General features: G+C 49.0%; 2 protein-coding genes across 2 annotated transcripts; one reads left to right on the plus strand and one right to left on the minus strand.

The window, feature by feature from the left end:
* Positions 1-18,246: 18,246 nt before the first annotated feature.
* LOC149336933 (uncharacterized) lies at positions 18,247-45,805 on the minus strand. The gene is made up of 4 exons (XM_089554281.1): positions 45,509-45,805; positions 23,889-24,099; positions 19,459-19,670; positions 18,247-18,270 (listed from the first exon to the last, which is right to left on the minus strand). Exons 1-4 carry the CDS (start codon positions 45,803-45,805, stop codon positions 18,247-18,249), a joined length of 744 nt encoding a protein of 247 aa, XP_089410407.1.
* Positions 45,806-64,956: 19,151 nt separating this feature from the next.
* On the plus strand, positions 64,957-65,995 carry LOC149336934 (uncharacterized). Its single transcript, XM_089554282.1, has 2 exons — positions 64,957-65,298; positions 65,984-65,995. Exons 1-2 carry the CDS (start codon positions 64,957-64,959, stop codon positions 65,993-65,995), a joined length of 354 nt encoding a protein of 117 aa, XP_089410408.1.
* The last annotated feature ends 5,873 nt before the right edge of the window (positions 65,996-71,868 follow it).

Here is a 71,868-nt window from a genome sequence, read left to right on the forward strand (position 1 = left end):
TGGAGTACGCGTCTTTCTTGTGTGCTCCTTGAAAAGGCATGCGCCGCACAGACTTTCTACGAGCTACACGGGCCTCGATCGATTATGGCTCGATTCTGGGATTGAAGCCCTTGTTACTTCATTGTGCCGCTTTTGTGCAGCGACGTATCCCGAGATTCTGGCGGGCTACAGCGCGCCGGAACTCATTGCGGTAAGCCTGACGATGCTTCTGTGGCTGTGGGGCTGCGTGCACTACCTTGAAGGAACAATGGTGAGCCTCTGTGCATACATCGAGCGGACGGGCCTGACGTCCCGCTTGCGCTTCGCCAGGTAGCCACGCCGCGTTAGTGCACTCAGCTTGTGCTATCTATGGAGGGGGGCAGCTGAGGCCCCAACCCCAGTTTCTTGGGGGAGAGTGTACCTCGTGGGCGAAATCCCGTGAGGGGACAGAGCGCGCGCGCCTTCTATATACGTTCTGAGCACACATCACTATAAAATGACGGAACAATTGGGGTAGAGTTTTAACGTGGCTCAACCTAGTAGTCGTGCGAAAGCATGTGTTTAGCCTGGTTGACTCGTGCTTTTGCTTTTCTCGGTCGTCGTAACGCCTGGTTAGAGTAAATTTCGGTCAAGTGTCTATCGAGGTTAAGCTGTTCGCGCCGCAGGTGGAAGTTGAAGACAAGATTGTGCAATGCACAGCGCGAGTATTGGTTGCAGTTTAACACGAGGCGTGATCGCCTACGGCGGTAGCATATAGTGACCTCGTGCAGCGGCCAGTGAAGCTGATTTGCTCGCGTCACCGCGGGTTCGGAACCCAGTCGCGGCAATATTTATTTTATTTCTGCATAGGCTGAGCTATGCTGCGTTTTGCCGAGGTCACTTTCAAGGTCAAGCTTAACACACACTCGGTGAGCTAGTTATAACTCGTTAAGCTATGCTTTCACAATAAACGCTGACGCACAGAAAAAAGGCGACACCGCATTTTTGCGGTAGAATTTTATACATGTAAAACCAACTTGCCCAACTTCATGCGCTGATGAAACGTCACTCTTCGGGTCGCATTTTGTCGGGAGTGGTGGCGATACAACTGTAATCCGTTTAACTCGCGCAGCCAAATCTTGAAGGTTTGATGTGAGTGCACAGTTATCTCTTTTTTATTTCTCGAATATTCTGCACTCGTCGCCGCCGCTTTTTTTGCTGCTGCTGAAACTTTCTTACTGCTTAAATCAGTGATGCGCAACATTTGTGCTTCGCCTCCTGGAATGTGGGATTTGGATGTGTGTTTTCTTTGTATTGAGATATTTCCTGAAATAGCACCATTTTGTCGTTGTCAATACGTCAATATTAAAATTTTGGCCGAAAGAACGGCAGGTTTCAAAAGAGAAACATATTGAAGGACACCACTCACGTATTTAATGAATTTCTTGGCGTTATGAGAGGAGGAACGATAAGCTAACGCAATCAGTGTCCCGTCTCATTTGACAATTGATCCATAATGGTAGCTACAATGATGATGAGTAAAATCCTTGCTAGCCACCAGGGGAATGCCTGTGCTTTCAGTTAGAATATACTTCTCAGAGATCAAAGATCCTGTGAATTTCCCAACTAAAGCTATAGGGTGTGAATGAAGACTTTTAGGTTGAGGGACCTGGTTTTGAGTCCTGTCTTACATCCCAAGCACGCTTGAGTTCGTGTCACACCACTTTCCTAACTTACATATGCTTGCCAATGGTCAGAGGACTATGATAGTTCGCAGAATTTTCACGAGTATGACTTTTTTTGTCAGTTCATGATCGTGGATGCCGAATTTGTGTTCAGAATCTGTTGCGATTGGACCCGTTGGAATGTATTATTCATCTGTTGCGCCACTCAGAAGTAAAAAACTCGGGAAAGAGTAAGGGGAAACGGACAGGTACAATAGCGAGCACCTGATGATAGCTCTCCTGTAGGTAGCTAACAAATGCATTCTCACTTTCGAGAGAAAACGATAAAAGACTCAAAACGGTTGCTGGGCTAGAGGACAAAAGGCGGTTCATCTCCTTCGACTACGATGGCAGTGTAGACGTTGATCGCTGCACAATCTGAGTACGTCGAAAGGCTGGGAGGACACCGAGCAGGCAGATCTCGGGGTTGTAATATCTGAGGACTTCTTCGATGCAGCGGATGTGGCAACGAAGGTAAAGGTGAGTTCACCTAAAATGGAGGATCGACATGAGCAGGAGACAACCTTTGTGCATGGTGCGCTTTAGAAATTTCCAGATTTATCTGAGAGGGGTGCTGAACAATTGTTTTCGTGCACAGAAAGATTGTGAAGTGAACCGTGGCACCGAAAAGGCTTTCGGTTGAGTCAGGCTATTGAAAACAACCATGAGATGGCGAAAAAAGTTGTTTTGAAATACAAGCGTTCGACCACACTGTATCTCGCCTTCCTCCTCCCCTCAGCGTTCACTCTCGAGAAAGGAAGCTATCCTATATCGGCAGCTATGGACAGGCATTTTCCCGACGCCACAGAACCGACGAGCCAGCCTCTTCGCTGACACAACTCCAACTTGTAGCTTATGTGGGGGCTCGCGGACTCCCTGCGGCCTGGTCTGGGAATGTGTGAGCATCCGGCAACCGCCCATCCACTCAGCCTCGTGGGAATACTGGCTGCCCAGCCACCAACTTCTGCTGGCCCGCCGCGCGCGGGAGATACAGCCAGCGCTGGACTTTCGAAATAAAAAGCCTAACTTCAAGGGTCATAGTTCACTGCAATAAAAAAAAATTCTCTCTATGCGGTAGATGTAAAATTCTAATTCCGTCTAATAAAGCCCACAGAGGCATCTTGGGCACATTTGTTCCTCCATGCTCTAGACGCAGTGTGATGTGTTCCTCGCTCCTGCTCTTATTTCAATAAATTACTTTCTCTTTCTCACTTCTACTCGCTGCACTCTTCTCGGCTTCTTCGTTTTTTCCGACGCCGAATATAAGGTCAACTATTGTGCGAGATGCGTTCTTCCTTTTATAATGCGTTATAGTGCGCTGGCTTAGTAAGAAATAGTGGAAACATCGCAGAATTCCCACCAGAAAATATTTTCTGGCAATGTCCACGTCTCGCGACAGAAAGAACGCGGCTTTTATATCGTGCAGAGAAAGTGAATGACAATTAGGACGGCCGTCAGCTCATGCCGCGCGGAAGCTGCGCGATCCACGCCCAGAGAACAAGCCCGCAGTAGTCCTGGAAAGACGCACATGTCCCGTCTGCTATCAATGGGGACCCCGGTGCGAATGGCATCACCGACGGCGAATGACAGGAGTCATTCGGCGGAAGGCCAGAACCTCCCCGAGGCCGCGAACCACAGGGTGCCGGTGGAGTCCGCGGACAAAACGGAGCTGCGACGAGAGCCGCCGCGCAGTGGAGATGCGCCCCGCCGTTCTCCGCAGCCTTCCACCCCGGTTTCGCGTATTCCCTTCTGTCCAGCGGAACGCGGTGAGCATGCCGCGGGCATGCCTCATCTTCGCCATCCTGGCGGTGATCGCCGCCACGTTCTACATCGTCGTGTCGCGGCTGATCTTCATCGCACAGTGGCTGTCCGCGAACGGCGTCCCCTCCTACAAGAATCACCGAAGTCCGGCCTCCCCCGGAGACAAGTGGGGAGCCCCGCGGATATAGGTGCAGGGCTTTCGGCACGGTACCGCACCAGGTTCCTTGCAAGGCGGCACCGTTTGGAGCTGCATGGTCGCGGCCGCCGTCATCGCAATTTTACTCCTCGTTCCTACGACGGGGACCGCTACGGTGATGAGCACTGGAGATGCGGTCAATAAATGTTACTACTGTGCGCAACAAAGTTAATACCAGCACGTGATTTACACATAGCTACGTACATTTGATTGTTTAAATGCTGAAATCCGTTCGAAGAATTACAAGTTAGCAAAGCTTTTTGCAGACCCAGTTTTGCGTCCGCATTGCAGCTCGCCTGGACGAGGCAGCGCACATTTCACATCACATCGCACTACAAGAGAGCGACTCATGAGTGAGATTGCCTTTGATTCTGTTTCCTTTGTTCCTATTCGTATATATTTCCTTTTTCGCGTGAGTAAACCTTCAGTTGAAAGATGGCGCCTGTATTGGCCTCTTCTGCCTTGTCTTCATTCTTCAGCGCTATGATGTAGAGTTCAATCCGACTAGCCCAACTTTCCGACATTCTACGTTACATTAAGCTTCATAAGTAATCTTGAAGTAATTAATTATTTATGAGAAGTATATATTGTATTTTCGTTATTTTTTGTAAACAGCAATTACTTGCATTCGCGTGATTTTAGGATAGTAATTAGTATTGTAATTTAATTACTTTTCACAAATAATTTTTCCATGTGTAGTATACACAAACAAAACACCGACGTTTTGGCGACAAACGCGACTACATCATACGAGCTTCCATCCCGCTGCAATTGGTACCGACACCGACTTCTCGCGCGTTTCTCCGCTGCCTGGTTGCTTAGTGCTTCTAGTTGTCCTTGACAGAAGACTGAAAGAGTAGCGCTCAGTTTCCCCAGCTGTTTGCTTTTCTCGTGGACGGCATTCGTTGATGCCTTTTTCCAAAGGCGGAGTTTTTGCAGACGGCGTGTCATCTCCACGGCACATGTTCTCCTTGTGTTTCTGCAAATGCCGCAAGCAGACGACAAGTAGACTTCGAGGCTCGAGCTGTGCGCTCACGTGATTTCTTGAGGACAGATGCGATAGGCTCCGCGCCGCGATCAATCAATTAGTAAATACGAAATCACTAGGATATACACTGAATATACAGGCAGGATATACACTCAAAGACCAGATTCGATGTTCGTATTTTCTTCTGGCCTGTTACGCACGTCGAGCTAGATCATTGGGGACTCTCCGCCTGCGGTCGAAAATTTCCGTCCACCTACAGGCCTTCAGCGTGTACATGGCCCGCAATATCTGTGGCATGCGAATCAATCAGAAGAGGGGTTTATTAGTGAATCAGCCAATAACTTCTGGTGTGTGACGTCCCCACTCCGAACGGTGCCGCGACAAAGTTAAAGGCACAAGCTTGGGCACGTTGGTACAACATTCTAAACAAGGATATTTCGCTCCTGGCGGATTAAACTTGAGCTGCTAGTCAGCGCGTTGTGTGTGATTTTCTTCCCTCGTCCAGTGTTTTGCCCTGGTTTGCCTTTCTTCATAAAGTTAAAAGGAAAGACGAAAAGTCTCGAGCTCACATGCGCATGCGCCGCCCACTGTGCAGCGCATATCCCCCCCCCTTTCCCCCGCCTCGCACCATTTCGAACGACAGCCTTCTATCGCGTCTTCCCCCTGTCTTCTTTGCGTGCAGCTATGAACATAACCGACCACGCAGTGATTCCGGCAGGCGGCGCACCAGCAGCTCGCGCTGTGAAACAAAGGACGAAGAAAAGCACGTAACGCCCACCACCAAGTTTGATTTCAGAGCGTGGCCGTTGAGTGGAAACGAACAAAGCTGGCCGATATCCTTTTCGCAATAACTGGTTCCCATCGAACGATGTGGACGGCGAGGCTCAACCGTATTCCAGAACTACTCAATGAAACGTGGGTCGCCATCAAATGGAAGGTTTACTCGTTCGACTGTTTCGACATCTGCTACCCGGACAGTGGTGAAATCCCAGGCTACATACTCGACGTGTACACCTTCGACCCCGTCTCGTACAGCTGGGATAGGATACAGACTCAGTCACTTCCCGAAGTCCAGCCGATTAACACCGTGGGCCGCAGCGCTGTAGCCTACGGCCACTGCGACTACCTGTGGGGCGTACAGCATATCAATCCCTAGGTTACCGGCCTCTACCGCTTCGATAGCGATGCCATGATGTGGAGCCGTCCGGAGGTAAGAGGCGAAGTACCGAGTGCTGATGTTAACCACTCGGCGTGCGTGCTTGGTCACCGGATGTACATTTTTGGTGGATTGCACAGAAGTTCATCGAACTTTGTACATTTTCTGAACCTGTAGACTCTAGAGGGGCATCGTGTCCCGACCAGCGGAGAGGCCCCCCTCGGTCGCTACTGCCACACGGCGACCGCCATCGGAACCCGCATGTACGTTTTGGGTGGCAACCTAGAATTCTCACGACCCGACGACCCTTATGACAATTCTTTATACTATCTGGAAACCACCAATGCGACATGGGTGCGCCCACAAGTGCAAGGCGTGGCCCCGGAGGGACGCGAGTGTCACTCTGCGTTCGTGTACGATAGAGAGCTGTATATCTTCGGTGGCTGCAAGGGAATTCTGAACACCTATTTTGGAGATATGCACAAGTATGACGTTGAAAAGTCGTGCTGGACTAAAGTGACGCCCAGTGGATCAGGCCCGTCTGCGAGGCGTTTGCCCGGCTGCTGTGTGCTTGGAGAGAGGGTGTTGGTCTTCGGTGGCTTCGGGCCTGCACCCAGCCTTGAGGAGGAAGACCACCTCGAGGACATCTCTGAGGCGGAAGAGGAGCTGACGGATCTGCACGTGTTGCACTTAGCACCGACGCTGCAGAACTTGTGTATGCTTGCCGTCATCGATGCCGGTCTGGATATGAGCGAATTACCGGAATTGATTATAAACGAGATCAACACCATCAAATCAAGACAATCTTAATCGCCGGGTTTGTTTTGCACGTCAGCGTGATGGAGCGCCTTGGACAGAGCCGCATGTGGCGGTGCGTTGGCCAACTTCAGTGTCTGTAAAAGTCGCGAGGTGCTGTAGGCATACAGGCGGCTGGAGCTTATCCCGTACTACCCTGCGGCGTTTTTTTCGACGTGTAGCAGTGCGCCCTCCAGTGGCGCAACAACAGTGAGCCTTTGCATGCATCGAGAAGACAGGCTTGAAGTTCTGCTTGGTCGTCGCCCGCCAGCCGCGTCGTGTCAGGACTAGAGATGTGAAGGCCTGAAAAAAACACTGCAATTTTGGAAAAAAAAACGGTTTTTTTTCGTTTTTTTCAGGCGAGGAAAAATTGAAAGAAACATCCAAAATTTCACAATGCAATTTCAAGGTTCTATCATTGCTTGCTTTTAGTTTAGGTTTTTGTTTTTGCTTTGAAAACCATTACAGCGTGCATCGTTCAACAATTGGAGAGCAGTCGTCATCGCTGTTGCCAGGTAGTGCTTTTAAATTGTTCGTGCTCCGAGTAAGCGCGGGTTGAATGCCAGGTCACGTATAAGATCCAGGCTTGACTTAAAAACATACTAATACTTGAACTCATGGCTAAAGTAGAACAAAATGGCTGCAAATTCTACAGCGCTACACACATGGCATAAAAAACATAAGCTGCTGTGCACGTAAGCGGTTTTAGCCAAATACAAGCCTAGCTTTTTGATTTACAACGCAGCAGAGCACAGGACATCTGCAGGAATTTGGTCCAGGAAAGGGGTCTTCAGCGAAGCACGTGGCCCCATCTCCCTGGGGCAAGACCTTTGCACCAACCAGCCGCCAACTTGTCTGGCTTGCCGACTGCTGCAGCTACCACCATCATCTGCCAGCTGCGAACGAAACTAGTCCCGTTTCGGAAACGTCCATACAAGGATTCGCTAGAGGCTATCAGGGGAACGCGTTCAAAAGCATGTGTATGTGCAGTCGAACCTAGCTGTGGACGCAGCTTCAATCCATGCTGCTGCGCGTAGAAACAGAAGTTTATTTTTTTCTAATGTCAACAGAAATACAAAGCAGAACTGCTGAACTTATTGCTCTGATCAGTCAAGCACATGCGCAGTGACGCAGCACTGAGCACGTCAATAAGGCAGTAAGAAAGCCGACACTCGACCGCCGCGCAGGACGATGAAATATGTCGACCATTTGCGCAAGAACTGTGCCTCACTCATTGACAGTGCGTGCACGCATGCTTGCTCAAAGAGCCGCGTGCGGAGGCGCTGCAACATTGGAAACATTGCTCTTTGTGGACGCCCATTTAAGGAAGCCGCTCCACGCTGCCGCCACAAAACGAACATGCCGACACACCAGAGCATATTTGTGAACAGTTCGCGTGAACTAGTGCGCGCATCGAGGCGTGTTAAAAACATGCGTGACACTAGTACCCAAAAGGTGCGCGCCACAACACAGTCGAACATAGCGTGCCGCAACGTTTCTAAAAGACCGCATTGCGGGCATCGGGCGGAGGGCGCCACGCGCCACGCCGCAAGGCGGTCTCTTGTGGGCAGGACCCGCCAGCCTCGCAGCCAGCCGAAGTCCCTGACATCTTCAGGAAGCGCAGCTGAGGTCAGTTGGCGCCAGCGTGCCCGTCTCGTTTTCTGGAGTTGTTCGCGGGTCAGATCAGCGACCGTTAGTGCTTCACAGATACTGAAGGGCGGGATTTCATCAACATCCAGATCGGGCGCGCTGGCAGACAACGACGCCACTATGCGACGCACATTAACGAAAAATGCCGGTGGCTGCTCGGCTGTAGGGCCAACCACGTGTTGTGCAAAAATCACATTACGCGCTGTGCCCAGAAAGTATGTGAGGAGTGTTCTCCCGGGATAGTCTGGGTTGCGTACAAGATCTCGTACTCCTCGCAAGGCGAGCACATTGCACATGGTGCGGATACAAGGTATACCAAACCCACCCATGTACGATGGAAGGCGCATGAACATTCGTGACACAAGTTCTGTTTTGCCCGCCCAAACGAAAGAGCCACAGGCCGAGGTTAGCCTGCGAGCAAACGTGCGCGGTGGGTTTGCGACGCGGGCGACAAAAAAACATGCGGCTAGGATTGTAGACTTAACTATATAGCAGCGCTCTGCCATTGAAAGGCGGAAAGTTGACGCCACCGAGAGGCGTTTCTCAGCCTTCGTGCGGAGGTTAGTCCAGGTCTCGCGGGCTACTTCTCCGCTGGAGAGGAATACTATTCCCAGGACTTTCACTCCCTGCACCCACTCCACCTCGCCCGCAAGGTTCGGTGTGAAGGTGCCAAACCTTAGTGCCTTGCTTTTTCTCCTGTTCAATAGGGCCCCCGATATCTCGCTGTACTCAAGAAACAGCTGCGAAAATGCGGCGTAGCTATCCTCGTCCTTGAGGAAAAGCGACACGTTGTCGTCGTAGGCCGAAACCTTGATTTGGCCCTGGCCAGGCAGAGGGAAGCCGCGTATGGATGGGCTGTTGTTAATGCGCGGGATGAGTGGATCCAGGCATAACACGAAGAACGTTGGGGAGAGAGGGCATCCTTGCCTTATGCCCCGGGTGACTGAGAAGGGAGCGCTTTGGTGGCCGTTTACGGAGAGACGAGCATTCAGGTCTGCGTAAAGTAAGCGCAGCCTGCTAACAATTTGCGGAGGGAATCCGAAGGCTTCGAGGACTCCGAACAAATACGAGTGTCCACCCGATCGAATGCTTTCGCCTGATCAAGCGAAACAAAGCACCCGCTGAAGCCTGTCCTGCTGGCAAATGTGAACAGGTCTCTTGTGAGTGTCAGTGCATCAAACACAGAGCGGTCAGGCACGCTGCTGGTTTGAGCCCAGTGAATTAGGTGAGGCAGAATTGTCCGCATTCTTTTGTTTAGTAAAGATGCGACGATTTTGTAGTCTGCGTTTAAGAGGCTTATGGGCCGCCATGCTTGCGGGTCGGAGGGGTCACCGCCCGCTTTCGGAATGAGTATGATGCGACATTCGCGGAAAGAGTTTGGACGTTACCCATCCTGCGAGGAAGCCGTTGACCATCTTCAGGAGCGCTCCTTGGATCTCGTAAAAAAACTGAATAAAAACTTGTTGGAATGCCGTCTGGACCGGGGGCAGAGGCTGCATTCATACTCTGCAGGATGGCGTGCAGCTCTTCGCTTGTGGCTGGTGCGCAAAGGTTTTCATGCAACTCTGCAGCTACTCGTGGCAAGTTTCCAAAAAAACTTTGTAGAAGCCCGTCATAACCATCTTGAAGATGTAGCCAACTGTCCGTAGAGAACAGGTTCGAAAAGTGGCTTGCGATGATCGTGCAGATATCGGCCGTGGTTTTGCTTTGGGTGCCGTCTGGGAGTGTCACGAAAGGCACAGCAGCGGGAGCGAATTCCTCTGCCGTGCCTGCGCGTACGTGTCGTAGCACAGCCGGGTCTGATATCGGCCGCCCGAGCTGCTGTGCACGACTAGCTGCCCGTGATGACTGGCAGAGCAACACGTGGTAACGTGCTTTAAGTAGACACAGGTAATCGCTCATGGAAAAGGTTAAGGGTGCTCCCCTTTGCACTATACGGATGCGCTTGAGGGTGTCGTTCAGTGCATGAGTTACCCGGCGTCTGCGGTCTTGACCGGCCGCCACCAGAGTTTCCTGCCGACGAGCCTTGAGTGTGTCCCATGAATCAGTCGCAACGAAGCTCTTGCACGATGCGGCCAACGCCGTACGCAGTGACGCCATGCTTTCCGGGTCCGCCAGTAGGCTCGTGTCCATGCGCCACGTAACAGTGCGTGGGGTGTCCTCACCAAAGTCGAGCCTGACTGACAAGGGGTGGTGATCGGAAATCACCGGCGTGCCTGCAGGGAACGCGAGAACTTCGCAGCTAACAACAAAAGAAGCGAGCTCTGGTGGAAAATAGAATTTGTCTATCCGACTCGCTGACTGTGCTCTCTCCCACGTCGCTCCAAAGGCATCCCCGTGAAGCTGCACCCACGCGTCAGACAAGCGGAACTGAGTCACGACATCGCGGAGCGCGGGGGCACCGCAATAACGGCGACCGTGACCCTGTCCGCGGACGTCACGGTCGATGTTAAGTACACAATTGAAGTCACCGACGATGAAAGTGGGGTAGGGATCAAGGAGGAATGAGTCGAGGCGCTCAAAAAAATCAGAACTACTAGTCTGCCGTGCTGGCGCATATACAACCAACGCACGTACCCGCCGCTGGTTTAGTGTGAAGTCGACCGCAAGAGTGCGGCCGTCCAGCCCGAAAGTGCAATGAGCACCCGCGCGCAGGCAGGGGTTTACAAAAACGACACCAACACCGCACATATGAGAATCAGTCAACGAAAAATAAGCAAAAACAGAAAACCGGCGGGTGAAATTCAGCACATCAAGTGAAGTACGGAAGTTGCATTCCTGTAAAAACAGGATGTCGACACCCCTAGCCCTGGCAAAGTGCATCACCTCTCTCTGTCTGTCTACGGATTGGAATCCCCGAACATTCAGGGAGAGGAGATGCACAACCGCCATGACTGCCAAGAGCACCGACGGCATAACATACAACCTAAAGAGCGCTGCCATGTGCGGCACTTGACGCGCGCGGCACTTCTTTGCTGCAACGTTCGTGAACAGTCCCTTCGGATTCCGGTGATTGGGGGTGGGCACGTTTGAAGTCAGGTCTGGAAAAGTCCATATTTTCGGGGTCGTCGGCGCTTGTGGCCTCGCTCACCGGTTGGTGCGTGGTCTTGGCGACGCTCGCAGCTGAAGCCGATGCCGACGCCAGGGTCGCCGATGGGAGGGTGTGGCTGGCTGATGACGGGAAGCGCGCGTCGTCCGCACCTCCAGGAGTCGTCGGTCCTGACACCTGGCCGCACGTCAAGTCGCCTGTCAGGCGAAGCGGCGTGACTTTGTCCGGTACGTCCACCAGGTCGCCCGACGCCACGCTTGACTCGTCGCTGCTGCTCACGGTGTCGTAGGTGTCTGTGACGGGAAACGGCGCCAAGGGCTCGGCGAAAACTTCAGCGAACGGTTCCACCTCGTTTGAAGGTGATCCCTCATGGTGCTGCTCTTTCTCAGGCACCTCCGTCGCGGGGGCGGATTCGGGCCGCATCCAGCTACAGTAACTCTGAGTCCGTTATGAAGTGACTTATAGATCAGTTTTTATGTTCCTTTTCTTGATGTAATAGAACAAGAAGTTTGTTCCACAAATATGATATTTATGTCTCCATATTCGCCTGAAGTGCAAATTATTATTTATCTTCTCGGTGCAATAGAACAAGAAGTTTGTTTCACAAAATGACATCTATAACTGCATGTTCGACTGAACTTTGGAGCATTAATATTGATCGTTGTGCTGTTGCAAATAAATCTGTTCTTGTCACGTTTTGCAAAATTTCCAATTTTTCATGAAAAAAACTCTGAAAAAAAAAGGTGTTTTTCATGCCATTCAAAATTTCTTGAAATTTTACATCTCTAGTCAGGACGCACTGCTTGTGCTGTCCTATGAAAGGAGATTAGCCGGGCTGTTTGCGCGTAGTAACAGTGGCAATACCATGACACTGCGCTTCTTCAGTCTGCAGTATGTAAGAATGTGTACACATGTGGCACTTGCTCAACGGTGGGGGTGATACGAGCGGGAACGCGTTTCATCCCGGCGCCCAAATCTTGCAGGATTCCACTAGTTCAGAGTGAGCTTTTTTTTTTTAAATTCCAAGTACATCATCGTTTCTGCAGTTGCTGCTGCTGCATCCTGCTAACCGCTTTTCTTTCTTAGTTGCTGTATATGTGAGTATATTTCTTCTATGTAATATTCCGATGTGCTTTCGCTTTGTAACGAGGTGCTTCTGAAGAATGACTGTTTTTCACAAGCTGAGGATGTGATTGTGATTATTGACGTTATCTTAGCGCCAGAATATTCTTGACCAAGTCAGCTTTTAACGTTTCAGATGGGAAGAGGAAACAATTGAAAGTGCCAAACATCTTATGTTATAAGCTACGAGGGGAGAAATAATTTTCCTTATTTGCACAGGAAAAAGAGGCCCAGCTGAAAGGGGTTCCGACACAAGTAGGCAGCATGTTTAGCGGTATAGCCGAAATTAACAAGAATGTTGTTCTATTTTTGATGGACATGGTCGACAAGGTAGAACAGTCTCTAACATCCGTCCGATCAATGTGATATTTATTTATTAGAGGTAAACAGGTGTCAACTGCGACTGCAGCATTCAAAGAAAGAGCTCAAAAAAAGAGCGAACCGCGCCAATGTGGATGTTCAGAATTTAAGTCTGTAGGTAGAACATGAGGGCACACCGCCTTCAGAGTATGACGCGATAGCCTTAATAGGTCCCTTCAGCCGTTTGTGGTCCTCTGCGTATCACGTAGCGAACATGGCAATTATTTACATCCATAGACCGCTGGGGTACGCCACAGCCCCGACAGGCGGCGGTTTCAAACACAGTAACCGGTAGGGCTTGTAGGTGAGAAACTGCGGTTAGTTTCGGTTTCGCCTACTGCAGCGCATCTGGTGACTGAAGGTTAAATGATGCTTAACATTTAATCATTTCTGCGCACACCCGTACCAGGTTATAAGATAGCGGCTGTGGCCGAATTGTCTGAGGAACCGTGGCACGAAGCTGCTCTTCATCGCTGGCAGTGGTTTGAATCCCGCTCGGGGATGAAGCTTTTTCTGCTGGATACCGCTTTCATACGACGGTACGACGCTGCAGTTGGCGTCCCTGCAGACGCTGTGGATGGAATTGACGCTGGCGTCTGCATTTGCTGGACAATTGTGCGTATGGAAGTTTTCTACCCATGCCCTGATTGCTTTCCTCGAGCAGCTCTCGCAACCAATGAATAAGTTTGCTGCCAACCGCCGCCAGGTTTTTCATGATATCGCATGACGTTTGCTCTCGCTCTATTTTTTGTTTTATCTTCACTAAAAACTGTGTAAACACAAGTAGTGCTTTTGTCCCTTTGTGTTTGCATTTGTTTTGTTTTATATGTTATTGTATAATCGTGCCTTAATGCCGTATAATTATTTGTCTATTGCACCTGTACGCATGTATTATCTCTTGTTAGCCACCACTGTATGCCGTCTTGGTGCCCGTGGCGTAGTCCAGGAGTCATAAGACAGCTTTTACTATCGGTGCCCTCCCATCGTGTACTGCATGGTGGCAAAATAAACATTACTATTATAATTCACGTGATATAAATTACATCTGAGACATCTGCTTTATCGCTCAACACCGATGCCGAATTTTCTGCAGAAAGGGAGTCTCAACGTTAACGCGTTATAGCTTTGAAGAGTATTACTAACCTTGAAATTCATGAATGGCCTCATAATCAAGATGATCTTTTTCAGGAGGTCAACTACCTAGCATTCGAATCCGAACTTGCTAAGCCTTTCTTGGTGGACATAAAAAAAACTGCGTACGCTAACATGAGTTCGGGATTGGACTATGTGGAATTTAATTTTTGCGAGATCTGGACTGTTCGATGGACCCTTCAATGGAATAAACTCTCAGTTGGCAGATTGCGCTACAGAAATGCACAGCGCATCATGCGGCATGTGTAGTCAGTAACCTAAATGGAGAAAGCTTTTCTTGCTGAGAACGCCTGCCCATTCCAACAGAGGTAAGCAGCTATCTTAAAGGTGTCATGGTACTATGTGAAGCGAGCCGCTACGGAAAGTATTCGTGCTGGAGGTAACTACCTGCCTCAACTACCCTTGCTGCTCACAAAAAATAAGAAGCGGGAGCTGCCTGGCCAGCATCGCCCTTTTCGTTTTCCTCTGGTATCAGCGCAGCGTATCTTTCTTGCCACAGCTGAGGGTCACAAGTTGCCATTCGCTTTCTTGCGCGCTATAAATCTACTCTGATTTGTTCCTTAACCTTCCGTCTCATCAAATCTTCCATTAAACACACAGCATACCAGAAAATACTTATAAGTAGACGTGCTTCGAAGTTTCTTTTAGGCACGAAACACTTTCTTAGAGAATGCTAAAGTAAGCTAGCAGGAGCGCATTTCGCGGTGCCTGCCAAAGGCCACCACTGCGCATGCGCCATTACCATGGCAACCAGTATACCATGGCCCTCACGGCGCCATAATGCGCATGCGCAGAGTCACACAGCGCAGCTGGAATGTAAGAGGGAAGCGATGCGCTCGCTCAGACGCGCACCATGGAAGAAGGAGAGTGGCCGTGTGCTCCTCACGGCAGCGGTACAGGCTGCGTGAAATTCAGTCTTCCGATCCAGAAGTCGTCGCATGGTACAAGGCCGGCCGACAGCGTGAAGACGAGGCGAGAAAGGATAAGCGGCTGGCCGAGACGCCCAAAGAACGAGAGGAACGTCTAGCGAAGAGACGCCACCAAGCTTATGAACGACAACGACGACGTGTCGCTACCGAAATGTCAGTAGACGAAACTGCTTTCGCTACGTGTTCACTGGTCTAGCTGAGCTAAGCCACTCCCAAATTTTTCGATCTCATTCTGGGCAGGTTCAGGCGAACATCACCCGGGAACCACGGAGAACGCGATGGCGAACATGACGCCGAATTGACGTCGAAATTCTCTTCGAGCGTTCGGAAACAAACCGTCTTTTTGGGTTTCGATTCTTGTAAATATCTTGAAATCGCGATGCCGGATCGAAGCGCATGTCTACGGCTGCGTCAAAGCCCGTTTCCGTCAGAAAAATCGTTTTCTTGGGCTCCTGGGGGTAGAACCAAGACGTCTCTAAAGATGCCCCCAAACCGCAGGAAAAACCATTAGTGTAAATAAAGTTTTCCCTTCCCTTGCGTTAGCATTATAACCCACATTTGCGTAACATTCCTCCACCGTAGTCCGTGTGAAGCCTCATAGCTAGAAGTGGCATTGGAAAACACACCATGCTTAGAGTGTACAGTGGGTTTCGAATCCGCAGAGCGCGAACATATCAGCCTCATTTTCCACTTGTTAAAGGAGTATACACACCTAACTTTGGTGGCAAGTTTGGTGGCATGTCTTGTGGACTAGCTGATTCATTTTCGACGAAGAGCGAAACAGAAACAATGCTGCGCCCATGGTGTCGTATTCGTTTCTTTACCTCCTGTCCTCTTTCTTTCTGGCAGTTTCTAGTCTTCCTCTCTACAATATGATCTTACTGCTCTAATGGAGACCTGGATAAACTAAGGTGAGTTCCCCTGCATACCTAGCTACACTACAGTACCATTACCAAAAGATAGCGCGCCTCCAGGTTGCTGCGAAACTTTTATTTAAAGCAGCATAAGTCATTAAGAGCTCAGTGATTCCGTACCAAATTTCTGGAAGCACGGAAGACGTTTTTATTCAACTCAAGACAGAGCTCATAGTAGGCGTAGTAATCGCCCTACAGACTTGTTTACGTGCCAATTCATGTCCGCTATGAAAGCTAATTTCGCGCCTCTTATGCACTTCATTATTGATCTGAACGGCAAGACGGTCACGGTTAAATAATTTTGTTCGAATCCTTCCTTATCAAAAACATCATTATCAATGCACCTGGTAGATTAACTTATCAGCATCGGAACATTGACGTTTTGTCTAACCTGGATATGAACGCCTGCGTCGAGGCTGGTATGATGAACACTACAGACCATTGTTAAAGTTTTCTGTTCTTACCACGATCAAGACGGCTCATAACTAGACGGCTAGATTCTCACAACTTTTCCAATATTATATAACGGGCGTACTAGGCAAATGCTAGATATTTACTTGAAAATGTGGACTGTGAAGTTTGCGTGATGCCGTCGTCGATACAGAACTTTCAGTTTCGTCCGCACTATTGCGCAAGTAATTACAAGGTGAAAGGTAGGGTATTCACGGCAAGACGATCAGCACGCCATTTATTCACCGGCTGCCTGTGCAGCCGTTGACCCAGCGTAGCCAATCATTCTGGTATCACGTGAGCTTGAGTCACGGTTTCTTTTTGCCTTCTGCAGGCGCGGCTGCGGCGTAGGGGTAGGCAGCGGAGGTGATCTGTTTGTCGTCTGCTCGGGCTTTGAAAGCTATTGCCGTAGATTAAGTCATCTAACCTTAATGGCTCGATCAAAGCCTTGCAGCTGAAACCTGATTTCATTGCAGTTTTCATGGTCATGCACCACTATATATGTGGCTAAAAAAAAGTAAAGTTGAAAATGAGGGCAGCACAGGAGGCAATTTGGCATGGCATTATTTGCGTTCATATACGTGCTTTAAAGAGTTTTTTATGTATGATTGTAAATTGTGGCGTTTATCATCCCGGAGAGACTCATCGGCTTTGAGAGACACTGTAGCGGTGGCTCCGGATATATTTAGACCCCCCTGGGATTAATTAGACATCGCTCAGAAAACAGGCGCTTTTTTACTTCGCCTCCATCGATGTACGGTCAATGCGTCCTCGATGGAACCCGTGACCAGTCAGCAGCAGAACGCCAAACATACTCGGCTACAATGGAGTGCCACTTCTCAGGCGTTCCGTGAGTTTCTTTACCTGGTCCATTCCAATAAGGCTCCGCACCGCCGCCACCATTAGCGTGAAAGAACGATTGTATTATTTCAAGATATATTAACCCTTTGAAGGTTTTTGCCGTATATGTACGGCGGCGGTTTTCTGTCCCGCAAGGTCTTTGCCGTACGGGCACGGTTTCGATCTTCCGTTTGAAATTTAGCGCCAAAAGAACAATGCGTGCTCACTGGGGGGTGCTGCCACCTCTTAGGACTTACAAGAAGTGTTTGAATTTTGTGCTGCCTTCTTACGGAGATAAGCAGAACTTATGTCTAGCTTGAGCGCGGCGGCACAGACTGCGGCAACACCCCTTTTGTAGTTTTGGTTTTGCCGCCTGATCGCAACGGAGTCGCGCGAAATTTGAGTTTTCTTTCTGTCAGCACTATCTTGCAGGGGCTGCCGAAGTTGATTTCTATCTTTATTGGCGCTGCTCTTAGCTTGCTTATCACCGTTGCTCGCGAGGTATTCTCGCCCTCTGTGGCAACGCGCCTACGCGGTTTCGATTCCGCCGCGGGATCGCAACGGAGTCGCCCGAAACGTGTTTTCTCTTTGTGGGCACTGTTTTGCAGAGGCGGCGAAAGTTGATTTCTATCTTTATTGGTGCTGCTCTTAGCTTGCTTATCACGGTTTCTCGCAGGTATTCTCGCTCTCTGCGGCAGTTGTGAGTGATGCTGTCACCAAAGTATTGTTCCTAATTTTTTTTTACTATTTATTCTCGATTATATACATTTTGTAGATTCAAGATCCGCAATAAAGTAATTTGACCACCTGGGAAAGTTTTCTTCAAAATAATTCGACCTTCTTGTGGGCTAGTTGGTAATTCATCCAGAAAAATAAGCAGCCCTAAAGGAGATCGACGAAGAAACAGAAGATAGGAGCAGTGCTGACAATGATGTCTGGTTTATTGCAGCAAACAGACCGGAATCTGTACAAGGTAAGAACATCCCTTGACGAAATGCGGGAATGCAAAATCCGACCGCGCATCCACCAACAGTATGCAAAATGGCGTGGTCAAATGAAACCACGTGATACGTACGCGCACATGCCAGAATATACAGACCCACAAGAAGCCGAGGCCGAACCGCCACAGTCGGGATGCATTTGCTCAAGAAAGATGATATCAAAAGCAGAGTCAAACGCTCGTAGCAAAAGCAGTGTCAGGACTAAAACGTAACCTTAAACACACACTAAAACACAAGAGCAAAAACCATCATCAAGAGGAAAAAAGATGCAGTCACATTGGTTAAAATGATAAAATAAACTGGCACAATATATAAAAGCATACAAAAAAGGCTATTTCCTTCTAAGATAGCGTAATTCAAGGCGAGCTCATGCACCGGCAATCGGCCTTGGAAGCGAGAACGCATTCAAAGCCTCGAAATACTCGAAATACAAAAAAGAAATATCATAAAGGTGGAGAGAACACAACTCTAGAAAGCCACTGAGCCCACCAACGCACTGATGAAGAGACAGAACAGAAGGGATAGTTTACAGTGAAATGAAAACTCGTGAAGAAGTCCTCAAGTCGTAATGATAGACCCTAATTAGGATTTATTTGTACATAAAATAGAATAAAAAGACGCTAGCAGGTGAAACGAATCGCACGCTCTTCGTCTCTAGTAGTTCTTGCAGAATACTTTGCCTTTATTTGCTTTTCTTCCAGCATGTAGCGATGGCTCAAGATATTTAGGGGCAGGACCATTGATACATTCGTCACCAACTGACCCTCGCACGTGACAAATTCGTAAGTTACGGAAACATGCACAAGCACGCGTAAATAACTCTATAATCCCGACGTAACACAAATATTTGTAAACATATACGGTTCCAAGTTGTTCAAGACATCGATTGTTGATATAGTGCTAACGAGGTCATAGGTGTTAAGTGTCCACCACGAAGACATCGAAGCTGATCTCGCTCGCTCTGGTAAAGCCATTCGATTCGAGGTGTGACCAACTGCGGAAGAATTCTTGCTGCCATCCCTCAGCAAGCAGCTCTCGAACGTCTACCTCTTCCAAGAAACAAACACGCTTATTTTTTTCTTTATTCCAGATTTTAAAGCCCTCGATATGTGACGCCAAACGAGGCGTATCGAGGGTACCTTCAAATCTAAAACGGAGGCCTAAGAATTCGTCACACGCCCCCACAGCTACTCTGAGGTAAACGTCTTTCCAGTGCCACTTGTTCACTGTCAGGACCGTTTTAAACTCTGGAGTCTGGGTGTAAAGGCCGCGAGCATTTTTAACTTTCAAGGAGTAAAGAACGCACCTATTCTCTTCATGACTTCTCTCAAAAGAGTAGACATGTAAGACTTCGTCGGTATCGCTGCTGCAAGAATGAGGAACGTCTTCCCACCAAGCAACAGGCCACTTCACATGCTGCACAGCTGTCTGGTACCCGTCTTCGAGGTAAGCGAGTGATTGGCTGGCCAACACTTCCAGTCTTCGCAGGATGTGCCTCTTCTCCAAGCTCCACTCCAAAGGTACTTCGCCCTCTGGGCGCTCTTCTTCGTTAGATCCGACACTCAGGTGAGGGGTGAGGTCTTCGGGCTGCGACTGTACCTGTTCCCTCACTGCCACTGAATTTCCTTCGGAAGGGTATGCGAGCCCGTAATTCAAATTACCATTCGTAGTTCTGAGTGTTTCCACGATTTCCGCCAAGAGGGCAGTGTGGTTTGCCATGTCCTCCGAGAGTCGGTTAACCTGGCTCTCCATTGCAGGCAGCTGGTTCTGGTACGGTTCCCTAAGTATTTGAATTTGAATTTATTTTTCCAGAACGACTGGAAGGATCTCCAGGCAAAAAGCTGCTTTCGCAGCTTGACTGGGCCCGGAAAACCGTTATATACAGTGGCTTAGACATTTAAGGTGATTGAAATAAACATAAACAAGATACAACAAAAGGAGAACAAAAGTACACACTATTTGAATACAAACAATAAAATACACTTACAATGAACTATACAGATATTAAAGCAGAGTACGCACATCAAGTTTTATAAAATGATCAAAAATTTTAAAACAGTGCATCTAGAGAATAAGAAATATATAATGAGTGCAAAAACACAAAAACAAAAAAACATCACATATCAACATAATACCGTCGCAATTTTTTGAATCTGAAATCTGTGGTATGTTTATATTTGTTAAGTACGTGCGGAAGATTGTGTTGCAGTGTTTGTAGTTTATAATTAGTCCTAAAAGGAGGAACAAACCAAGTATCCTTGCTGCAGGTATTAGCTGAAGTATGTTGAGGAAGTAGCGATAGCGCTTGCTGCCGCCCACGCTAATTCGAGAATCATCATTACGGACTCCCGAAAAGCATGTGATCCTTACTTGGCGGGGGAGATCTCCCCCTTAGTTGCTTGCATTCTAAGACGGACTGCCACTGATCCAACACCGAAAAGAATCATTTGGGCTCCTGGCCATCAGGGCTTACGAGGTAATAAGGCCGCTGACGCGGCTGCCCGAGCGCTTACTCACCGGGCTCCTCGTCCCAGCTCTTCTGGCTCGGAGACTAACCAGCCACGGCTGCGATTCAGGGAAATAATAACGCATTATACCGACAACCACCGCCTTTTCCCGGCCCCTGCAAAGGGGCTGAGTAAGACGGAGGAGCGAACTTTAAGGCGCCTGCAGACAGGTACTATACTCTGTCCTGCAATCTTAAAGCATTACGATCCTAACATGGATGGGCGATGCCCGCACTGTGGGGAGACCTGTGATATCTTCCACATGGTGTGGGCATGTACTCAAAATCCCCACCTCCCCCCTTCCCCTACCCCTTCCAGAGAGGCATGGGAGACTGCCCTCCTCAACTGCTCGTCGTTTGAGTCCCAAAGGGCTCTAGTGAAACGGGCGAGAGACGGGGCATTGTCATGCGGTGTCCCGGACTAGGGACGCCGACCACGTAGCGGGGCCACTCTGTGGCTCCCAAACTCTATTTCAGAAATTAAAAGTTTTCACCACCACCCTGAGGTATGCTTAGTTTTTAAGGACGCTGTTTCTGTAATAAAGGCCTTGTAAGATCTATCAGAAAAATAAAACAAACGTAACATCCGGAAGTCGTACATGTGGTCAATGTGGATGATGTGATATAATGGAAAGAGAATGTTTGTTGGGGATAAGTAGTGTACATTTGCGATGTGACGAAGGGCTTTCTTTTGGAGGCGCAGAATCATCGCGATATTTGCTTTCGTAGAGGTTGCCCATATTAAACTGCAATAATTGATTTTAATTATTAATATTAATTAATATATATATATATATATATATATATATATATATATATATATATATATATATATATATATATATATATATATATATTGTAACGGCCTTTATTGACAGTTGTTAAGGCCGGTTAGAGCGGGCAAGGACAGGTCCGGTCCCAGAACAGTTCACGCTCTCGTATCGCGCCGCGCGTAGGCTCTGCTGCTTCAGCTGCCGATCGTCGTCTTCTGGACTCGCGCCTCGCGTCGGTTCCGCTGCTCGTCTGCTGATCATCTTCCTCTTTACATTTGGCCCCGGGGGAAAAAGAGCCATCCTGGCGACTTAGGGGGTCAAGACGACGCAAGGGTCGTAGTGCGGCTTCAAACGCGAAACGTGGACGGTCTCACGCCCACGTCGTCGGAGATCGCGTGATGGCGTCACGGGCTCAACGATGTAAGTGACGGGAGAAGTGCGCTCAAGGACGCGGTAGGGCCCATGGTAGTTTGGCAGCAACTTGCTAGAGAGACCTGGTGCAGCAGAAGGCACACGGAGCCAAACAAGGGATTGCGGTTGAAAAGTGTCTGTGCCATGGGAGTGGTCGAAGCGGAATTTCTGGCGCCCTTGGTCGTCGGACGTGAATGACCGGGCTAGCTGGCGGCACTCTTCAGCGTGTCTGGAGGCTTCAGATACGGTTGTGGATTCCGACGAATCAGGATGATAAGGAAGAATAGTGTCGAGCGGCGAGGATGGTTCACGACCGTACAGAAGAAAGAATGGTGAGAAACCAGTGGTGCTCTGCGTAGCGGTGTTGTAGGCATATGTGACGAAGCGGAGGACGACGTCCCAGTTAGAATGGTCTGCCGCCACGTACATTGACAGCATGTCACCTAATGTTCGATTGAAACGTTCTGTCAAGCCGTTCGTCTGCGGATGATAGGCAGTAGTGGTGCGGCGAGTAATGTTGCATTGCTGCAGAAGAGATGAAACTACGTCTGACAGAAACACCCGCCCCCGGTCGCTCAAGAGTTCACGCGGGGCTCCGTGCCGAAGTATGAAATGGTGCAAGAGGAAGGCTGCAACATCCCGCGCCGTAGCAGCTGGGAGGGCAGCTGTTTCGGCGTACCGTGTCAGGTGGTCTACAGCGACGATGACCCAGTGGTTTCCTGCTGCAGTGTAGGGAAGTGGTCCATACAGGTCAATGCCAACTCGATCAAATGGCCTGGATGGGCAAGGCAAAGGCTGCATAGGGCCGGTCGAATGGTGATGACCGAGCTTGCGGCGCTGGCAATCGGGGCAGGAACGGACGAATTTTCGTACGTAGTTATACCGCACCTCCACCAAGATGTAACGGCCTTTATTGACAGTTGTTAAGGCCGGTTAGAGCGGGCAAGGACAGGTCCGGTCCCAGAACAGTTCACGCTCTCGTATCGCGCCGCGCGTAGGCTCTGCTGCTTCAGCTGCCATATATATATATATATATATATATATATATATATATATATATATATATATATATATATACGAGGGGGTACCCAAAAGAAACCGGACTTATTTTTGTTTGAACTTATTTCTTTACATTTTAAGCACAGTCCTTCAGTCTCCTTCAAAGTATTCCCCACTTGCAATGATACGCTTGTCGAATCTTTCATTCCATTTTTCAAAACATTGTTTAAATTCATCTTTTGTGATGCTTGACAGTGCCTTCGTCGTTTTTTTCTTCACCTCAGCAACATCAGCGAAACGCTTTCCATTCACCTATTTTTTAATTCTAGGAAACAAAGAAAGTAGCACGGGGCAAGGTCGGGAGAGTATGAGGGTTGAGGAATAGGGGTCATGCCATTTTTGGTCCAAAATTGTCGTAGAGACAGGGCTGTGTGAGCAGGGGCATTGCCATGATGGAAAAGCCACTCACCCGACCGCCACAAATCTGGCCGCTTCCACCGCACACTCTTGCCCAATCTTTTCAAAACATCCAAGTAGAAAGCCTGTCTAACTGTCTGACCCTGCGGAACAAATTCTCAATGGACGACTCCTCTCACGTCGAAAAAACAAATCGGCATTGTTTTGAGGTTTGGTTTCACCTGATGAGCTTTCTTGAAGCGAGGTGAATTTGAAGTTTTTCATTAGCATGATTGTTGCTTTGATTCAGGATTCGATTCAGGAACACTTCAGTTGTCCCCATAGCGTCGTCCTTGTACGTCTTTCTTAATATTTCAAGAGTTTCCATTCAACTTTTTCCGAGCAAAAATCAGAATTTCCCCGGCGCGCGCTGTTCACGAAAATCAGCCATTGCAAAAACGACGTTCACACAACACAGTCGTCACTCTAAAACTCTGCCTAAACTAGTCTGACCTCCTTCAACGACGGCACTCGGCTTACTGACTCTGGAATGTTCGTTCTATGCGCCCCTAGTGGCAAAACGCGGTACCATAGAAGCTTTGCCGACCAAAAAATTTAGTCTGGTTTCTTTTTGGTACCCCCTCGTATATATATTATGTTAATATAATATATTAAAATTAATAATAATAATTAATATTAATAATTAATTCATTCCTCCAGGGTAGCGATGACGTCATTTGTTCGAAAGACGCGGTCGCCTCTTGAGTGCGGATTGTCAGCTGTGGAAACAGCGCGGGCGGCGTCACTGCGTCCGTTCACGTAGTGCGTCGCTAAGGCCCCGTGCGGAACACTGTTGCCACAGCGGGGGCACTCGACTGCATGGAAGGTGCATTCGTCCTCGTAATGTTTAAGGACGCCTTGCAGGGAACCCACGTACTGGCAGCCATGGACGTCGTTCCAGCAATAAACCTGGTAAACAAAAGATAAAGGCAAAGTGAAACAAATGCTTCCCTAAGCACTACCGCAAAAAAAAAGTGGTTACTAGATCAGAATACTAAAAACGTAAGAAAAAACTGGTAGGGGTCTAACGTAGTTAAACCGAGTTGACATGCGAAAACGTGAGTTCATTCCTCAATTGGAGGACACAATAAAGCTCCGTCTGTAAAAAAGAAATAAATTTATTTTTCTGATTTTATTTATATTTTGTAACGTTTGCAATAATCTAGTGCTTGAAGTGCAGAGAGGAGAAGCGTTTTGGGTTTTGTATTTAGCCTTGTAATTTGCAGATTGATTTTTACTGACTGTGCTGAGAGCGATGGAGCGTTGTTACATGTTGAATGAGGGTTATAAAAAATCTCTCCCTCTCCCGTAACCGAGAGTAGAGTAAGCATGAGATGTTTACGGGCATAACACATTGGTTGTAGATGGCACTAGTCAAAATCTTGAAATGGGTCTAGTGTTCAACACACCACACCACACCACACTCTTGTTGCGTCGAAACGACCGCCTCTAATAGAGCGGGCTTAGGTAGGCAGCCGCGAACCGTGGCGGCCTTGTCGCTTTCGGGAGCGGCCGCATAATCATGGCGCTGTCGGCAGGGGCGAGCAGTCTTCCGCTGTGGCGTATCACTCGCAAAGCGATCGCTTTCCGCAAGACGCTTCCTACATCTCCTTTCATCAGGCTCTATTGCTCGGCTTAAGCAGCTGTGACGGTGGCGGCATTGAAATGCAGGACGGTGCAGAAGCGTACGCGGACACGACGAGACGGAAGCCTGCAAGAATGTACATGCAGCGCGTTCGAATACTCCGCGCGCGTGTATACATGTGCCTGCCAAAGGAGGAAATGTCATGAGCGGGAGGCCCAGCGGCCGGTCTTTTACATGCGTGAGTGTGGGACCGCGGGGCCATCCTTGGGGACGGCGCGGAAGCAGTTTTTCCGCCCAAAGCACAAGACGACCATTTCCATTAATAAAAACAGCTCAGTTCTTTTTTTTTTTGTCCACCGCGCACGGCGAGGACTGCTGCCGGCTGCCTAGCTTTAGCATAAGCTCTGAAGACAGGGCTACATTGGCATTTCTCCAGTACTGTACGCGCGTCCTGCGATGTAAGCAATCGTCGGTTCGAGGTTACTGTAGCCAGAACTACGCTCGACGGCGATTTGCATGTGCTAAGGATTGCGAAATCGTTCTTCGCAATCGCCAAAATAGCACGCACGAACCCTACGGACTCGCTATCGGCCCCTTCACTAAAGGAACCGGCAGTCCGCCGTCGACTGATATTTAAAAATCTGGCAAAAGTTCATCGCTGATAATTGTTAAAGTGTGAAGATCTGAAATGCGGCCGCTCGTTTCGCTTTTTTTTCTGTGCGGATAAGGTAGTCACAAGAGCAGTTTTTCCGGCGGTCGTCTCACCAGGCGTGAAGCCTTCGCTCGGCCCCACAATCCCGAGCGATGGCGGCAAGCAGCGAGAGGCACCTTCGGGCGGTGTTTTGCCCGTGTCGCTTGCCTCGCCACTTGGTTTTATACGCAAGCACCTGATGAAAGCACTTTTAACCTTGTACGTAACCTTGGCTAGCATATGGTCGAGGTTTCTGATTAAGTTTTAAAATATTTAAATTTACAGAATGTCATGCCAACTAGTCCCTTGTGGCACGCTCTTGGTTCCCATTACGCACACTTTTTACAACGATACGGGGTAGTTGGTCGTGCTGACGTCGTCGTTGGTCTAGTGTGACAGACCGGTGCGTCAGAGACAGCATCTGCATACCGACCAGCTCACCGACGGTGGATCCAACGCTACAAGATTACTTTTTCAGTTTGCAAACTCCGAAGCCGCGGATGTCGCCCTTGCCTGCACCGCCGAGCGGGGGCGCTCTCGTCGCTGTTTGACTGACTTCTCGATAGAGTAGCCGCGCTGACCACATCAGCGAAGAATACAGCGAAGCATTTTTGTGCCAGGCGTTTCTTTGCTGGGTTGAACTGTGCTGCAAGTTGATCGCTGCTCCTGTGTGTCCTTGCCAGATTTATATCAGTCCTTTTCGAGCGACGTTGCTCGTGCGGCGTTGGCTCCGGCTGCAACTCAACACAGAAGCGCAACAGCGCCGGTGCACCCGAGCTACGCGTCCGTGAGTCGGTGCGGCCGAGCTGTCGACCTGTCTGCTCCCAAACCAAGCCAAGAGAAGCGTTCTATGTAATGTGCGACTGACCATCGCCAAGGCTGCAAACATTTTCTGTAAAGTTCTGGAAGAGCTAGAGAAGTGCACGCTTGCTCTCCTGGGTTGTGCTGAGCACGTGTCGGCATTCTCTTGTCAGATACTGAATTTTGTTATTGCTACAAGAATGCACTTTTTCGCTTGCACGTCTCTTGTCTCTTGTAAAAGCACGCCTCTTGTAACTGTTTGGCCCATTAAAAGTGGCTCCCATTAAGATGTATATGTTTTTTTCCTATATGAACGGAATAAACTACTTTCAATCTGACCTGTGCTATTACCGTCATTTTTCGCGTTTTATGACCTTAATAACGTCGAATTTTCACGGTGGTAGTCCTGCGTCTCCCTTTAAAAAGCCCGTATGCATCGTTGACTGTCTTGCTTCAAACCGATGGTACATGGCCTTAGGTTTCGATATTTTCGGCAACATGCGACTGATTTACCGTGTCGTGGCTCGCCGTAAGCAAAGAGTCATTTAGTTTGTAGGGAAGTAAATGAAACAAAAAACTATACCCGACCAAGAACCAGATGTCTCATCGAAATAGCTAATGATTCAGACATCCCGATCGTACCTCTGCCACCCAGGACCGTTCGCACAGCCTTAATTCCACTGTAGTTACACATTCAGAATACTATTTGCGCCCTATCTTGGAAATATCTTCGTGGAACAGGAATTACCGGCGTAAAGATGCGTGAAACACGGCGCGCTCGTCTCATAGCGATAGTTCGTGTGACGAGAGACCGGCGGGAGCAGGCCAACAGCGTCGAAAGCGCCACCTCACGAAAGGGAGCCGAATGGGGCCACGTTTGGCCGCCGAACTGCAGCGGAGTTTGCAAACTGGCCAAGTAATCTAGTAACATTGGATGGATCGGCGTCGCGTCGGTCTGGTGTGACCCGATCCTAATATCCCGACAGAAATCTACGTTACTTTTGTCAGTTTTGCGGCACAAGTCACTCATGTTAGGACCGACTACGCAGCAACGGCTGCAGACGACACTGCTGTGTGTACGCCCTTGTGACGTCACGCGAGCATTGAATATGGCGGTCACTGCCGGTGGGAGGATATTCCCGGTATGAGTTTCGATCGCTTTTTGGTTGCTACAAAAAGTGCGTCCAGGCCACTCAAATTTTGAAAATTGAAAACTTTCCAGCTTGTACCTAGAGCTTACTGTTGCGCACTAATCAGTAGCGCCACATGGGGCTAGAAGCAGATTGCAGTCAGTTGAATCACACGCTCTTTTATTATTTCCTGACGTATAAAGCTTAAGTCCGAAGAACAACCATGTCATGGCCCCTTTAGGAGTTAGTAAATGGCAATGATGAAAGAAAAGTTTAACGCTAGTTAAGGAACACGATCCAACCTTCCAATTTGAACGCAGAGCTTAACGTTACGCACCAATGAGTAATGCCGCATGTGGCTAGAAACAGATTACAGTCAAGTCCGGTATACAGCACGTTGGCTGTACACCTGTAAATGCAAGTTTGCGTTTTTGGGGGTGACAGAACGTGCGCACTATGCAGCATTCTATCCTTGCAATATTCCCCGCGACAGCACAAAAAGCCCAACTGTTTTATCTAGTGCAGGCAATCAAATAAACTTTTTTCTTCAGCCAGAATTGATGCCTACGGTCTATACACCGGGTGCGAACTGTAGACAGAAAATTACACTAAGTTAATGAACCGATGCACAGATGGAGTGCACTAGATGTCACGCGTGGAACGATGCTGAAGCACGCTGAGCTGCAGAAATGAACATTGAAGCCTGCGGCGATAAGCGAACCAGGTAAGCGCGCTGCCTTTCACTGTGGTCCTATTCGTCTGTATGCCGGCCTCAACGTCGGTGCACAGCCATCCACTTGTATGAATACTGCTGGAACCCAAAGATAGCGCATTTATCTGCATGTAACCGACTTGCTATAAAAAAAAAAGTGAGCCGACGCTGAGGCAGTAGCCGAATATCGAGCGCTAACACACGTGACGGCCGTAGCCGGATCGAATCCCTAGTAAGGTTATGCTGCATGAAACGTGAAACCGTATGCCACCACCCTGAACACTCTGCGGCAAACGGTTAAGCCGCAGTGTTCATATGAAGATTCGTAAAGACGTGGAATTGGGGGCACGTAGGTTTGCGATTCGAAGCCCTGCCGCGAGCTAGGCTCTAACTTCAATAGTAACGCTATGCTGCACAAAACGCCCAATCGTATGACGGCATCCGGAACATTCTGCGGCAAACAGTTGGGCCACAAATTTTGCACGAATATCAGGACATAGTGGCCCGACTCTGACGCCTGCCAGAGAGAGAGATATATACTGGATCGACATTATTAACTTCCCAGTTGGGGTGCTCGGGCATTAACCTGCCGCCTGTTGTGTGGAGGGACGGCTTTCCCTTGTAGCAGACGCCGGGACCCAAAAAGGCCCAGACGCCCACGGCCGGACCCAAGCAGGCCCCGGGGCCCAAGCCCGAACCCAAGAAGGCCCAGTCCGGGCCGCCAAAATTTGTGAAGTCCGGGAACCCGACGAGGCCACCGGTCCTGAAAGCCGAGGATTTCCCACCACTGGTACCGCGCCAAAATCAGGTGAGCAGTTGGAGTGGGTTAGTCTCTGGGCCCACCCCCCCTCCCTCCCCCACCGAATCCGCCCTACAGCGGCAGGTAGAGGAGCTCAGGCGCCAAAATCAAATTCTCGCCCGTAAAATTCAAGAATTAGAAGCTAAGCAGGCCGGGCAGTCCGAGCCCATGCAGAACGCTGAGCCCGAGGATAGTGATGACGGATCCTCAGTATCATCTTGCCTAACTAGCGTCTCGCGGCAAACCGCGGACACGGTGGTCGATTCGGCCCCCGCGGACGCCGGCCGCTTCGAGGCCCTGGAGCGTAAAGCCGAGCAGTTGGAGGAGCGGGTGGCAGCGCTCCCGAACCAAATTATGATTGCGGTCCGCGAGTCCTTTCAGGACATGTTCAGTTCCGCATTTACTACAATGCTTCCCGACATTGCGGCCCAGGTGACTGACTCTGTCCTTAAGGCGGTGCAGCCCTGGGTCAGCTCCCAAATAAAAAATTATCTCTCCTGCGACTCCCCGCAGCTAAAACGTAAAATAGCTCCTCGACAGGCAGCGGCAGAAAGCGGTTCCGGCCCGATAGCTGCGGCGTTGATGCAACCCCTACCTGGGGCTGCGCCGGCCTCCGAACCGAGTGGCTACCCAGCACTGTAAAATAAAAACATCAATATGGCTGGCAAACCTTCTCAGAAAGCTAAAAAATTAGACCAATTCGAAATCATTCAATGGAACTGCAGGGGTTTCAGAGCCTGCAAAAAACGGTCACATCTCCAGCTCTACCTGCAGTCCCTTGGTGACATGCCGGCGCTTCTTGCTTTGCAAGAGCCCGGCAATGATGCTAAATTCTCTGGGTATAGCTCGTTTCAGGGGGGCCCCTCGACCTGCATCCTGGTGCATAAAGCATACACCGCGATTCAGGTCGATCTTGATCTGGAGACTGAGCAAGAATACACCATGGTGAGGGTTCTGCCTCTCAGGCGCCGCGACCCGTCAATACATGTGCTTAATGTGTATTGCCCCCCGCATAAGCCGCGTGTTAATTTCAGCGAAATTTTCTATCGTGCTCTCAAGTCGGCTGACAATGAACCCCTGGTGATCATTGGGGATTTCAACGCACCCAGTCTACATTGGGGCTATCACTTCGAGAAATCCAGGGGACGCAAGCTGGCGGAGCTCATCTCCACCCTTCGTCTTACGTTGCTCACGGATCCGTCTTGCCCCACACGTGTGGGCAACTCGGTCACCCGTGACACGTGTCCTGACTTATCTCTGGTTAGGAACACTACAAACGCCACATGGGAGAACCTGGGGGATACCCTGGGCAGCGACCATTGCCTTCTCCGCATCACGCTTTTGGCGAAGGCAGCCCGTAAAAAATGGGGCCAGGCGAAAATAACCAATTGGCACCAATTTCGAATTAAGGACGTCCCTCCGGTACTATTGTCTGACGGCTATGTGGAGTGGGCAACACAGGTCACCAACATACAGAAACAACACACGCAAACACTTCACACCACCGACGAGATCCCCGCAGTGGACAATCACCTCCTGCATCTGTGGGAGGCGCGCCGGAGCTTAACAAAACGATGGAAGAAACACAAGACGAATCGCAAGCTTAGAGCTCGTATTGCACAACTTACGGAGCAGGCTGCGGCATATGCCGCCCAGCTCACAGACACCAATTGGATAGAACGCTGCAACTCGGCAGCGCGTCAGATGAGCTCGAAGGGGACTTGGCGTCTCTTGCGCAGCCTCACCGACCCTTCTCAAACGAAAGGGGAGACGCAAAAACAGCTCCGGCGGGCTCTGCACGGGTACCAAGGTACGACGGCGCAACTTGCGGACACTTTGTGCGACAGGTATCTCTGCCGCACAAACGACCCGGTTGGGCCCGAGTACACGTACTCCGGCAAGCCAAATCAGGATTTAGACGCCCCTTTTGAGTTGCATGACCTTAAGGCGGCCCTGGCTAAAATGCGCCGAGGTGGGGCACCGGGTCGGGATCGCATAACAGTGAAACTGTTGGCGAACCTCTCCGACTGTGCATATCTCCATTTGCTACAATACATAAATCAGATCTGGGATGGGTGTCCGCTCCCACTCGAATGGAAAACATCCCTTGTAACGTTCATCCCCAAAGCAGGTAAAGCCGTGACTACGGACAACTTGAGACCCATCTCATTAACCTCGTGTGTGGGAAAGCTCATGGAGACGATGGTTCGGGATCGCCTCTCTCCATACATGGAGGGTAAGGGCCTCTTTGCAGACACTATGTTCGGGTTCCGCCCGCACATGTTTGCACAGGATGTCCTACTCCAACTACACAGGGACATAATACGACCCACAGCCATGCAACAAAACGACAAGGCCATTCTCGCCCTCGATCTTAAGGGGGCGTTTGACATTGTTAAACATGCCACCATACTCTCTAACTTGAACACCACTAACTGCGGGGCGAAGGTCTTCGCCTATGTCAGAGACTTCCTCTCTGCTCGTCAGGCACTCCTCCGGATCGAGGACGAGGAGTACGGCCCGTACTCTATGGGTACACGAGGTACACCACAGGGGGCGGTGTTATCACCGCTCCTTTCAACATCGCCATGATGCACCTGCCCGGCCGACTGGCTCAGGTAGATGGCATAAAACACGCACTCTACGCAGACGACATTACAATCTGGACCACCGAGGGGAGCCTTGGGGAGATAGAGGACCGCCTTCAGCAGGCCGCCACCATAGTCGAAGCATATGCTGCCGACTGTGGTCTCCAATGTGCTCCCGCCAAATCAGAGCTTCTACACGTCAGGACAAACCACAAGGACAACACATCTCTACACATATCTCTGTCAGGCGGTCCCATCAGAGAAGTGGCGGAGCTCCGGATCCTGGGTCTGTTCATCAATAACAAACTTAGGCCGGACTCTACTATAGCGAAACTCAAGAGCATAGGTGAACAGGTAGGGCGCATGATCCGCCGTGTTTCCAACAAGCGGGGTGGTCTGCGGGGCAAGGACGCGCTACGGCTCGCCTATGCTTTCGTGACCAGCCGGATCCTCTACGCCGTGCCGTACCTACGCACCACCAAACAACAAGACGAGCGCATTGACGCCATCATCAGGAAGGCAACAAAGCGAGCACTGGACCTTCCGGTGGCTACCTCCAACGCCAAACTGAAGGCGTTGGGAGTGGTAAACTCCTATCAGGAGTTGCGGGAGGCCCACCTCGTGAACCAATATACGCGGCTATCGCAGACGGTGCCTGGGCGCCGCCTGCTAAACCGCTTACACATCCAACACACATGCATACCAGAGGGGACGGAGAACATCCCGGTGCTGTGGCGCCACATGCTCTTGGTCGCTCCGCTCCCGCGTAACATGGACATGGCTTCACATGAAGGCAGACGACAAGCACGGGTTCGCACGCTTGAGAGGCAATATGGGTATGTCGTGTCCGGTCGCTGTGTTGAATGCAGCGAAAGACGCACACGGTACTTTAAGACTTCGTTTATTTAAAGCCGATGAGGGTGCGACCAGCGTCGACCGAGGCAGGAGCCGAACTGGCCGCCCGAAGAAAGGAGGGAGTGGAGAAGCGTCCACGGCAGGGAGTGGCTTCCCAGAACAGGAGGAGGGTGCGGGGGCGCACCGTGGGGGGGCATCCGGCGACAGCGTGCGACGAGGGGCAAGCGGTCGTTAGGAGGGGATGCGAGTGGTCGTTAGGAGGAGGATTGAGTGGTCGTTAGGAGGAGGATGCGAACTGTCGTTAGGAGGGGAATGCGAGTGGTCGTTAGGAGGGGGCGCACACACACAAAAGCAATAAGGGGACACAACACTTCCTTCCCCCTTAGAAAGTTGCCTGGTATCGTGCAGGGGGTCGGCGCTCACGCGTGGAGGCGCGCTGGCTTTGTGCGCTCGGGGGAGAAACACTTGTAGGCTGGCTGTTGTTCGCTGTGTCTCCTGGGTCTGTCCTGGGCGAAGTCTCTTCTTCCGGGAAAAGGTGCCAGGCTATGTGGGAAGATGGTGCACGTGTTCTCTCCGCTGGCGGACAGCTCTCAGACGGCGTCGTAAATCTACGCAGCTGGTTGAGATGTCGGCGTGCTACTGTGCCATGTATGTTGACGAGCCAAGAGCGCAGGCCTATGCGTCTGACAATTGTAGCTTCCTCCCAGCGTGGCTTTTTCAGAAACTGTCGGGCGAGGACGCGCTGCCCCTCATTAAGCGTGCCGCAGCGCGGAATTGCTTTTTCTTCCCGGAACGTCTCTGCCTTTGGCTCGGGGAGGATGGCTGTGAGCTGGGTTCGCATTTCACGCTCGAACAGCGGCAGTCAGCGGCAAACCTTTGTCCCGGTCTAAACGTTTGCTTCGCTTTTGGCAGGTGAGCTCTGCAAGCCAGGGGACAGTATCAGCCGGAAAGCGGCTCGTATCTTCAACGGCTATCACCTTCGCAACTGCTTCGGGTGACTGATCTGCGCATGCGGCTCAAGAAAGCTGTTGTTTCGACATCGCAAGCCATCCTTGCCTTCATTCGCTCTGGACCTGCCAAAGATGTCCCCCTGGCGCCGATCACCGACTATTTAAAGACCGTCAACTTCGTGGACCGTTGCAGTCAGCGGCAAACCTTTGTCCCGGTCTAAACGTTTGCTTCGCTTTTGGCAGGTGAGCTCTGCAAGCCAGGGGACAGTATCAGCCGGAAAGCGGCTCGTATCTTCAACGGCTATCACCTTCGCAACTGCTTCTGGTGACTGATCTGCGCATGCGGCTCAAGAAAGCTGTTGTTTCGACATCGCAAGCCATCCTTGCCTTCATTCGCTCTGGACCTGCCAAAGATGTCCCCCTGGCGCCGATCACCGACTATTTAAAGACCGTCAACTTCGTGGACCGTTGCAGTCAGCGGCAAACCTTTGTCCCGGTCTAAACGTTTGCTTCGCTTTTGGCAGGTGAGCTCTGCAAGCCAGGGGACAGTATCAGCCGGAAAGCGGCTCGTATCTTCAACGGCTATCACCTTCGCAACTGCTTCGGGTGACTGATCTGCGCATGCGGCTCAAGAAAGCTGTTGTTTCGACATCGCAAGCCATCCTTGCCTTCATTCGCTCTGGACCTGCCAAAGATGTCCCCCTGGCGCCGATCACCGACTATTTAAACACCGTCAACTTCGTGGACCGTTGCAGTCAGCGGCAAACCTTTGTCCCGGTCTAAACGTTTGCTTCGCTTTTGGCAGGTGAGTGTTGGTTACACCTGTTGTAATTCATCACTTTTCGTGTTTTGCCGCTGACTGCACCATGTCTTCTTTGTGTACTTCTTGCTCAAAAGCCATACCGAAAGATGGGAAATTTATGACTTGCTGTGCCTGTGAGGGCGAATTTCACTTGGGGAAAAACTGCTCGTCAGTTACTGATAACGCCTACAAGAAGATGAGTACGGTAACACGTGAAACATGGAAGTGTCCTTCATGCAAGGATGATTCGGTGGCGCAACCTGACGTAGCATCCAACCCCGATGGTGGTTCGTTCTCGCAGCAACTGTCTGCTCTGAATGTGAAGCTGGATACTTTGACTACCACTGTATCAGCACTGATGGGGAAAATGGAAGAACTGTTGTTGGTCAAGGAAGCTAGTGAAAAGGTTGCTTCAGCAGTCGAGGACATACAGTCAGCTATTGACTTCCTTTCGTCACGGTATGACTCTGTGCTTGCTGGAGTGACCACTAATCAGGCTGAGCTTGCAGATCTTCGGTCACAAGTTCAATCACTGTCCTCAACAGTAGTTTCCCAGAAAGAAGTGATTGACAGGATGAGTGGAGAGATAAATGATCTCGAACAATACAGCAGACGATGTAACTTCGAGATTCACGGCCTTCCGGTCAAATCTGATGAAAACTTGCACACTTTCTTAAGTACCTTAGCAGGCAAACTAAACATTACCGATTTTCAACCAGCAGATATCTCAGCAGTCCATCGGCTACCGTCCAGAGGCGACTATATCCCACCGATCCTAGTACAGACTCAGTCGGTTTCTGTTAAGCAGAAATGGCTCGGAGCTCGGAAGGGCCTTCCTGATTTGGTGCAAGACGACCAGTCTCCTCGGCTGTTTTTAACGATAACCTGTCTCGGGTTAATCGCGAGCTGTTCCGACTAGCAAGGTCTCGGGGCAAACAAAAGGGTTTTGAGTTCGTCTGGACCAAAAATGGGAAGGTCCTTGCAAAGCGGTCCGAAGGCGCACCTCTCATTCGCATCAACAAGTTTTCGGATCTTGAGAAACTAACATAACCATGTCTGATACAGGTTTCGTGAAGTGTTCCGATTTTTCTGAAGTCCGGAAGTTCTTTCAGTATCAAACAGGCAATTCATTTCAGTTTACTCATGTTAATATTCGCAGTATACGGAAACACTGGGACCATTTTTGTGCGTTAATTCACCCTTTTCACTTAAGTTTTGACGTCATTGCTCTCACGGAAGTGAACGCTTCGTCAGACGTGTTACTACAGTTCTCGCTGCCAGACTACCAGTTATATTCTTACACTCGTTTACAAAGAATGGGAGGAGGAATCGCAGTTTTTGTTAAGGATTCTTGGTCCGTTTCTGAAATTAGTGTTCCTTTCACTCAAGCAGAAGTAGTTGCGCTCCGCCTAAGTACACCTTGGTTGTCGCTGGTTCTTCTCACAATTTACCGCCCTCCGTGTTGTAACGGTCGAATCTTTTTAGCTGAGCTAGATTTTGCATTATCATCGTTCTCCCGCGAAGAACACGTGTGCATTATCGGAGATATGAATATCGATATTTTACGCCCCACTGTGTCAACGGTCGCAGATTATCTGGACACTTTATCAAAGTGGGGGCTAGCGACTACAATCCACAGCCCTACACGTGAGGAATACTTAGCTGGGCAGCTGGTCGCGTCTTGCATCGACCACATCAACGTGCGTTCTCAAAACCTGTCGGTGCGGTCTGCTGTGGTTGAGGTCAAGCTTGCAGACCACTATTTCATTTGTTGCTCGTTAACAGATAGTTCCAGCCATCCTGCATCTATGCACAGCCAGCAAAAGGTCTCAGTACTTGATTATAAGCGTCTTGACGAAAGAATAGCAAAGCATGATTGGGATTCTTTTATACACAGTGTGTCCCCTGCGGACCTATATGATCGGTTCGTCGATGTTTTTCGTTCACACAAAGCAGAATCTTCCCGCATGGTGAATGTTAAACAACGAAATTTAGACAATAAGTGGATGTCTCCCGCAATATTGGCAGCCATTAAAGAGAAGGATCTGCTCTGGGCTCGATCAAGACGTGCCCCAAACTGTTCTCAGCTACGACTGCAGTTTAAACATGAACGAAACCGTGTCAACGCCATGATCCGTCTGGCCAAGCGCAACCACTTTAGGTCTCAGTTTAATGACGCACGTTTTAACAGCAAGAAAACATGGTCATTGGTGAATAGTCTGAAAGGAGGGAGCGCTTCTATCTACAATGATACATATTTCATCTCGCATTTTCATAAAGATGGACAGAGCATTGCGAATGACTTCAACAATTTTTTTTCTCTGGTCTCTGGTGCATCTCGAACCCCTCCTACCGACTGTCCTATGCCTCTCAGTGTGATGGAATCTGCTTTCCTTCCTGATATTACTGAAAGTGATTTAAAGTGTATACTTTTCAGTCTTAAACGTAGCAAATCTCCTGGTCATGACGGCCTCACGATTTCTGAATTGTGCAGAAATTTTGAAGTAATTAAAGGTGTTCTACTAGTTATCCTTAACACTAACATTTCTACTGGTATAATACCTGCTTCAATGAAAACTGCTAAAGTTATACCTTTGTACAAGGGTGGCTCCAGAAACATTATGAGTAATTACCGACCTATCTCTATTCTACCATGCATTGGCCAAATTTTTGAGAAGCATCTATTACTCACCATGACGAATTTTTTGAATACGCACAGTGTTCTATCACCTTGTCAGTACGGCTTTATAGCAGGAAAAGGAACAACGGTTCTTCTTGAAGAATTCTCTGACGTGCTAAATTCAGCTTTTGATAAGAATCAAGTCGCATGTTCTCTTTTTCTGGACGTTAGCAAGGCTTTTGATAGCATCTGCCACGTTCTTTTGCTTGATAAACTTTCTGCGCTGGGATTTCGAGGTTCGTTTTTGGAACTGCTTACTAACTTTTTACAAGATAGGCGCCAATATGTGTCGATTTCAAGATTCCATAGCGATTTCACGGCAATTGCCTCTGGAGTCCCGCAAGGTTCTATATTAAGTCCTTTATTATTCAATCTATACGTTAACGACCTTGCTAACAGTGTGCCATCTTTGCTGTTTCAGTATGCTGATGACACTGTTATTGTTGCATGTGCAAAGAAATACACTGATGCTGTTACAGCATTACAGATAGCTGCTATTAAAGCCATGGACTGGTTTAAGTTTAATCTTATTAATGTTAATACTTCTAAAACAAAACTGATCTGTTTTCATAACCCATTAAAACAAGTTGAATTAACTGACCTTGTTTATTTGCATACTTCCTCTTGTCTTAATTGCAACTGTGTACCAGTTGAATATGCGCATTCGGTCAAATATCTTGGCCTGACCTTCGACAGTGATCTCTCTTGGAAATCGCACCTTTCTTTTGTTTGCCAAAGGCTTCGTGCTGTATCGTGTGTCCTGTATAACATTAGATATTTTATGCCTTTTTCTGTCCGTAAATGTGTTGTACATGCTCTAGCCTATAGTGTACTTAGGTACGGAATTACTGTTTATGGTCACTGCACGGTTCGCTGGCAACATAGGGTGAATTCGCTTTTGCGTTTGCTTCTAAAGAATATTGCTTACGACCTGTCCATTGGTAATGACATTGATATTTTTAGAAGACTAAAGCTTCCAAGTTTTAACTCTTTATTAACAGAAACTATTGTGCTAAAACACTTCTGGTACAGTCAGTTCACCTTTCCATATGTCCCTGCTCGGGATTTAAGACCAAAATACCGCTACTGCATTCCTCGCTCCTCAACCCGGTACGGTAAGCGCACACGTCATTACTATGTACCTGCCTGTTTCAATAGCTTGCCTCCTACTGTACTCCGCATGAAAACTAAATACACCCTGAAAAAAACTTTGCGGTATGTCTCCGTGTTGCTTCCTGCCCCGTAGTTATTTCAGCTATTTACTGTATTAATTTCAAATCACTGTAATCTATCTTGATGTTGTAATAGTTATATATTTGTTTCATTCTGTCTGGTGACCATTTTCTTTTTTTGCAAAGTTCATTGCAACGTCTCTATTTTCCTTTGTTTTGCCAATGTTAGCTGTCTGCCAGGCGCTGCCACTCAAGCCCTTTGAGGCTTTGGTAGGCCTGATTTATGTTGTCTGGCAATTGACGTGAATAAAAGTTCTATCTATCTATCTATCTATCTATCTATCTATCTATCTATCTATCTATCTATCTATCTATCTATCTATCTATCTATCTGTCTGTCTGTCTGTCTGTCTGTCTGTCTGTCTGTCTGTCTGTCTGTCTGTCTGTCTGTCTGTCTGTCTGTCTGTCTGTCTGTCTGTCTGTCTGTCTGTCTGTCTGTCTGTCTGTCTGTCTGTCTGTCTGTCTGTCTGTCTGTCTGTCTGTCTGTCTGTCTGTCTGTCTGTCTGTCTGTCTGTCTGTCTGTCTGTCTGTCTGTCTGTCTGTCTGTCTGTCTGTCTGTCTGTCTGTCTGTCTGTCTGTCTGTCTGTCTGTCTGTCTGTCTGTCTGTCTGTCTGTCTGTCTGTCTGTCTGTCTGTCTGTCTGTCTGTCTGTCTGTCTGTCTGTCTGTCTGTCTGTCTGTCTGTCTGTCTGTCTGTCTGTCTGTCTGTCTGTCTGTCTGTCTGTCTGTCTGTCTGTCTGTCTGTCTGTCTGTCTGTCTGTCTGTCTGTCTGTCTGTCTGTCTGTCTGTCTGTCTGTCTGTCTGTCTGTCTGTCTGTCTGTCTGTCTGTCTGTCTGTCTGTCTGTCTGTCTGTCTGTCTGTCTGTCTGTCTGTCTGTCTGTCTGTCTGTCTGTCTGTCTGTCTGTCTGTCTGTCTGTCTGTCTGTCTGTCTGTCTGTCTGTCTGTCTGTCTGTCTGTCTGTCTGTCTGTCTGTCTGTCTGTCTGTCTGTCTGTCTGTCTGTCTGTCTGTCTGTCTGTCTGTCTGTCTGTCTGTCTGTCTGTCTGTCTGTCTGTCTGTCTGTCTGTCTGTCTGTCTGTCTGTCTGTCTGTCTGTCTGTCTGTCTGTCTGTCTGTCTGTCTGTCTGTCTGTCTGTCTGTCTGTCTGTCTGTCTGTCTGTCTGTCTGTCTGTCTGTCTGTCTGTCTGTCTGTCTGTCTGTCTGTCTGTCTGTCTGTCTGTCTGTCTGTCTGTCTGTCTGTCTGTCTGTCTGTCTGTCTGTCTGTCTGTCTGTCTGTCTGTCTGTCTGTCTGTCTGTCTGTCTGTCTGTCTGTCTGTCTGTCTGTCTGTCTGTCTGTCTGTCTGTCTGTCTGTCTGTCTGTCTGTCTGTCTGTCTGTCTGTCTGTCTGTCTGTCTGTCTGTCTGTCTGTCTGTCTGTCTGTCTGTCTGTCTGTCTGTCTGTCTGTCTGTCTGTCTGTCTGTCTGTCTGTCTGTCTGTCTGTCTGTCTGTCTGTCTGTCTGTCTGTCTGTCTGTCTGTCTGTCTGTCTGTCTGTCTGTCTGTCTGTCTGTCTGTCTGTCTGTCTGTCTGTCTGTCTGTCTGTCTGTCTGTCTGTCTGTCTGTCTGTCTGTCTGTCTGTCTGTCTGTCTGTCTGTCTGTCTGTCTGTCTGTCTGTCTGTCTGTCTGTCTGTCTGTCTGTCTGTCTGTCTGTCTGTCTGTCTGTCTGTCTGTCTGTCTGTCTGTCTGTCTGTCTGTCTGTCTGTCTGTCTGTCTGTCTATCTATCTGTCTATCTATCTGTCTGTCTATCTATCTGTCTATCTATCTATCTATCTATCTATCTATCTATCTATCTATCTATCTATCTATCTATCTATCTATCTATCTATCTATCTATCTATCTATCTATCTATCTATCTATCTATCTATCTATCTATCTATCTATCTATCTATCTATCTATCTATCTATCTATCTATCTATCTATCTATCTATCTATCTATCTATCTATCTATCTATCTATCTATCTATCTATCTATCTATCTATCTATCTATCTATCTATCTATCTATCTATCTATCTATCTATCTATCTATCTATCTATCTATCTATCTATCTATCTATCTATCTATCTATCTATCTATCTATCTATCTATCTATCTATCTATCTATCTATCTATCTATCTATCTATCTATCTATCTATCTATCTATCTATCTATCTATCTATCTATCTATCTATCTATCTATCTATCTATCTATCTATCTATCTATCTATCTATCTATCTATCTATCTATCTATCTATCTATCTATCTATCTATCTATCTATCTATCTATCTATCTATCTATCTATCTATCTATCTATCTATCTATCTATCTATCTATCTATCTATCTATCTATCTATCTATCTATCTATCTATCTATCTATCTATCTATCTATCTATCTATCTATCTATCTATCTATCTATCTATCTATCTATCTATCTATCTATCTATCTATCCATCTATCTATCCATCTATCTATCCATCTATCTATCCATCTATCTATCCATCTATCTATCCATCTATCTATCCATCTATCTATCCATCTATCTATCCATCTATCTATCCATCTATCTATCCATCTATCTATCCATCTATCTATCCATCTATCTATCCATCTATCTATCCATCTATCTATCCATCTATCTATCCATCTATCTATCCATCTATCTATCCATCTATCTATCCATCTATCTATCCATCTATCTATCCATCTATCTATCTATCTATCTATCTATCTATCTATCTATCTATCTATCTATCTATCTATCTATCTATCTATCTATCTATCTATCTATCTATCTATCTATCTATCTATCTATCTATCTATCTATCTATCTATCTATCTATCTATCTATCTATCTATCTATCTATCTATCTATCTATCTATCTATCTATCTATCTATCTATCTATCTATCTATCTATCTATCTATCTATCTATCTATCTATCTATCTATCTATCTATCTATCTATCTATCTATCTATCTATCTATCTATCTATCTATCTATCTATCTATCTATCTATCTATCTATCTATCTATCTATCTATCTATCTATCTATCTATCTATCTATCTATCTATCTATCTATCTATCTATCTATCTATCTATCTATCTATCTATCTATCTATCTATCTATCTATCTATCTATCTATCTATCTATCTATCTATCTATCTATCTATCTATCTATCTATCTATCTATCTATCTATCTATCTATCTATCTATCTATCTATCTATCTATCTATCTATCTATCTATCTATCTATCTATCTATCTATCTATCTATCTAACATCATTTTCGAGGGGGTCTCGCCTGTTGTGCTCTGAACCGTCGTGTGCTGCTTGAAGAGAAAGCGCGCAAGGCGGCGCTGCAGCGAGCCTGTCTGATCTCTTTCAAGGGCGCGTTTTAGCTCGGCTACGTAGCGCTCGGCTTGTCCGTTTGTCGCTGGGTGGTAGGGGGCCGATGTAACTGATGAGATCCCGTTGTCGCGATAAAACTTGAGGATCTCCGCAGACACAAAGGGTGTTCCGTTGTCCGACACTACCTTGCGCGGCAGGCCGAACGTTGCAAATAGTGATCGGAGGTTGTCAATGACTGCTGCCGAAGTCGTCTGTCCCATTTGCCTTATCTCAAGCCACTTTGTGTAGGCATCTACGACCACAAGGAAAGTGCAGCCCTCAATTGGTCCTGCAAAATCAATGTGCAGTGTGTGCCATGGTGTGTCTGGCTTTTCCCATTCTGGGACAGGAGCTTTCGGCGGGGCGCTCCGGCTGCTCTGGCAAGGCTTGCATTCTCGCACCACTGTTTCGATGTCGTTGTCAATGCCAGGCCACCACATGTAGCTTCTGGCACACTTTTTCATTGCAACGATGCCCCGATGTCCGGCGTGGATGAGAGACATAGCTTGTGCGCGTAGTTCTCTCGGCATCACAACTCGGGACCCAAATATGATGCAGCCGCGATGGGTGCTCAACTCTGTAGCTCGCCTGCGGTAAGCGTCGAAGTTGTCCCCTTTGAGTTTATGCACGTTGCCTTGTTGAACAGCTGTGTAAACTAGCCGGAGAGCTGCGCACTTCTGCGTAGATGCTGCAACTGTGCCTGCTGTAAGCGGAGGTTCTGGCAGTGCTTCGAACATCAGAATGTCTCCTGGTGGAAATGGTTCGTCAACAGTTGCGTCTAGTGGCAGACGGCTTAGCGCATCGGCGTTTTGATGTTTACTCCCATTGCGGTAGACCAGAGCGTAGTCGTACGCTGAGAGTTTGATGGAATGCTGCGTCGGCTCGATGACACCTTGCTGCTCCAGTTTGTCCAACTCTTTTTCAACTGAATCTCGGAGAGCAAACGGCACCGGCCTGGCCTTCAGAAATTTGGGTTGCGCGTTGTCCAACAACTCCAGTGTGACCGGGGGCCCTTCGTTTCCTGGAATCTCTTCCGAGAATACTCTTTCGTATTTCTCTTGCAGTTGCTCAACCATGTTCTGGCTCGGCGTCTGGTGTATGCCGCATATCATCACGCCTAGTGGAGAAAACCAGTTTCTCCCTAGAAGGCTTGATCCTGTGCCCTTCACAACAAGCAGAGGTAGCGTATGGGTCTGGCCGTTGTAGTTAACCTGCACGTTGGCAGAGCCCAATAGTGGCAGATTCTGTCCTGACCACGTTCGCAGGTGCGTGTCGTCTTGTTGCAGGGCGGGTGCGTCAGATGGCCATGAAGTTCGGAACGTGTCCTCACTGATCAGAGTACAGGCTGCGCCGGAGTCCACCTCGAACTTAATCAGCTGGTGATGTACGCTTACTTCTGTAAAAATCTTCGGTCGCGTGCCGAGATTCATGGTGTTCAGGTCGTACAACACAGATGGTGTTGCTGATGTTGTTCCATGGAGATCAGATAGCGGCGTATTCTCTGAGGCGTTGACGCTGTGATTAGGCTGGGAAGGTGACTTTATCTTGGCAAGTCTCCGTTTCGTAATGCATGCTCTTTCGATATGCCCTCGCTTGTGGCAAAAATTACACGTGGCTGACTGGAATCGACATCCCTGGGGGTTGTGTTGGTCGTCACACCGCCAGCAGCGTTGTGCCTTTTTGACCGATTTTACAACAACAGAAGGCTTGCGCACCTGGTTGCTTGTCTGGTGTACCGGCTCGGTGTTCCGGCGAATCCCTCTCTGCTGGTGACCGGCGCTCTCCGCTCGAACGGCGATGTCGTAAGCTTTGCTGAATGTGAGGTCCTTCTCAGCGAACAGGCGCTGCTGCAGTGACTCGTCACTCAGTCCGCACACAAATCTGTCGCGTAACATCACGTCCAAGGGAAGCATGGTGGTGTTAGCAGAAGAAGCTGCGTCTCCCTCCTGCCCGGTAGCTGTTGTCGACAGCGTTCCAAAATTGCAGTCGGCAGCGAGCTTCTTGAGCGCGGCTACGTAGGCGCTCACAGTTTCTCCTCCCAGTTGATCTCGTCGTTGGAAGCGAGCCCGGCTGTAGACCTCGGATGGCCTTGGGTCGTAGTGCTTTTGCAGCGCTTTTACGATGTCGTCGTAAGACACTGCCGCTGGTGTGCTTGGCTGAATAAGGGCGCAGACAGTATCGTAGGTCTGCTCCCCGCACAGCGTCAGCAGGTTGGCCCTCTTCAAGGCTGGGTCTGTGATGTTGTTAGCTTCAAAGTAGAACTGAAGGCGTCCAACCCACGATGACCACGATGAGCCGTTGAACTCTGGTATCTTATTGGGAAACCCTCGCGTAGCCATGGCTTGTCAATAGCGTTGCGTAGCGCGGGTCGAATCCACTTTCTCGTCGCCACTGTCGTGTCCGGTCGCTGTGTTGAATGCAGCGAAAGACGCACACGGTACTTTAAGACTTCGTTTATTTAAAGCCGATGAGGGTGCGACCAGCGTCGACCGAGGCAGGAGCCGAACTGGCCGCCCGAAGAAAGGAGGGAGTGGAGAAGCGTCCACGGCAGGGAGTGGCTTCCCAGAACAGGAGGAGGGTGCGGGGGCGCACCGTGGGGGGGCATCCGGCGACAGCGTGCGACGAGGGGCAAGCGGTCGTTAGGAGGGGATGCGAGTGGTCGTTAGGAGGAGGATTGAGTGGTCGTTAGGAGGAGGATGCGAAATGTCGTTAGGAGGGGAATGCGAGTGGTCGTTAGGAGGGGGCGCACACACACAAAAGCAATAAGGGGACACAACAGGGTATAAAGAGGGCGTCTATTACGTGGACATCACAGGGCCGTCGCCCGCAGGATTCTTCACGGCTGCCGTAGTCCACCGGGGAATGAATGTCGATGGGCTATCTTTTCGGGCCCCAAATTCAACACGAGTGGAGGAAGTCGCAATAGCTCTCGCTGCCGCCGATCCAAAATCGAAAACGGTTATTACAGACTCTCGCCGGGCCTGTGAACATTATCTTGCAGGCGAAATATCACCTCTGGCCTCGCAAATTCTAAGACGCGCTCTCGCCGATCCAATTCGCACAAAAGTGATCTGGGCTCCTGGCCACCAGGGTCTACGAGGCAATGAGGCCGCTGATGCGGCCGCCCGAGCGCTCACACACCGGGCTCCTCATCCTAGCTCTCATGGCTCAGAAGCTCATAAACCGCTTCTGCGGTTCCGCGAAATCCTAATTTATTATTGCGACAGCCACCGTCTCTACCCGGCACCTGCCAAGGGGCTGAGTAAGGCGGAGGAGCGAACTCTGCGGCGCCTGCAGACAGGAACCCTTCTCTGTCCTGCAATAGCAAAACACTTCGATCCGAACACAGATGGGCGCTGCCCGCACTGTGGAGAGATCTGCGATATCTTTCACATGGTGTGGGCATGTACTCAGAATCCTCACCTTCCCCCCTCCCCCACCCCCACCTGAGAGGCATGGGAGACTGCCCTCCTCAACTGCTCCACACTGGAGTCCCAAAGGGCTCTGGTCAAGCGGGCGCGAGACGGGGCCTCGTCATGCGGTGTCCCGGACTAAGGATACCGACCATGCAGCAGGGTTATTTATATTTTTTTAACCCTCAAGCTCTCTTGATTAAAGTTTTTCACCACCACCACTTTCCCTTGTTTGCTCCAGGGTCCAAATAAACTGCTCTTCGATTTGTTACTATTTTATTCCATGACGTAACCACCTCGGTGACCGTGGTAACCAGTGGGTTATGATTTCCGTTTTAATGCCTAACGCTGAGACCCGAAACGAGAGAAGTAGAGCTTAACGCTCTAATACAATGTCGTTGTTATGGAGGTCGCCATTGAGGCCACCATCTTGGACTCCATCCGTGGAATCAGCATCACGTGGAGGCTCGGGACATGTCCAATAGAGCTAAAGCTCTAAAATTTATAAGATAATGCTCCTTAGGTATCTTGAGTTACGGCTTCAAGCTCCGTGCATAAAATGGTAGAATAGTAATAGGCGTGCGGGCGCCAACAATTTTCCGCTTCAAGACAGCTTTGGAAAATGAATAGTTAAATCATAAGTTAACTGCTAATCCGGCCTTGCGCACTTACTTGAAGACTCCCGATTTTCTTCTCCGGGAAAGGAATCTTCGTGCACTCTTCATCGTCGAAGGCTTCCCGGTCCAGAGGACAAAGACCTCCGGCGTCACCTTGGCAGATGCCGGTCTTGCAGGGCAAGCACAGCGCAAGCGTGCAAGGCAGCAGCAGTGTGCTCCTGGAAATCACCCCGCAGAGGGAACACCCGTAGCGATGAATGGTGTCCTCTGCAAACCTGGTCTGCCTCCATTTGACGCCGGCAACGCCTCCAGCGCTCAGCCGCAGCAGCCTTCGATTTGCTGGCTCGGGCATTGTACACATCCAGACGAGCCGTTGGCGGCGCCGGTTGTGAAGGCCGCGACAGGCAAACGCCGTCCCTATCGCCGCCAGGGTTGCCAGATTGGGCTATTAATAGCCAAATTTGGCTACTTTTTTCCGAGTTGGCGTCAGAAATTTCGTTTTGGCTATGTGGCTACTTTTGGGCTACATCTTTTTCATGCGTGAAAAAAACAGTTAAAGTAGTTACAATGTGATCTGTTACAATTATAGAGTGACCGAAGTAAAAGGAATGCTAGAATCAAAATGCAGGCTATAGCAGGTTAAAGAAATTGAGCGCGTCTGCTACAAAATGACAATTTGTAAACGCTGTGTTCGAGGAAACTTATGTGCTTCAGGCGGTCAAGGATCATGGCCTTTCGATTTCTTTTATAAAGAGTGGACACTACGTTAAAGTTGCCCCCCGGAAACACGTCACGGCCTATAGATTCCACTTAATCCGCGAACTAACGCCACCCGCGCGCGCGCGCCACCGAACAAAAACTGTTGCTGTCTTCACATGTGAGCGTTCTCCCATCGACGGTGCACCACGGGTGACCATGGTACCAGAATAGAGGGAAAACACTAAGAGAACTTAAGTCTTCTAACGTGGTGCGAATGCGTAAGCATTAAATGCTACTGTTTCACTTCTGTTGCCTGGTTTCGTGATCCTCACATGTTAACCGTTAATCGTAGACGTGGCCTAGTGGTTTGGGGCATCCGCTTCGGCTGCGGTAGGTGGCTGGTTGGAAACCCACCGCCAGGCATGTTCTTTTCTTGTATTGTTTATTCTGGTTCTGCGGACACATTCTGCTCAAGATACGCATGAGGCAAGGAATGCTTACGCATTGATAAGGTCTTTCGGTTTCTTCCTATTCTCGTGGTGGACACAGCAAGCGCGCCACTCGCAAGAGCCTACGCTTTTTCTGCAGCCTCAAGCGGCACACGTGCAGCCCTCGAGATTCATTGCGAGCGACGCGAGAGCGCCGTGTCCATTGCGTAATCTGCGTGCACTCATGTGGAGCCATGGAGCCATCCTTCGGCGCTGCGCAGAATCCACTGTAACTATCGAAGGCGGCGGAAATTAGTGGCATGACATGGCATTAGATCCGTCGCTACGAGAACTTTAATCAGAATGGGCTTTGGCGATGTACATCCGGAACTCCAAAAGGAATGGAAAAAAGAGCCGGAATTCAAGGGCAATATGTTTTTCTCATTATTGTGAACGTGCTGTTAGACTGAAGATAAAATCGACACAGATTACCATCTAATGGCATATATCCTTGATTTATTCTGAGCTCATGCATATCGTAGAATGTAGCTTCAAAAAGGCGCATGCTAGATGCTTTGAGGTGACGCTCTCAGTGTGAACCTTTCTCTTAAAGCATAAAATTGAAATGTGAGGCTGCGTAATTATACAGTAAAGTATTTTCACTGTCGATGTGTCTAATCTGCGCGCGAACATTTAAAAGGTGAAATATTCCTAAACTAGAGCTGTGATTACGTTATATAGCGCCGCCGTTCTTTTCCGCGTGCAGACTGGCTGTCGTCACCTGCCTCAGGTGATATGGCCTACTGCCGCACCTGCAAAGTGGAACTGCGCCCCATCTTTAGAACCTGGTTAGCGCACCTGGTTAGCCGCACTGGTTAGCGCGCATGACGGATGGGCAATGTAACAACGGAAAGAACGCGCCGTGCGCACCCCCTCAGACATCATGTGCGGGAAAGAAATCTAATATGTAAATATTCTAGCCGAAAATTAATTCAATATGCTTAAGAAATGTCGTCACAAAAACAAATATTTTTGGCTACTTTTGGGCTACGCAAAAATTTCGCTTTTGGCTACGTTTGGGCTACAGCGGAGGCCAATTTGGCTACCTGAGGTCGGAGACATCTGGCAACCCTGAAGAAAAGAATTGGACGGCAGACGCGGTGTGCTCTCTGCTAGGCGCTGGCGAAGACTAAAGCGCTCCCACTCGCACCGATAGCCCTGCGATTACTTCTTTCCCTTCAGGATGGATGGATGGATAAGGCTGAACCCTTTAAATGGGGCGGGGACTCACTCCACCTAGCCATGACTGGGGAAATTTCGCTCTTGTCTTGGTTTTAGCCACCAGTCAGATAAATTTCTCTTTGTTATTTCTACTCGCTTAAAATCCACTTTTCCTTCACTGTCCCTAAACCCAATGCTTCGAATAAATCAGATGCCCCGCTGCTTTCAACTGCAGGGCGAAGCCCTTTACAGAAAAGCCTCCGGAGCCTCCGGAAGATTTCCCGAGCCCTTCACTACGACGTCCCTCATAGCTCGAGTCGCTTTATGACATTAAACCCCCATAAACCCCGACACCATTTTTTAATGCTTATTTGGGATAAAAATGAACATTAACATTAAATCGGCCCTTCTTGTTCCAACATCTTGTTTGTGCTCCGTTTAATCTAGTATAAATCTTTACAATCTGCACCCAAGCGGAGAGCACGGTTACCACCTGTAAACGGGAACTGCAGGGACAAAATTCGCGGCACGTTTAGTTCAAGCGTCGTGTGTTTTCTAAGATAGCGGTGATACGTGCCCACGAATCACGTGATATGAGCGATCTGGGTGCGCTGTTCGTTTGCAGGCAGATTTTCTAATGCATTTACACGCCACTCCACGGTTGCACCTATGGAAGCCTAGCTCTGATGTTCGATGTTTCTCCCGGCCTAAGTTGCACATCGAGGTATCGGTCGTCGAGCAATCTATTCTCTTCCGTTCGAAATATCCTGCCCGCCTGTGCACGTGTACAGGGCCCGACTAGCGGTTACATGCAAATAAATCAGACAAGATGTTCATTAGTCAAGTGGCTAAATATTTCTCGTGCGTCACGTCATCACACCGAACGATGCGCTCAATAGAGGTGAAGAGGAATACGATAAGCGTCGCGCTCGCACACGCATGCACCGCCCGCAGTGCAGTGCGTTTCCCCTCGCCTAGCACTCTCCCGAAGACAGCCCTCTATCACGTCTTCCTCCTCTCTTTGTCCCGCGCAGATGTGAACACAGCCGACCGCAGCGTGATTCCGGCAGACGGTGCATGAGCAGCTCACTCTGAGAAACGAACAACGCCTACCAGGTTTCATTTCAGCGTGCGCCCGATAGCTGTGAAGAAAGGAGGCCCGGTTCATCTTTCGTAAGAACTGGTTGCCATCGAACGATGTGGACGGCGAGGCTCAACCGTATTCCAGGACTCCTCAACGAAACGTCAGTGACCATCGAAGGGAGGGTTTACTCGTTCGTCTGCTTCGACGTCTACCCGGACAGTGATGAAATCGCGGGCTACCTCATCGACGTGTACACCTTCGACCCCGTCTCGTACCGGTGGGATAGGATACACACTCAGTCACTTCCCGAAGATGAGCCGATGAACATCAAGGGCCGCAGAATTGTGGCCTACGGCCACTGCGCCTACCTGTGGGATGGATGGCACATCAACCCAGTAATTAATGGTCTATGCCGCTTCGATCCCCAAGCCATGACATGGAGCCGTTCGGACGTCAGCGGCGAAATCCCGGACGCGGACACCAACAAGTCTGCGTGTGTGCTGGGTCACCGGATGTACATATTTGGTGGCATGGACAGGGATTCATCGAACTTTGTACGTTTTCTGGACCTCGATACCCTAGAGTGGCGTCGTGTCCCGACCAGCGGAGAGGCCCCCCCCGGGCGCTACTCTCACACGACGAGTGCCATCGGAACCCGCTTGTACGTTTGGGGTGGCAGCCTAGTAGGCTCACCACCCGACGACCCTTATGACAATTCCTTGTACTATCTGGAAACGACCACTGCGACGTGGGTGCGCCCACAAGTGCAAGGCGTGGCCCCGGAGGGACGCGAGTGTCACTCGGCGTTCGTGTACGATAGAGAGCTGTATATCTTCGGTGGCTGCAATGGAATTCTGAACACCTACTTTGGAGACATGCACAAGTATAACGTTGAACAGTCGTGCTGGATTAAAGTGACGCCCAGTGGATCAGGCCCGTCTGCGAGGCACTCGCCCGGCTGCTGTGTGCTTGGAGAGAGGGTGTTGGTCTTCGGTGGCTTCGGGCCTCCACTCAGCCTGGAGGAGGAAGACCACCCCGAGGACATCTCTGAGGCGGAAGAGGAGCTGACGGATCTGCACGTGTTGCACTTAGCACCGACGCTGCAGAACTTGTGTATGCTTGCTGTCATCGATGCAGGTCTGGATACGGGCGAATTACCACAACTGATTATAAAAGAGATCAACAGCATCAAATCAGGACAATCTTAATCGCAGGGTTGGTGTTGCCCGCCGACCTAACTGAGCACCTCGGACGAAGCCTCGATTGGCGGTGCGGTGGCTAATATGAAGACTTTATTGTCTCTATTTACGCCTGCACTAAGTACTTTTTTTTTCCACCTGGGCAAGAAGGCGCACGTTGCAACCGCCCAGATGTGAACCTGCATTGCGGCGCTTGGGCCGACCTCAGAAGCCTAGAGAGCAGTGAAAGTGGTTTCCAGCTTTTGTGCGCGATCTGCGAGCGCATCGAGCGCCTCGCGCAACGCTCACGTTTTGTTCGCTAAAAATGGGTGCCCGGTCACTGCGGTGTCGCGGACAACGAACTAGGCTGCGAATTCACCTCTGCTGCACATCACCTACGTCCAAGGGACCTCCACTTGCACTGCAGGAACTGCGCCTCCTAATCCCACTAATTTCCTTGGGCTCCTGAACATAGTGGTCGCACAAAGTGTTTTCGTCGTTCGCCTGCCCTCCCTGACGCGCCGCCATAGTGCGGTGAGTGCCGGTTTCCGAGTGCGCATTGGAAGTGTGTAGCCCGGAGAAGGGCAGTTCCGTTACGGACTTGAGACAAGCGGAACATCCCGTGCTTGCTTGAACAAAGGATTAACCCTTTTAGATGGACACGTACGATCTGCCGCTTTTTTTTTTGCGCGAATTGCGTAGCATTGATTCTGGATGTGTTCATGATTGACGCGGCTTCTGCCTAGGATATTCAGTTGCATTCACAGAGACTATGTTAACGCGATAGCGTTACAGGCACCGCTGTCCAGAAGGTCGGCGTTGTGAGCGAAAAATTCGGCGGCGTAGGGTGGCCCAAATGGCCGCCCGCCGGAGAAACAACCCAGATTGGTCACCCAGGTCACGTGACCCAGTAGCGTGGCGTCGTTACATCCAGCCCACAAACCGCTGCGGTGGCTCAGCGTTTGTGGTACTCGGCTGCTGATCCGGAAGACGCGGGTTCGATCCCAGCCACATCGGTCGCATTTTGGTGGAGGCGAAATTCTAGAGGCTCGTGTACTTTGGGATGTCAGTGTAAGTTGAAGAACCCAAGGTGGTCGAACATGGCCTTTGCCCTGCAGAGGTCGTAGTCAGGCTGGTGATTAGGATGATGACGATTGCAAGGTGCATCGTGCACCCATTAAGCTGCGAGCACTTACGGTGCACAGACTGATCCTTCTCTATTGCGTGAATATTATGCGGGAATGACCGCGCATGTATTGCGTGGATGATGCATGATATGATGTGCAGAAATGTTAGCTTCGCCGCTTGAAAAACTTATCGCCCGTGGTGCGTCGACGCTTATTATTTGCATTTTACGGAATGCTGTAACTTAGACATGCAGATAAGTTTGAGAAATAGCTCTTTTAGAGTGAAAGTTACGGGTAGGATATGTGTGTCAATAAAGCCATGAAAAATGTGTTCTCCATTCTCTGTATATTCGACCATCGCTGCGATTGTCACGGTTGACTGGCAGCGCAACAAATTTCAACGTGCTACGACAGCAAAAAAAAAGGCTGCGAAAACCCAAGCAAAGCGTGGACAGCGGGCGCGCACAGCAGGAAGACATGCACCCACCTCACCTAGCGGGCCCGATTTTGGACCAGTCTAGGGGCGTGAAGCAGGTGGAATGTATCAGCCGGAAAAATTAATTGCACTATTACTCATAGGGCAGACCAATTGTTAGTACGAAAAACCCGGAAAATTCTACGGCCAATGTGACAAAAAGTAATCTGATTAGAGAAGGAAACCCTATTTGAACATTATTAAACCTGCAAGTTCCTATTTTTTCATGGGAACGGATATCTGATAACGCGTGTATTGCGACAATGACAAGAGAAAAACACTCAAACGCCGCTATCAACCTGCGTCAGTTTTTATGCGAAGCATATTAACGTAGGTTTCGGGCCTTCGCGCGACGCCCGGCGGTGGCCACCATTGGCCTTCAAGTGACCTTCAAGTAGGTCTCGTGTCATGACGTCACGTGATGACGTCATACCGGCTGCAGATGGGGCCTCATATCGCGCCGTCGGTCGCCTCCCGGCGGTGGCCACCATTGACGTTGAAGTGAGATCACATGATTTGACGTCACGTGATGACGTCTCACCGGCTGCAGATGGGGCCTCATATCACGCCGTCGGGCGTCGCCCGGCGGAGGCCTCCACGCTTCGGTTCGCGCCGTCGCGCGCGACGCGGCGGCGGCGCCACCATCGCTGCATCACGTGATATGTGACGTCACGCCAGGGATGAGGCGGCGCGCGCCCGCCGTCGCGTCAGTCTCTGTGCCCGCAACCGCGCCAGCGTCTTTGCGCCGGGCGTGTATGCGGTCAAGATGCCTCCAAACGTTAAGGACATGCTTCGCATCCACTGGGCTGAACCTTGATAAGCCTCCAATTTTTTTTTAATCTGCTTAAGTCGTTCCCTCGAACACACTTCTGGAGGATGCCTCAGTACACAGAGTGTTTCAGATAAGGCTTCGCAAAATTCTTAAAAATAGCTTTTTTGAGTTAGAAGTGTGTGGTTATTCGGCATAGCGTTGTCAGCGATGCAGTACATTACAGTACAGCTAAGACGTGCTAATTAGCATGCAGGTTAACTAATACTGAATAATTAACTTTTTAACTGCTCCGGTTAGGCTTCTTAAATATTGAGAGGCGTGTAGCCCAGCGCAAATAATATACATATTAGTTTCTAGCATTTTTAAAATGCGGTTACAATCGGCGCTGTGGCCCCACAAATTTTGGCTATTTCGACGAGTTGCTTACACTGGAGAGGTTGCTTTGCCTGCAAGCTTCTCGAAAGTGCATGTATTTTGGTGCGATGTAGCCAAAATGTGCTGGGCCCCAGTGCCGAGGGTGACTGCGTTTTGGAAATTGTAAAACGGATATGGATATTATTTACGGTGGTCTACACGCCTCTCAGTAATTAAGAAGGCTCAAAGTAAGTTAAAAAGTTGCATATTAAATAATACTTCAAAAATGATAACGGCACTCTGATGTACCACTGCACTGACAATACTATGCCGAAAATGCCTTCTTAGCCAAAAAGTCCATTTTTAAAAATTGTGTAAAGCCTTAGGTTAAACACCCTGTATACGTATATGCGCAAAGCAGCCGTAGGAAAAGCGGCATACAAGGCGCGCAAGCCGTTTGACCCGGACTGTTCCTAAACCTTCTTGCCGACAATAAAGTTTTGCAGTGCAAACAGTGTACGACTTTTTCACCTGGCCGACACCGATGGAAAGAGCTGCGCTTCAAGCGGCGATGAGCTTCCGAAAAATGTACTATGCCGGGCATCCCAAGCCATTTCATTTTGGCCCCTTATAATCTCAGCGACAAGATGTCCTTTCAAATGTTTACGTCCCAATTATTGTGTCCATATTACTAACATTTTCTGTGCAAGATTTTTGCGCACGAGAGCTATCGTGCATACGGTTCGCTCGCTTAAAATTTTAAATTCACTGAACTACTATTACCCGTTGGCAATGCGATATCTTAACTTATTTTTGCTGAGTCCATTCACACCAACGATAACTTAAGTTCGTGGTTAAAATATCCCGCTGTTCCGCATGATTTGATGCACGCTCGTACAATGGCCGTTCCATGCACCTTGTTTTTTGCTGCCACCAAACTGGCCAAGCTCGCAAAGTACGGCTCATTTGGCTAGTTTTAGTGGCAGACACAACAAAAAAGGTGCATGCAAGCGCAAAACCGTCCGAGAGTCCGAACTTTGGCTCTATGGGAAATGAGACTGGCTCACACAGAGCTTTGTCTTCAGCGACAGGTGATCGGCCGTGAGTGAAGGGCTGCTTACGACAATGGTTTCTTTGACCTGGGCGAACCACACACGTGATCACAACGCAGCAATAGAGTTTGTTCTCTCTTTCTTTCGAACTTGGGCTCGCACACGCAAGTGCTTGTGTTCTCTTCCTTTTGGACTCACTCGAGAACAGATCGTAGTTGATGAAGGTTGCGACATTCAAAGCAGTGCCGGAAAGGTTGACAGTTTTTGTTAATGAACCGCTTGAGATAAGTCTAAATGAATTTTTCCCCTGTTCGGACCTGCACCAAACTCTGGCCAATCCCCTACCGTAGGTATGTGCCATTGCTTCAGACAAATCAACGACAGCGGTTGACAGTTTAATAAACGGGCTGTTAAAGGGTGCGGCGTTTGGGTAGTGGTAGGAAGCCGGAGACTCTCAAGCATTCTTTTTTGTTACTGCGCCGACGCATTTCTTCATTGGCAATTTTTCTAGCGGACACTGCGTAACTGCCTGTAACCCGCTAAGCTAGTCGTTTTCTTTCTGTAGAAAATAATGATTCTGTTCCGTAAGACATGTTCATGGCTATGAGCGCACACAGCATATAGGAAAATCACACGGTTTCAGGCACGATGAAATTGTCATCTCCTTTAGCGATTATTTTAACGAGACAGAGTTGAGGCTACCGTTCGGCTGAAGGCGAGGCGTCCTCCAGGCGTCGTTGTGTTGAAGAAGTCATGTGATGCGTGACGCCACGCGTTTGTGTATGGAATGATAATGATTAATAAGAGGACTTATAATGCGAATTAAAGGTCGACCCATGCGTTAAATGAAAAGTTTAACATGTAGTGATGCATGCGTATTTGTGTTGGCTTAATTTGAAGCCTTTCAATGCATTTAACTAGAGACCGGCCAATGAGTGAGATACTAATTAGAGTAAAATTTTATGCCTAAACTGCGATGTCGAAAATTTAAAGGAGAAGAATACGGAAGAATACGAAATCACCAGGATATACACTCCAACATCGATCTGGACGCCATGAACGGTCCTGTGCAGCAATGCTTGAAAAAAAAAACAGGGCGTAGGAAACGAAAACGTGGAGGAAAATTAGCAGGCGATACGAGCGCTATCAACAGAATGCGCTACCCAGGTGGACAGTGACTTAACTTCACACTCAAGGACAACAAAAGGAAGCTGACAAGTGCGATGCGTGAAAAACGCCTGTTAAGCGGACAGAGCCATTGTGTTCTGGATTGCAGGCATCCTCAATGCCTTGATGATTTGACACGCCGCTTTCATCTCACACCCGCGCTGATCCTGCTGGCTAGAAACGACCCTATTGTTGTTGTTTTTTCACCTCCACCCCGCATTGTTTCTTTACTTTTTTCTCACATTCCCGCAAATGGGAAGATAGAAGGGTACAGGAGTCGTTATTTAGTAAATTCGTATGCACTTTCAGGCGCGATTTTTTTTAGAGCGGGCTTTCTGGCTGATATATAGATACTGTTATTTAACGTGCACCGACATCGAGCAGTACACGGGCCTCTAGCATATCGCCTCCACCGAAATTCGTCCGCCGAAGCCGGGATTGAGCCCGCGTCTTCCGGGTCAGCAGCCGAGTACCATAAACGCTGAGCCACCACGGCGGCTCTAACTGGATTGAGAAGTCGTTAGCAAATGCCACCCTTGAACCACTTGGGATATTTTATTGCGAAAGCAATACTACTTGCACTTTCCAGGGTGACCACCATCGTGCCGCGGCGGTGACCACCCTTGACCTTCATTTGACCTTAACTGCATTAGTTGGATTAGATTGGATTACATTACTTTGGATTGGACTGGATTTGATTGGATTGGATTCGATTAGATTAGATTAGATCAGATTAGATTAGAGTATATTACATTGGATTCAATTTCATTGCATTGGATTGGATTAGATAGTAGTGGATTGGATTGCATTGGATTGGATTCGAATGGAATGGAATAGAATGGATTGGATTGGATTGGTTTGGATTGGATTGTATAACCGATGCATCACCACAAGTCTAACCACAAGCACCACCACCAGCTACACTACCAGCTGTACAATGGCGTAGGTACGGATATTGCTTTCGCAATTACCGGGCTTAACCAAGCTAAGCCACAGCGAATTTTTTTTTTATCAGGGGCGTCAAAAAAAAACATTCACATTATACCTGCCCGCGTTGTTCAATCGTCTTGTTCGCGCTCCTCGAGTATGACTCCTTACCAACACGCCCCACTTGCAGCCTTCCGCATTGAAACTGAGTGAACGGTTGCCGCCTAACGAGGACTGCGGTGACAGATTCTGCGGCAAGCATGGCTTGAGGCTCGCGACTTGGTTTTTATTAAGCATCAAATGCTTTTAGCTCCCGTTGTCGGCAGTGTGGTGACGTCACGCCGAGACCGAGAGCCAATATCCGGGAACTGAATTCCACTCATCCTGGAGCTGAAACGAAAGCATCCGGGCACCATAAGAGATTTAACGAGACTCTCAAGCCCTCCTACAGGACCGGCATACAAGCGCCGGTAGCTTCGCGCCAAACGGGTGGTGGCGTTCCTCCCTTTCTGTACGGTGCGGTTCGGGTGTCCACCGTGATGACAGAGATTTACTGCGCCATTTCATTTCCTCAAAAAGCCTTGAGTTCAAAGGGCAAGGCATCGCGCCGAATGGGTGGTGGCGTTCCGTGGACTACCTGGCAGCGCTACAACATGCTGTCGCGTTCCACTCCTAAAGGCGAAGCGTAAGCGTCATTAATTAGCAGTAAATTAATAATTATTCATTAATCAAAAATTAGTGGTTAATTAGTAATTTGTAATTACTTCGTCATCAATAATGTGTGATGTAATTCAGTGGTGACGTGACCAGTGTCAGAGGCAAAGTGGTGCGGAAAACGTTTTCGCCTCTACGTACTTTAGACAGTTGCGAACGCGCTGCATATGGTTTGGTTTGTTTTATGGGGTTTAACGTCCCAAAGCGACTAAGGTTTGGTTGGTTTGGTTTACTGGGGTTTAACATCCCAAAGAGACTGAGGCTATGAGAGACGCCGTAGTGAAGGGCTCCGGAAATTTCGACCAACTCGGGTTCTTTAACGTGCACTGACATCGCACAATACACGGGCCTCTAGAATTTCTCCAAAGAAATTCAGCCGCCGCGGCCGGGATCGAACCCGGGTCGAACGCGCTGCATCAAGCCTGCGTCTTGTGTCCGCGTACGCTTCTGCATCGTCCTGCATTTCAATGCCGCCACCGTCACAGCTGCTTAAGCCGAGCAATGGAGCCTAATGAAAGGAGAGGTAGGAAGCGTCTTGCGGAAAGCGATCGCTTTGCGAGTGATACGCCACAACAGAAGATTTATCGCCCCTGCCGACAATTCTTGTCAGGCCTGCGTCTCGTCGCGTTCACGTACGCTTTTGCAGCCTCCTGATGCCCGTAAACATTTCATGCTTACTCTACTCTCGGTTACGGGAGAGGCAGAGATTTTTATTGCGAAAGCAATACTGCGCTAGGTTTGGAGCCTTCAGCGTAGTCCCGACGGTTCCAAGTTTGAACTTTAGCTTGACCTCTGTGTGGCGTTCATTGATGCTCTCTGACATAGACAGCGTTGTAGACTGCGTTGATTTGGAGGAAAGGAAAGGCGCCTTACCAACTCTGTGGTTTCGTGGACACCTCAATAACACTTTAAGCTAATTCCGGCGTTCATTGATGCTCTCTGACATTTAGACAGCGCTTTAGACTGCGCTGATTTGGAGGAAAGGAAAGGCGCCTTACCAACTTTGTGGTTTCGTGGACACCTCAATAACACTTTAAGCTAATTCCAGCGTTCCGAGCAGCACTCGCTTTCGCCTTTCACCTCTGTAGTCGCTAAACTTGCTCGTAATTTGCTTTCACAATCTTCCGGGCTTAACCAAGCTAAGCCTCTGCCAATTTTTTGCTTGCGTGCAGTTTCCCGAGTGCTTCGGTTCCCTGTTGCAATTGCTACAAGTTTGCTGACTCTGACTTGCCGCTCCTGCGCAGCGGCCGGAGCGCTAACCATCTGTCGCCCACACCCATAGAAGTGTAGCTTCGATGTTCGTATTTTCTTCTGGCCTGTTACGCGTGTCGAGCTAGACCTTCGGGGACTCTCCACCTCCGGTCTAAAAATTCCGTTCTCCTACACGCCTTCAGCGTGTACATGGCCTGCAATAGACATTTCCACAAATTGCAGCGCCGCGCCATCCCCTAGCGGATCCGCGCAAAGCATGATGGGAGAAAGGAGCGGTCGCCGCCCGCGTCGTCTGCTGTCAAGCGTGTTGCTGTGTTGTGCCGCCGTGTTCAGGCGTTGTGCGTCTTCTCGTGCGCGTTGTAAATGTTGGAGCGCACTGCTGTGGTGGTTATCTCTTAGTCTTTCTGCAATAATGTGGGGATTTTTTTAGACATTCGACATGTCTGCAGATTAGAATCGCGGTGGCGGTCAAAGGTGCTGCGTGCCTGGCTGCAGTAACAACACGAGAAAGGACATCAACATTTCATACCACGTATTCCCCAAGGACAAGAAGCTGAAGCTAGAATGGGTGCGCAGGATAAATCGGCAAGGTTCGCAAGGGCGATTTACCCTGTGGAAGCCTTCGAAACACCACAAAATATGTGGTACGCATTTCAACACTAGCTGACGCAATGGATATGGATCGTCTCTCCACGATCTTTCCACACCGAGCGTATGCGGAACGGACGCCTGCTGTGATTACGCAGAGCAATGGGCACATGCGAATCTGCAACTTCGGCTGGTGACCGGGGCAGAGGGCGTCGCGACTATGTACGGCCAGGACGCCACAACCGGCAGCCTGAAGGCCGCCCGCAATGCTGCTGCATAATTTTCGTTTTTTTTTTTTTTGGGGGGGGGGGCGGCTTTTATGAATAAAGTTATTCACCACCACCATGGGCACATGAGCGGCGAGGGCTCTTTGTAGACATGCATTGGGAGAACACCGGTCTTTGCGTCTGCTGGTGCTCGGCTGGTGATCCGTGGCCGCGGAACGCAACATCCGACTGTGTCATGTTTAGCAAATAGCTCGTGTTCTGTTTAAGGGAGTGCTTGAAGATTATATATTACAGCAGTGAACATTTACCGCGTCAGCATGAAATTTCCGCAGGAGTGCGCCGATGAGGACAACTGCACTCATACTGTTTACATCGCTGCGTACGAACAGTTAGTACTTGTTTTCATGACATAAAACGCAATCGGCGCTTTAGTTCGATTAATCAACCTGTTTTCTTTTTTACCGGCTGTAGCCGTGCTTGTTTACGCAGTGCGATAGTGTGTGGGAAGCGATGATGCGATCGCACGCCTGAGAAACACTTAACAACCGCGGGCTGTTGACATCGCGCAGGACCGGCGCTTCTCGTGTTTTGTCCCGGCTTCCTCCGACGTGACCAGTACTTTATTTTAAACTACCTTATCCAGAAGTATGTTTGGCGACCGTTCGCTTTAACTGAAACGGCCTAACTTGTTATCCACAAGCTAGCGACGGCGACGACTGCTGCTGGCCGTAAAGCACGGCTCGGCAGTCTGGGTCACACCGGCGTTTCACGTTCATCATATGCGTGCCCAGCGATGTAAGCAATAATTAATTTCAGGTCACTATTGCCAAAACTACACTCGGTGACCATTTTCATTCGCTAAAGCTAGTGATTCGCTCATCACAACCGCCGCAATCACAGATCATATCCTACGGACTCGCTAGGCCTATACTCCGTTTCATACATCATGTGCAACGCGGTGAAGGCTACGGAAGTAGTCCGCAGAAAAAAATAAAGAGAGGTGTATCCCTCCGCGCTATTTTGTGGCCGTGCGGTCTAACGCGTCGCTCCATCTTCCTCCCTTCCCGTTACGGCGAGGTTTAGGTGTCCACCGAGATATGACAGATACATTTCCTTTCCTCAAAAAACAATTTACCGACGAGCAAGGCGTATTTGTCCGCGTTTCAGACTGGTCCAAATTGTCGTCACGCCGCTGAGCTGGACGCCATTTTCTCAAAAGTAAAAGGGAGGCGGACAGAAAGAGTAAACACGGCGGCCAGCGGGGACAGCGAAAACGTGAAATGGAAAAGGACGACACACGCAAAATGCAAAATCACAGATCTCGACCGATTCATACGCAATATCATCGTTTTTTGTCACGCTGATGACAAATGTATTACCCACGCAGCCTGTCGGCAATGCATTTGTTATTTTTCGCTCACCACAAGCAACGCACTATTTTCTGTCACGGATGCAGGCTGCGCAAAAAAGGGCGCTAGCTTTGACAGCGTTGCACCTGATGTATGAAACGGAGTATAGGCACCCTGCACCCGCCAGGCACCGCCACCGTAGAGGCTGCGTTCAGCTCCCCCGCGCGGCCAGTTCTTCGTCCCTGTCAGGAAGGCTCGCCCCGCGACTGCGAAGGGATGGCGTCTGCTAGCGGCTGCCGCTGTTCGTAGAGGCGGGATTTCGACCTATTCATTCATGAGGCTGACAAATTCTTTCGAGGAGCGAACGTCAGGAAAGGAACGAAGCTTTTTGAAGCAGGCCATGTACACAATGTGAAAGAGGTGGTGTCGTGCGACGGGAGCGAAGTAGCAGCCCGGTGCATTGCGCAGACAAGCGTCACTGCGCCACCGAAAACGATCAGATCAACGCTAAGAAATATTTCTATCTAATGCCTGTCAGCGCTACACTCTCACTCATTTTTTTTTTAATGTAGCTATTTTCCGGTAGAGAGCTTGTAGCCGCCGGCTGCAGTTGCAAGGCAAGCAAATGTAAACACGCTGCTTCCGTTACCGTGTTTTTGGAGCGGTGTGAAACGCTCTCCAAAACGAGCCACCTGCAAGCCTGGGGTGTCCCTGCATTTATAAAGGCTTACCCTGCACTTTCAAAGACGGCCAGTCGGCATAGCATTGAAGGTAATTAGAAAATTACAGTTGCTGAGCGAACGACGCAAACCTGACTTCATAACAATCTCGTTTGCCGCACCTTCGGTGTTCGATGTGGAATACCCTGTTCAAACTACGCCTTGAAATGATGTGCCCATTGCGTAATCCGCCACTCATATTTTCTCATTTTTTCAGCAACTGCCAGGCCATTATCGCTACAACACGTCCGTCAGTATTTTGGTGATACGAAATGTCCAATGAACGAACTTTTGCAAGCAGAAGAGAATGCAAGCTGCTGCGAAGCGCTTGTGCGCACTGAAACTCCTGCGGAAAACATAAACCTATGTGACTGGGATTCTGCAAAAAAGGAGTATCCTGGCAATTTCATGCGTGATTCTTGCAGAAAGCTTGCGCTCAGAAAGCGGAATTTCATTGCAATGTTTGTTAAATTTTTACGCATTTAGTGCAAGTGCCCTGATTTTTCGACATTAGGATATATGATTTTTGTACTAAATTATCACCCAGTCGTTCAGACGTGCAGGCAAAGATTTATCAGGAGCATGTTGCCGTTGCCCCTGAAAACGTGCTTTTACTGTCGAAAAAGACGCTGGACCACAAGGCGCAGTGCAAGCGAACAAGGATTCCGCGCATAGCTGGAACTAATGTAAACGATTCTTTGCAGCGCAAAATTTGGGCTTCTTCCTCAGGTGTGACTGCGGGTGAATTTCAGCGTGGCTTTTTAAGCCCACATATTGTTGACAGCCATGTTAATGACCGAAAATCGTGGGTGCAAGAAAAGGAAAGGGTTCCCAGAGAGCCATTAGCATTCCTCCGAGTCTGCTGAATTTACCATGAGTCAAAAACCTGTCCAGGAGGTAATGCATGAGTCAGGTAAGCGCCTTCCGTACGGGTTTGAGCATTGTTTGACCAGAAAGCGCGCGCGCGTGTTGCCCATCGCAAAGGGTGGGCCGTCTCCCAATGTCGCGTTGGAAATCCATAAAACCTTGTCCGAGGCGAATTTATATATGTATTATTGTATCCTACAACACAGCAATGTGTCCCGCTGTTGTTATGTGCCATTTGATGCTCGGGAAGGAGGCGCACAACTGCTTCGCGACGGCGCGCGCAACACAGCGGGAGCTGTCAGACTGCCCCCGCCTTCCTGACAGGGACGCGCGCGCCGCCGCCAGTGGCGCGCGCGTCGCGCGGGAGTTAGATGCGCAGGGTGCCTATAGTCGTCGCGGAAGGGAAGGGAGACGTCGTCGACTGAAATTAATTTTGCCAGCGCTTATCGCTGGTGACCGTTCAGGTATGCACATGTGAAATATGGCCGTTCGTTTTGCTCATTTAGAAGCGCGAATATATTTGCACCGCCGCCTCATCACCGTGCTTTCGCTCAGCCGCCGACAAGGCTGACCGTCCGCCGATCGGATTCGTCGGTGTCGTTGGCCTGAAAAACGTGTCCCACTGCAATCATATTAGAGCTGCGCACGGGCTCGGGCCGGCCCGAAAGCCCGTACCCGGCCCGGCCCGCGGGCCGGGCCTTTCGGAAGTCTATTCACCCGGGCCTGGGCCGGGCTCGGGCCACGGTATATTTGTCTCGGACGGGCCGGCCGGGCTTCGCGATCGCGATTGCTCCTGCGTGGCTCAGCCGCCCTACTGTTGCAAGGTTCGAAACTAATCTGCAGGAGCGCCGCACTTGCCTCAAGCCGTCATCAATGGACGATTTGTTGTTTTTACATAATAACTTGGAGTGATAACTCTCTACATGCGCCGTGTTTGCATATACTCACTAATTTTCATCTAGACCATGAGAGCCGAGCATTTGAAAAACATTGAAATAAACTGATTTTCCTTAAATTACCTCTTTCTGTTTCATCGTCACTTCAATTTCAGTTTTGCAGGTCGGGCCGGGCCCGGGCCGGGCCTTAACTCGGGCCGGGCTCGGGCGGGCTTAGGTTTCTTCAGTGTCGGGCCGGGCCGGGCCTCCGTCAGTACTGTAGGGCTCGGGCCGGGCGCGGGCTGAAATTTGCGGCCCGTGCACAGCTCTAAATCATATTATAGTAAACTAGATATTTCACTATAATCACATGCTGCTGTTGACCGTGATAGTGTCGTTGTCGGAGCAGTGTGACTACCGCCGTCTTTGTACACTGAAAACTATCTCGAGCTGAGGCTTTCGAATGCGCTTGGAAGGTTTCGTGTAGCACCGCGCGCGTCCGTCGAGTCCGAATATCATTCCAGTTCTCGAATGCCATTCGCCTCAGGCGTCATTCGAACGTTCCCGTGTAGCACAGGTATAAGAAACAGCGATGGCGACGAGATGGCAGAGGAAGGCTTTCCGGTGATCAGGCGCAGTCGAAGAGACGGGCGAAAAGACGTGAGCGCGGCGCCGCGGGCGCCGCGGCGCTCCGTTTTCCCAGAGTGCTTTGCGCGGCCGCTTGGTGGCGCGGCGGAATTTGTGGAAAGGTCTATATATGTGGCATGCGATGAAAATCAGACGAGATGCTTATTAGTGAATCGGCCAACTACTTCTGATGCGTGACGTCATCACATCGAACGGTGCCATCAACAAAGATAAAGGCAGAAGCTCGGGCAGGTTGATACAACTTTCTAAGCAAGGAAGGAAAGGAAAACTTTATTTACACTAATGGTTTTTCCTGCGGTTTAGGGGCATCTTCAGAGACGTCCTGGTTCTACCCCCAGGAGCCTTCTCTGTCGACGTCGTCCGCCTCTAATCAGTGGTCGGTTGCCCTCAGTCCAGGGCTCCGCTGGCCACTGCCGCCCGTTGAGCTCGCTGTACCAGACCTTGTTGGTCTTCGCAGCGGTCGCTGGACAGCAGAGTCTCCCACTGCTCCGCACTCGGGTTTTGTATTTTGGGGACCACGTCTATGTTTTGGCAGGCCCATGTGATGTGGTATAGTGTAGGTTTTTCGTCGCACCAGGGACATTTGTTCGTGTATATCGTAGGGTGCATTTTGTTTAGTATATGCAGATTTGGGAAAGAGCCTGTTTGTAATTGTCTCCAAGTGACAGCTTCCTCTCTGCTGAGAGATTTGTGCGGTGGGGGATATCGCATTCTTCTGCCTCTATAGTTTTGTAGTACGGCCCAGTATTCCCTGGGTGCTGGCGCGAGTTCCGCGGTCTCGTCGGAAGCTCGGAAAGTAATGTATCCTCGAGCTATCCTGTCGGCCTCTCGGTTTCCTGCCACCCCCGTGTGCCCCGGTACCCACACAATTTTGTGTCGGATCTTGTCGTTTTGTTCTTCCCGGTTTTTAATTCTGTCACTCCCTGCGAGGACTACACTGCAGAGCCGATGTCTCTAGCTGAACCAAGCGAGTATGGTGTGCCTGTGTGGTGGTTTCGAGAAGATCAGCCAAAGGGGCGACCTGGGCGGTGGAGGAGGGAGTGGTGAGTGTGGCAAGGTGCTCATTTAGCTTGGTAGGCTGGGAGGTAAGAGAGGAGGTGGTTGTCTAACTTTCTAAGCAAAAATATTTCGCGCCTGGCGAATTAAACTTCAGCTGCTAGTCAGCGCCTTGTGTGTCGTTTTCTTCCTTCTTCCTGTGTTTTGTGCTGTTTACCTTCCTTTAAAAAGGTAAAGGTAAAAACGAAAAGTCTTGCGCTCGCATGCACATGCGCCGCCCTTTCTTCTTTGCGTGCGGCTATGAACATAACCGACATTTTTTTTTAATCCCCCGTTACTATTATTATTATTTTCATTCATTTATTTATTAATCAACTCCCTCTGCTAGAGATCTTGCAGAGTCCAGCTTCTGCATGCGTTATGCTTGTCCTGTTTCTTTTTGGTCTTTCTGCTTTCTCTTAAAGATTCTGTTGCCTAGCATTCTGCTATTTCTATTTATTACTTAATTTATCTATCTATTTTTCCCCAGAAAACAAAACGAAACAAACAAACAAAAAAATCTGAAAAAATCTCTATGCACCCCTCTTCTTGGCCGATCCCCCTCTGTGGGTACGCGCCATTCTATGAGGTGAACAAACACAAAAACGTAACCGACCACGCAGTAATTCTGGCGGGCGGCGCACCAGCAGCTCCCGCTGTGAAACAAAGGACGAAGAAAAGCAAGCAACGCCCACCACCAAGTTTGATTTCAGAGCGTGGCCGTTGAGTGGAAAGGAACAAAGCGGCCCGATATTCTTTTCGCAACAACTGGTTGTCATTGAACGATGTGGACGGCGAGGCTCAACCGTATTCCAGAACTCCTCAATGAAACGTCGGTCGCCGTCAAAGGGAAGGTTTACTCGTTCGACTGTTTCGACATCTCCTGCCAGGACAGTGATGATATCTCGGGCTACATCGTCGACGTGTACACCTTAGACCCCGTCTCGTACCGGTGGGATAGAATACAGACTCGGCCACTTCCCGAAGTTGAGCCGATTAACATCGTGGGCCGCAGCGTTGTAGCCTACGGCCACTGCGTCTACATATGGGGCGGACAGCACATCAGCCCACTGGTTACCGGCCTCTACCGCTTCGATAGCGATTTCATGATGTGGAGCCGTCCGGAGGTAAGAGGCGAAGTACCGAGTATTGATGTTAACCACTCGGCGTGCGTGCTTGGTCACCGGATGTACATTTTTGGTGGATTGCACAGAAATTCATCGAATTTTGTACGTTTCCTGAACCTGGAGACCCTAGAGTGGCATCGTATCCCGACCAGTGGAGAGGCCCCCCTCGGCCGCTACTGCCACACGGCGACCGCCATCGGAACCCGCATGCACGTTTGGGGTGTCAACCTATAATTCTCACGACCCGACGACCCTTATGACAATTCCTTATACTATCTGGAAACCACCACTGCGACATGGGTGCGCCCAGAAGTGCAAGGCGTGGCCCCGGAGGGACGCGAGTGTCACTCGGCGTTCGTGTACGATAGAGAGCTGTATATCTTCGGTGGCTACAACGAAATGCTGAACACCTACTTTGGAGACATGCACAAGTATAAGATTGAAAAGTCATGCTGGACTAAAGTGACGCCCAGTGGATCAGGCCCGTCTGCGAGGCACTCATCCGGCTGCTGTGTGCTTGGAGAGAGGGTGTTGGTCTTCGGTGGCTTCGGGCCTCCACTCAGCCTGGAGGAGGAAGACCACCTCGAGGACATCTCTGAGGCGGAAGAGGAGCTGACGGATCTGCACGTGTTGCACTTAGCACCGACGCTGCAGAACTTGTGTATGCTTGCTGTCATCGATGCAGGTCTGGATATGAGCGAATTACCGGAATTGATTATAAACGAGATCAACACCATCAAATCAAGACAATCTTAATCGCCGGGTTTGTGTTGCACGTCAGCGTGATGGAGCGCCTTGGACAGAGCCGCATGTTGCGCTCCGTTGGCCAACTTCAGTGTCTGCAAGCGTCGCGAGGCGCTGTAGGCATACAGGCGGCTGGAGCTTATCCCGTACTACCCTGCGGCGTTTCTTTCAGCGTGTAGTAGTGCGCCCTCTAGGGGTGGAACAACAGTGAGCCTTTGCATGCATCGAGAAGACAGGCTTGTAGTTCTGTTTGGTCGGCGCCCTTTAGCCGTGCTGTGTCAGGACGTTCTGCATGTGAACTCCTAAGCAAGGAAATCAGCCGCGCTGTTAGCGCGTAGTGTTAACAGTGGCAACACGGGACACTGCGCTTGTTGAGTGTGCACTACGTAAGCATGTGTACATATGTGAAATTAGCTCAACGGTGGTGGTGATACGAGCGGGAATGTGATTAATCCTGGCGCCCAAGTCTTGCAGGTTGGCACGATTTCAGAGAAGGCTTTTGTCTTTAAAATTCTGTGCACATCATCATTCCTGTGGTTGCTGCTGCTGCATCTTTCTGGCCGCTTTTCTTCCTAAGTTGCTGTGTTTGTGAATACATTTCTTCTGGATAATATTTCGATGTGCTTTTGCATTTTAACGAGGTGCTTCTTAAGAATACTGTTCTTCAGAAGCTGCGAATGTGATCATGTGATTATTGGTCTTACCTTAGCCCCGGAATCGCCATGACTAAGTCAGCTTTTAACGCTTTAGATGGGAAGAAAAAAAATGGGAAGTGACAAACATGTCGTGCTGTAAGCTACGAAAGGCGAAATAATTTTCCTAGTTTGCAAAGTGTTCTCACAGAAGTAGGCAGCAAGCTTATCGGGATGGCCGAAATTAACTAGATAGTTATCCTAATTTTCATGGACATGGTCGTCAAGGTATAATAGCCTGTTCAGCACCTGCTCGATCAATGTGATATGTATTTATTAAAGGTAAAACACGAGTCAACTGGGACTGCAGCATTGAAAGAGAGGGCTGAGAAGGTTGAAGCAGACCGCACCATTGTGAAAGTTGTGAAGATAAGACTGTAGGTAAAACATGAGGGCACAATTAAGAGCACAGCAATAATAATAAGACGCGATAACGTTATTGGGTGCCTTCAGCCTTTTGGGGTCCCTTGCGTATCACGTAGCGAACATGGTAATTCTCTACGTTACGTTCATAGATCGCGGGGATTCGCCACTGCTGCGACAGGCGCCTCTTTCAAACACAGCAACCGATGGGGCTTTTAAGACCCTGGACAGAGGTGAGAAGCTCGGGCTAGTTTCGGTTTCATCTACTGCAGCGCACCTAGCGACTGAAGGTGACGGATGTTTAACATTGAATGATTTCTGCGCAGACACGTACCGCGTTATAAGACTGCGACTGTAGCGGCATAGTCTGCGGAACCGGGATATGAAGCTGCTGTTTTTCGCGGGCAGTGGTTTGAATCCCGCTCGGGGATGAAGCTTTTTCTGCTCGATACCGCATTCATGACGACGGCACGACGCTACAGTTGGCGTCCCTGCAGACGATATATGGATGGAACTGACGCTGGCGTCTGTATTTTGTGGACAATTGTGTGTATGGAAGTTTCCCAATCCTGTCCAGATTGCTCTCACCGAGCAGCCTCTCGCAACCAATGAATAATTTTACTGCCACCTGCCACGGCGGGCAGGTGTACATGATGTCGCATGACGTTGGCTCTAGCTTTGTTTTTTGTTTTATCTTCGCTGAGAACTGTGTAGCTACCAGTTTTGCTTTCGTTTTTTTCTTTCGCATTTGTTTTGTTTTATATGTTTTAGAGTGTATTATCTCATGTTGTTAGCCACCACTGTATGCCGCCGAGTGTTCAGGCCGGGTGCCCGTGGTGTGTCATGCTGTCAGAAGAGAGCTTTTACGATGTGCACCTTCCGTCATGTACTGCATGGTGGCAGAATAAATATTATTATTATAAGTCACGTGACCTATGTTACATGTGAGACACCTGCTTTATCGCTCAACTCCGAGGCCGAATTTTCTGCTGAAAGGGAATCTCAACGCTAACGCTTTATATAGCCTTGGCGAGTATTACTGGCGTAAAACCTTGAAATTCATGAATGGCCTTATAATAAGGATGATCTTTTTCGGAAGGTCTACTACCTAACATCCCAATCCGTACTTACTAGGCCTTTCTTGGCAGACGTAGAAAACCTTCGTAAGCTAACAAGACTTCGGGATTGGGCTATATGTGTAATTTAATTTTTGCCATATCTGCACTGTTCGTATGGACTATTTGACGGAATAAGACCTCAGTAGGCAGACTGCGCTGCAGAAATGCAGAACGCACCATGCGGAGCGTGTAGTCAATAACATAACATAAATGGACTGGATAATTTTTCTTGCGCGGAAAGCTTTCCCAGTACACCAGAGGTAAGACACTTTCTTAAACGTGTCGTGGTACTATGTGAAGACGGCCGCTACTGAAAGTATTCGTGCTAGAGGTAACTACCTGCCTCAGCCACCCTTGCTGCACACAAAAATTAAGAAGCGGGAGCTGCCTGGCCAGCATCGCCGTCTTCATTTTCCTGTGGTTGCAGCGCAGTGAATCTTTCTTGCCACAACTCAGGTCGTCGCCATTTGCTTTAGTGCGCGCTGTAAATGAACTCTGATTTGTTCCTAAACTTCCCGTCTCATCAAATCTTCAATTAAACGCAAGCATTCGATAAAAAATAAGTTATATGCAGACGCGTGATTCGAAGCTGCTTTCAGGCACGAATCACTTCTGTACTGAAAGCTGCACTGAGCCAGGACAAGCGCATTTCTGGGTGCCTGTCAAAGATCACTACTGCGCGTGCGCCGTTACCATGGCAACCAGCTCACTACTGGGACATAAGTAGGGACATAAGTAGGAAGCCATGAGCTGGCTCCTCATACGCGCACCATGAAGGAAGGAGAGCGGCTGCGCTCGTCACGGCAGCAGTACAGGCTGCGTGAAATTGGGTCTTCCGATACTGAAGTCGTCGCATGGTACAAGGCCGGCGAGAAAACGAGGCGAGAAAGGCTAAGCTGGCGGCCGAGACGCCCGAAGAACGAGAGGAACGTCTCGCGAAGAGACGCCGGCTTGTCACCACCGAAACGCTGCTTTCAGATGGTCCGCGTATAAAGCCGCGGCAGTAGCTTATTCAAATGCATTAAAATCAACCAAATTTACCTTCTTTAATCAGACTCTTCCAGCTATGCTAAGCAAAGACCCGAAACAGTTCTCGAACACAGTGAAAGGCAAACGAAATATTACCATACAACTACTTGCCCTGGAATGGGATATAGTTACTGACCAACTGGGCGCATCGCTTCTCAATACCACTTTTACCAAAGCCGTCTCTAGCCCCACCGACACTTCCGTCCTACCTTCGCTTCAGAATATCACTTTTTACCAGTGGATCCCATCGTCATCTCCTCAGAAGGAATTCGTGGCATTATTAAACACCTTATAATGTCATCCTCTTGTGGTATCCATGACCTCAGTACTAAATTCTTGAAAAATACCGTTAAATATTATTCCATTCTGCTACAGTGTATCTTTTCGCAGTCTTTAAACTATCACAACCTTCCTAATGACTGGCTCAATGGCAAAGTAATCGCAGTGCACAAATCCGGGGAAACCCAAGATCCACGTAATTACCGTCCCATCTCACTTACTTCCGTCTAATGTAGAGTTCAAGAGCACATCATGTTTAGTCATCTTGTTAATTTCCTAGAATCAAACCACTTCTTTACTTCGAAACAGCATGATTTTCGCAAATTCTTCTCGTGTGAAACGCAGTTAATGATTTTCACTAACGACTTGCATTTTTCCTTAGACTCTGGACTCATTACTGATTGCTTATTCTTAGGTTTTTCAAAAGCGTTCGATAAAATCAGTCATTCTCTTTTACTTTTAAAGCAATGCCAACTTAACATTGACCCTAATGTACTCAAATAGATTCGTGCCTTTCTTAATAACCGTACTCAGTTCGTCTTCGCCAATAACCACGACTCATCACCAGCGCCAGTACATTCAGGTGTGCCCCATGGGTCGGTCCTTGGCCCGTTAATATTTCTAATATACATAAATGATTTACGTTTAAAGATTTTATCTAAAATGTGCTTATTCGCTGACGACTGCGTAATTTACAGAGTAATTAATAGCACTGATGATATTTTTCAGCTACAGAGAGACTTAAATAAAACTTATGAATGGTGTCAATCGTGGAAAATGGAATTAAACATATCTAAATGCAAATGCGTGCGCGTAACCCGTAACCACCAAACAAGCCCAGATTATTTTATTAACGATACTCAGCTGAATCCAGTGTCGTCTTACAAGTATCATGGCGTTAATGTTTGTTATAAGCTTTCTTGGAATGCTCATATCAGGTTCATTACTTCAAAGGCTAACCGCATGCTAGGGTACGTCCGTAGAAATTTTTCATTTTCTCCGCCTTCACTGAAAATGTTACTATATACTACTCATTCGTCCGCAACTAGAGCACGTATGTTCGATTTGGGATCCTGACACCATCACATTAACAAAAGAACTAGAGGCCGTACAGAATCTTAGCGTCCGCTTCATCGTTGGAAACTACCATTGCACTGCCAGTGTAACAGAAATGAAATCTAATCTTAAAGTCCCCTTAGTCTCCACTCGCCGTAAGCTTTCGCGCATTTGCCTCTTCCATAAAATTTACTACCATAATCCTTGCCAGAAAGCCAGCTGTGTAAAGGCACCATCTTTCATCTCGCCTCCCATTCACCACAATCAAAAAGTAACTGTTCCACACTGCCTCCCAGTGACCTGCTCTAATTCCTTCCTCCCTAAAACATCTGAGTGGAATAATCTTTCACCCACAGGCACCAGTGTTAGCGACACTGCGGGTATTAAAAGAAAATTACTGTTAGAATCAGACCAATTATGATATGTTATTTACCCATATATAGACTGTATAAAGTTTTCTTTTTGGAATCCTTTTATTTTTTTTACTTCTGTACTTTTGTTCTGAATGTTTTCGTCCTCTGTCTCTACCATCTTTCAATATTGTTCATATACATAACGCTCTTTTTGATCTATGTACTGTTTTTTTCGCTGTCCCACCCCCTCTGTAATGCGAAAGCCCCGAGGGCAAAATAAATGAAACGAAATAAATGAAATGAAACGTCAATGCCGACATCGCGGTACAGAATTTTGCGGGGAACGGAGCCTTTAGCGCTCTCGGGCTAAAACAGCGCAGTCCAGTCGATACAAGGCCGCCAGATGCAGTGTTAACGTTCTCCTTTCTGCTTCTCGATATCTAATTAGATTGTGTCTGGTGGTTCATGAAGAGAGAGAGAGAGAGATGCGAGCGGTGTTTGCAAACGAGGTGTCTACTCCACTTATCAATTCACACAGTAGGGGCTATTTATCAAACTAGCAGATATCGTTATTGTGCAGGAGATCATTGGATTATTATTGCCGCGACTGTGTTTCGAACCCACGGCGGAGCAAACGGGTCAGCTTCACTGGCCACTGCACAAGGGCGAGATGGTATCGCCGCGACCGATCGCGCCTCGTGTCAAACTGCAACACACTCTCGCGCTGTGCATTGCAAATAGTCGCTTCATGAACTTCCACCTGCGGCGTAGCGTTCGTAACACGTTTCCCACTAGCGGTAAATACCCGCCGCGGTGGCTGAGTGATTAGCATGTTCGACTACTCAGCCGGAGTACCCGAGCTCGAACCAGATAGCGGCGGCCACGTTTTGGTGGAGGCGAAACACAAAAGGCGCCCGTGTGCTGTGCGATGTCAGT

This window comes from Amblyomma mixtum, chromosome 7 (genome assembly GCF_055824585.1).
Source record: "Amblyomma mixtum isolate Tamu chromosome 7, ASM5582458v1, whole genome shotgun sequence".
Lineage (NCBI taxonomy): Eukaryota > Metazoa > Arthropoda > Arachnida > Ixodida > Ixodidae > Amblyomma > Amblyomma mixtum.

What these genes read in the sequence shown, in the direction of transcription:
- LOC149336934 (XM_089554282.1), top strand. Translation starts at nt 64,957, where the DNA reads ATGTGGACGGCGAGGCTCAACCGTATTCCAGAACTCCTCAATGAAACG.
- LOC149336933 (XM_089554281.1), bottom strand. Translation starts at nt 45,805, where the DNA reads ATGCCCGAGCCAGCAAATCGAAGGCTGCTGCGGCTGAGCGCTGGAGGC. An exon ending in TGACAATCCGCACTCAAGAG is followed by an intron (nt 19,671 to 23,888) that starts GCGACCGCGTCT and finishes ACCCTTCCGAAG; the next exon opens with GAAATTCAGTGGCAGTGAGG. An exon ending in ACCAGACAGCTGTGCAGCAT is followed by an intron (nt 18,271 to 19,458) that starts GTGAAGTGGCCT and finishes CTTGTGTTTTAG; the next exon opens with TGTGTGTTTAAGGTTACGTT.